The sequence below is a fragment of the Catharus ustulatus genome, assembly GCF_009819885.2.
Source record: "Catharus ustulatus isolate bCatUst1 chromosome Z unlocalized genomic scaffold, bCatUst1.pri.v2 scaffold_29_arrow_ctg1, whole genome shotgun sequence".
In the NCBI taxonomy this organism is placed as follows: domain Eukaryota; kingdom Metazoa; phylum Chordata; class Aves; order Passeriformes; family Turdidae; genus Catharus; species Catharus ustulatus.
The window spans coordinates 505,491-558,160 of NW_024879446.1; the positions used below are offsets into that span (position 1 = coordinate 505,491).

The window sequence follows — 52,670 nt, forward strand, 5'->3', positions numbered from 1 at the left end:
TAAACTTTGCAGAGGATATAAAAGACTGTTGTAACAAACGGAGTATTAGCCTTCGGAGATGTAGTGGTGTCGCGCCAGCCCCAGCAGCGACAACTAGGCACCACCAAGAGGAGCTCGGAGGCGTTTATACGGATTGGAGATATTTATACGGATGGAGGAGATGTTTTCTCAGGGCGAACACAGCAGCGCGACTCCCGCAACCCACGGCGGGACCGGGTCTCGAACCCGGGACACTGACCCGGGGGCGGGCGCGCAGGCGCGCGCAGGCCCGGTGCGCGCGGGGCGGGGCGGCGCGGGCGCTTATCCCGCGGGTGCGGCGGCGCCGCGAGCGCGCCGCGCATCCCGCGTCTCGCTCCCTGCATCCCGCGTCTCGCTCCGTACACCCCGCCCGCGCCGCGCATCCCGCGCCGCGCATCCCGCGCCCCGCATCCTGCGCCGCAGGGCCTCTTGGCTCTGCGCCGCGCCCGCAGACATGGACGAGGAGCAGGTGAGTCCTCGCGGGGCAGCGGCTGCGGGCCGCCCGGGAGGCTGGCGGGGCGTTTCCACGGAGATTCCCGGCCCTCGGCCTGGGAGGTGGGGCGGTGTGGGAGGGCGGTGGCGCGGGGAAGGGATGCTGGCGGAGTTCTGGGGATCCCGGGTCCGTTTCCCTCGTGGATGTGCCTCTTTCTGGAGGCGTTCCTGGCGTCACCTGCTCCGTGTGAGCCTGCTCTGCCAGGGGGGTTGGACTGATCCCTTCCAGCCATGGCTATTCCGCGGTTCTGCAGTGAAGTGCTCCAGCGGTTGTAGAGCTCTTTCACTCTGTGTATTCCTGTCATAAGTAATTATGGTGCGTGCATAAGCCCTTCTGTTTGCCATTGATGTCATCTAGTGTTGAAGGGAGCTAATGCATAAAAGGGTTTTGTTGGGGAATTTTTTCCGCGCCTTTTTTGGTTTTTTTTGGGGGGCTTTTTTTTTTTTTTTTGGAGGGGAGGGAGTAGTTTGGTTGGTTCTCCCCCGCCATGTTTGCTGCCCTGTAATTTCCGCCATCCCTCGTTTGCCATCGTACCCCTCGGGGTTCCCACTGAAGGGCAGAGGTGTGCCCACCCAAGCGTTGGGGCATTCTTGAACAGATGCCCCCCTACAAAAAGTTGTGACTCAGCCTCTTGGCTTCCAGTCCATCATTGCAGAAGGGCTTCTCTTTCTGTGTTCTGTGGACTCTGCTTTCCTCAGCTTGGGAGGAGGTCTGTGTGTGTGTGGCCTGAGTAATTTGGTGCTGATAATGGCTTGAAATTTACAGGTCAGTGTAATTTTCTCTTGCTAATGCCAAGCGCCAGCACTGTAGGAGTTACTGGGAAATTACTGTAGAAATTAACTGTATCACAGCCACAGCAGAACTTGCTGTGAGTTCACAGCTGGCAGCCCAAGGCTTCAGCAAACCCAGATCCTCATCCAAAGCAAACAACAGCCTAAATCACAAAATACTATAATTCTATCTAACTTATTTTACATAAGACTTATTTATACTAATGGGATAAGCAGCTAATATATCTGAAAGTGTGCACTGGAAGGTGAGATGTAAAATGCCATAAAAAGTGTGCTTCTGGTAGAAACTGTGTCAGTTTGGGTCAGTCTGCCTTTGCCTATGTGAGATTTTTTTCCTTCTGGAGGAGGAGTGCTGCCCCTGTTATGGGTGCTCTAGCTGGATGTTTCTGAGCAGGGTCACTGATCATATTTGAACTCCTGAGGTTCTGAATACAGCAGTAAAACTGCAATGGATCTTGTGTTTTACAGTATTTTCTCTACCAAGGGTTAATTTGGTAATGTCACCTGTACTGTACGAAGTTCTTCAGACTCTGGCAACTTCACTGTGTTGACAAGTGCAGGAGTTTAAATTAATGGAAGCTAAGTAAGCATGTCCTCCTTGAAATTTGATCTGGATATGAAGGTTATAATGTCATATGATTTTGTCCTAGGCCTAGGACTGCTTCAGGAACTGTTCTGCATGCAGTCAGCTCATGAGTCTTCAGTATGATTTTGAGTAACTTTGCAACTTGCTTCTTATGCAGAACTGCCATGATTGTTTAATGTATCAAAATTTAGTTTTTATGAGGTGCCTGTCTGCTTCAAGAGGTGCCATGTAATGTTAGTTACTCACTATTCAATGGTGGGTATTCTGTTTTTATCCACCTGGCAAGACGACAAACTACATGTTGTAGGGCTTCTCTTCCTTTTTCCTATCCTTTTTTACTCTTCATCTTTTGCTTATCCACACTCTTGCTTTACCAGTGGTATGTTTGGTTTTTTTCCTTCTTTTTTCCCCAGCAAAGTGCATTAGATTCAGAGGGTAATAAACATTTCATAATGCTTTGAAAATCCATTTGAAACTGACCTCGCATAGAGGTCAGAGAGAAAGCTCAAAGAAAATTGCTTGTAATAGATTTCTGTGAAATATTGCATTCATCAGTGGGCAATAGCATTAGTTTTCTTTAGTGCAGAAATACCAAGAAACTTTGCTGGGCTTAGTGCTATAGAAATTCTTCTGTAAGTTAATGTAGAATGTAGGCCTCTTCTGCTGCTTACATAGGTAATTTTTCTCAAACCCTTTGCTCTGTGAAATTACATTGACTTTTCAGAAATCCTCCTTAAAGGAAGAAATGGCAATATTGCAGCATGTTTTTAAATTTGGCATGCGTGGTATGTCTGGAAGAAAATCTATTTTTTGCTTATTCTTGATGAGAAAATTATGTTGGAAAGTAGAATAAGATAGTGGTTCCTAAAACCTGCCTTTTTTTTGTTCTAATGGCTTGTGCATTGGTGTTTTAGAAAAACACTGTTTTAAAGGTCATTCAGACTCATTAAAATTTCACCAGACTTGGTTGAATTTCTTAAGAGAGAAATTGGTAGCTTACTTAAAAAGAGCCATACCAACCCACATTTAGTCAGCTAAAAGTAACTTTAGGTGAAAATCTTGGGTTTTAGCTGGCTTGCAGTTATAGCTGCCGTTTGCTTGGCTGTGAAAAGGCCTTTTAAATGTTCCTCACGTGTAGATATTTTCCTTTAACCAAAATGTAGCTATAAAACCAAGCAGCACTGTTTAGCACTGCACACAAGAACACTTTTCCCCCATGTGTTGCAGCTGAGTAAGCCCTAAGATCCGTGCTGAAAGAGGATTGTGAATTTTTCGTGTTCATCCAAATTGACAGTTGTGCTCATAGGATCTAAGGCTTATCTCCAGGCTATCTGGTCTGTGAAAACAATTGCCTCTGGTCAGTGGTGAATGCAGAAGTAGCTGGCTGGACAATGGCTATTCATCTGGCATTCTGATGTGTACAAAATTGCCTACAAACATGCCCAGTTTTCACCAGACAAGGAGAAGGTTCAGTAATGAAGTGGTCAAGATTTTCTGTTCCTCTGTTTCTGAAAGAAGCCAAGGTGTTGTTTCTGTTTCCCCAGAGTACAGGCCTGAGTCATTGCTGTCTGCTGTGTTACCTCTGTATGTAACGCCATCAGCACCTGTAAAAAGTGATTAAACTACTAAAATTTGTTTTTTCTACTGATGATTTAACTTTCTGTGTATGACACTATTAAACAGGTAGGAAGCTGGAGTACCCCTAAATTTCTTCTTGCAGATTTGTTGGAAACTGCCAGGGGAGGGGTCAGAAGAAAGAGGAAGGAGCACAATTTAGGACTAGTGGAGATGTTCTTTAAAACTGGTGTTGACATTCCCTGTGGGTGTTGTGGAAGGATAAAACATTTTTCTTACTTTTTAGCAAACAAATGTGATCTAGGTAGTACATGACTGTTAAGAAATTGCTTCTGGAAGGGACTTCTGCAACATCCCTTTGGTGGTCTTGCTGTTTCCAAGATGTATTTTATTATTTCTCATTGCCTTGGTTTCCTAAATTTTGTCAAATAACATTAGGATAAGCAATTGAAACTAGGTCTTTACTTAAAATTCTTGAGTAATACAACCTGACTTAAAATGAAGTACCAAGCATTGATGTGTTTTTGTCAAATTCTTAGAATATGAGACTAGCTGCTCAACAATATTAGACTTGGTGGTCTTAATTTAAAACGAGCTTTTAATAGTTTTTCTGGCTTAGTATATGTTTTGTAAGCTGAATCTACTGCTTTTTGAACAGGTGGGATGCACATCACTGAAATAACCTTGGTTCTCTTTCTCAGATGTCAGTAAGCTTTCCTCTTTGAGATCATTTTTGATTGGAATGTAGAAGTTACTCACCCAAAATACTTTCCCACTTGTAGAATAAGTTTTCAAATCACTTTTAGAGATTTATTCTGTATATAAAATAAAATGTCAGCATGGTTATTTCACACTAGCTTCTTTTGACATGAGGAAATCTCAGCTTTTCTTCTGAGTTTCCTTTTACCAGCTTTTAAAATTTTCATTTCAACCAATTTCACTGGTTGCACAAGCACCAGCTTTCTCATCTGGAGAAGCTGTGGTACCACTGGATATTTTGGTGCAGGTGACTCATGCAGAAAAACATGCGAAACAGTGGGGTAACTTAAAGCAGGTTCTTGATTTTTCTCAAACTAATACCTGGAGATCTTTAATTTGGTGGAATGCTTTTTAGAGGTTTAATGTTCTTTCTCTGTCCTGAGAAAATACTTTTCCTTATCCCATCAGAACTGAATTTGCTGCAGCTGGAATGTCTGTGATGAGTTTTCATGCATGTTGAAATAGTGATGGTTTGAAAGCAAATTGCAAGACAATTTCTTTACAACTTCTCTCGCTTGTTTTTGTAATTCTAGGAGACTCTGCAAAGGATTGTCACTACTCTGGTGAACAAAAATGAGGAAATTCACAACTTCATTGATACGCTGAACCATATAATATCAAATGTTCAGGTATTTATTTTGAGGTTCATAGCTAGTGTCTGAGAGGGGCACACTTTTGGTCTCAAACTGTGTAGTGTATAAAGCATGGCTGTTCAAAATACATTTTCATGTTGGAGCTAGATAGAAAAACATTTTGTTTTTCAAGTCTGCCTCTAGATGACAGGTGTGGTAGTCTTGCATTTTGTGTGAAGAGGTTTTGTAGAACTTTGTGTGGGGAAGATAACCTTTACCTGATGCAAGATCTGAGACTCCTATTAGTGAGAAATAGTCTTTATTTTCAGACTTCTGCTCTGTTTGGTGGACTGAAAAATAATACTTGAGAGAAAATTCTTTAGTCTTTCTCTTTTCAGCAGTTTCAAACTGTTGGGCTCAAGCTTAGAGTTAGATGTTGTTGTTAGAGCATCTTCATGAGGATGAGGTTTAGGTTCCTTCAACCTTTCTGTCAGCCAAAAGTTGTTTCATCCCAAAGCTGAGCCAGGTTGGCTGCAGAAATGGAAATTATCCAGCAAATCTTTAAACTGCCTTCCGGAGTGCAGTTTTTATTATCAAATGAAATATTTGTATTTGGAGATGGGTAACTTCCTCCTTCCAAAATCTAGCAATCCATATACAATTGTGTGAAGAAAGTCAAGGCTTTTGACATGGAACAAAGTTGCCAAGTGTACTGGTTTTGTGCAAGGTTGAGTATCATGGAATTTTCACAGATTGCAGCATTCAATGTCCTGATGTAGAATGTGCTTAGGAGACTGTTCCATCATTCCTAATATTTTTTCCCTTTTTGATAAGCTGAGAAGCAGTCATAAGGTACCCAGTGGTCATGGCAAAACGTGTGGGAAATTATGTGACTTTCAACTTCTTTGCATTGTTTCCAATGTAAGCATCATTTTCAATTCTCCTCTCAGTTAAACTCTTCTAATGCCATCAGTGAACTAGATGAGGAGTTTGATGGTCTGTATTCTGTGCTGCATGAGATGAAGGGGAGCATGACCAACACTATTCAACAAGAAGAGGCTCATAAAATTCAAGCTCTGCAGGTAAAATTTTGCAACTGCATGGCAGCATTTTAAACTTCTTCTGTTCCTGTTATGCTATTCCCGTTTGTAACACAGCAGCATTGATTTTCAGGATTGTCTTGTCACAGTTCCAGAGCTGGTAAAGTCACTGCCTTTTTCAAGACTGTTGCCACACTGTCATTCAGTGATGAACTGCAGTCCTGTAAATAGAAATTGTAGTGCACATGAATATAAGTGTTTATTTCTCTGCTTTCTGAAACCTTAAAACTGGGGGAAACACAGTGTTGAATTAAATATGACTTTTAAGTCAGACTTCAGCTTTCCCCCCCCTTGGAGTTGTGGGATGTGCCAAGTATCACTGTGCACTTGTCAAGCACAGTGAAGTTAGGGCGCTGTCAGAGGCCTTGGTTATATAAGGGAATAAGTTGTCACAAATGCATAGCAAATCCACATAATTCCTAGGACTGGTGCCTCACAAACTGTTGCTTTAATGGGAGTACATCACATTATTCTTTTTGATTTTGCTCCAGGATCAGCTGAACCAGTGCAACCGTGCCCTGGAAGGCTCAGAAGAGCTGCTGAAACTTGCTATGCAGTCGCTGGATATAAAGAACCCTGTGGAGCTCTTTGAGGTAGAAAAGATTGACTGGATGTGTGTGAGGCAGATGTTGACATCTGTCTCGATTTGAAATATTCTTTGCATTACTCTCCTGGACACTGCAAACTTACCAGGTGTACTTAGAGTAAGGATAGACAGGCATATAAAAATGCAGTTATTGCCATGCTGAAAAGCCAAGTTAAACATTGTAGTCCTGAATTTGTGCAATTTCTGATGAAACAAGTTGCCTTTTTTCTTATTTAGGGTGATGGGGAGGGAATACAGTGCCTTCTGGTGGACAGCTGTTGTTGTTAATCAAACTTGCACAGATGACCCCAGAAAAGGGAGGGTGAAGTAACACATATCTAACTGGAAGAATATACTTGTAAATTAAGGAAACTGTTCCACATATCCACTGATTCAGTACACTAATGCTTGCTACAGTAATCCCAGTGGTAGCAGTAGGATCAACCACACCAAATCCAAGGCCCAATTACTTTTTTTTTCTCTCTACATTTTAACTGAAACAAGGACACAAATTAGTTTAAGAAGAACAAGGGGGAAGGCTCTCTTCATGTTTCAGTTTTACCTTTTGGCTGCATGTTTGTGTGCTGCCATGTTTTATGGGTGTCAGCCTTGATTTATTTGCCTCAAAGAGCAGCAATTCCTAAACGGTATTTTTTTTCAGCTGGAGTTGTCCTTTCTGGTTTGTAGCAAAAAATTAAGTTGGCTCTTGGACTCTGTGCAAAATGCAGCTTTGACTTTCTTGGAAGTTGTTCTATTTCAGATCTCTCTAATGCTTTTTTTCCAATCAAATTTACCAAGGAAAGCTGTCTGAGCATTTGCTGGGGGGAAACATCTTCAAATTTGGAGTCTGAAGATTAAGATACTGAAATCCAATTCAGTGAGCTCTAATACATAGGATTTGATACTGGTATTACACTTGTGCATTTGGGGATGACATTTTAAGGTAATATTGCCTTGGGTATTAGGCAGCTAATTCTATTAGGTAGGAATAGCAAGTGGTGCTGAAGTGGCAACTCCACCCCTGACTTTTATATATTGACAAATTTTCTTTGGATGCTCCAGTACATCAGTTCAGGAGCAACTAGCATAAGATTATTTTAGGGTTTTTTTTCCTATGTATTTTTTTGGTGGGTTTATTCTCGGATTTGTTTTACCTGGAAGTCACAAGAACACGAGTGACAAATTGCAGGAGGGTTTGGTGTTTAGGTGGGATGTGATCAGACACTGCTAGGCAGTTCCTCTGGGATGGACTGATCCTTCTGTGTCAGTAGCCTGGAAACAAACTAAAGTCAGTGAAATAAAGCTGGGAATGTCTTGCAGAAGATGTTGAGTCCTTATTTCGCAAGGCATGGAGATTAAATTCAAGGAGTTTCTTGGGAAGTATCTCTGCTTTGTCATGTAGGAAAATCAGTTCCTGCAATAATTTTGTTTTGAGGTAAAGCAAAGCTGTATCTTAAGCTCATTATTTCTAAACACTTGGCTTGGGTTTTTTTCTGCTTCCCACTTTAGGAATATCAGTTTTGTAGCAGGGACATCCTGATTTTTTTTTTTTTTTCCCAGTGTGATTTGTATTTAGTGAAAAACTGGGGAGTTCTCCACTTCTGACTTCCAACTGGGAAGCTGCCTGATGATTCTTTTCTCTTTAATAGGGAAAATTATTCAGCTGAATGACCAACTGGATCAAGGAGCAGTGTTGAAGAAAGGCTTCAGCAGACACAAGCAAACCCTCACTGCTTCAAGAATAATTTTTTGGCTTAGGTTTGCAGCTCCTTTTGGTGAAGGAGAGAGATTTTTGTCTTTCCACCTGCCAGTTGATGTTTATCTTTTAAATGTCATCACTTTTACATCTGCTTTGGTATTATTATTTGAGAAGAACTACTTGCTGTCATTTTTGAATGCTGACATACAGAGAGAGTCTTTTATGACACTTTTCCAACACTTCCTAACTTTTAGACGAAAAGTTAGACTAAGTCCTATTTTTTCTTTTTTATCAGGGTATTCATCCTGTGGTGTGTAGTGTTCAGCAAGTCAGGCATGGTTACATGCCATTAATAAGCACTTCTTAGTTTCACAGAAAATACCATGGCAGTTAAATGTTGTTGGTTTGGTCCTGTAGTGCTTTCAAAAAGCCGGAGAGTAACTAGTGATTAAGAGAAATCTGAAAATACAAAGTCACACTCAGAAAGCTGAGTAATTTGGAATTGGTTTGGTGTGGTTCTGGAAATTAGGTTGGTTTTTTTCCCCCAGTTGTTACAGTGTTGCTGTGCTAACCCATGCTATTAACATGCTTCGTGGGACAGTTTATTTGCTCATTTTGAACTTCAAATCTGAGCAATGCAGCAGAGATTGTTTTGGGCCTTCCTGCATGCTACTGCCATTGACACTTGCATGGAAATACTAACTACTTTCTCTTTCTTCTCCCTGACACGCATCAAGGCTGCCAAACGGATCAAAGATAGGTACGGTACAAAATCTATCACTTTAGTCTTTGAATTAATCTTATTCTTGAAAATGCATTTACTGTGAAAGGGCCATAGTCAGCTTTAATCAAATGCATTGACTCTTTTCTAAATGTTAGTTATCACAACTTCTGAGAGGAAACTAAAAATTTCTGTGCTGCTCATGTAGTGTTTTTACTGGCTTTTCATAACTTTTAAAATAAAAAGATGTTTTTGATGCAGGGAAGTGGAGCTCTGCATCAGCTGCTGCTGTAATTATTATGCCTTTGAATATATATATAATTAATTATTACTGTCAATAAGCTTATTAATACCTCATGGCTGAAATTTTATGATGTTTCAAGCTGACTCTGCCCCTTGAGTCGAGAGAATCTTGTTGGTTTTTTGTTTTTCAAGTGCTTAAAGACTTTTGCTACCTAATTTTCCTGCAGAATATAAAAAAAGTCTTGTAGCTGTTGAAATACTTCTGGTGACAGTGGTGATCATAGTAGATTTTTTTTTAACAATTGTTTAAAAAGCAAAACTGCTGTTTCAAAATCAATACTAAGGCCATTTTTCTTCACTTGGAAGAATGTTAACTCTATTTCAAGTGTATGACCTTCTGGTTCGGAAAATCTTCTATGATGTGCATAATATTTTGAGAAGCAGCTCACAGGATGTTGTTGCGTATGTGGACCAAATAGGTTGGTTTTCAATTTACAGGTTTTTCAATGAACACTCTGATTTACTAAATTCTCTGAATTTCTCTGTGAAATTAGTAATTGTTAGCGTTGAAATTAATCTTTGCTTTTCCAAAGGTAAAGGTTTAGTATCATTAATAGATCGGAGGGAAAGTGGTTAGTGTCAGTTATGGGATTCATTAATACTTTTTGTCAGTAATAAGCATCCTCTCCTGCTTACTTGAAATTATCACCAAATCCTTTGTGTTTCTGTCCAAGACTGGTTTCTGAGCAGGAATTAAAAAGCTATCTGAAGCCCACTGTTCCCTGGTGTTCTCTTGCTGCTAATCAGAAGATTATTCTTCCTTAAGGAGGGATTTTCTCTACCCATCTGGTTGAGCATGGATGTGCTAGGCATCCCATACTGAATTTCAGAACGTGAGCTCTGTTTTGGAAAATCAGTTGAATTGTCTTTCATGACAGGATGTCCAGCTCAGTCTCATGATTGCAATAATCCCAAAATTGCAAAGCTGATGATTCCTGACTGGCATATATCTTTAATATTAAACTTCACATTTCCTCCTCCTTCCCCACTACTAGATTTTTTTGTTTTTCAGTGTTTTTTGATATATCTGTGGTTAGCATACAATCTCTCTTAATATATTGGTGGAGTGCAGGAAGGGATATGCATTAGGTGTTCTAAAACTGCCACACATCAGTGGGTGTAAAATGGATTCAGGTCTTGGCAGTTGACTTTTATGGCATATATATTACTTTGTAGTTGAGAATCTTTTTTTAAAGGAGGAGTTGGGATCTCTGTGCTGAGTCAATGTTACTCAAAATCTGCTGAATGGCCTGGTTAGAGAGAGTTAGAGAATTACATGAGAGCCTAGGGGTTTTTTTTGTGATGTAGTTGATGTACAAAAATGTCATGAGAGTGTTCATGATAGTACTCAGCTAAGATTTCAGGAGTGGAAATGGGAGCTGTGCTTCACAGAATCCCAGTATGGTCAGGTTGGAAGGGAGCACAGTGGGTCATCTGGTCCCACCTCCCTGTTCCAGCAGGGTCATCCCAGAGCATGTGGCACAGGATTGTGTCCAGATTCTGGAATATCTCCAGTGGGAGAAACTCCCCAGCCTCTCTGGGCAGTCTGTTCAAAGCTTGGTCACCACACAGGGAAGAAGTTTTCCCTCATGTTCAGGTGGAACTTGCTGGCTCAGTCCCTGCCCGTGGCTCTGGTGCCATTGCTGGGCCCTGGAGCAGAGCCTGGGCCCTGCTCTGACCCTCCCTGCACACAGGGCTGAGGATCCCTCTCAGCTGGGGCTCCTCTCCAGGCTGGACAGCCCCAGCTCCCTCAGCCTTTCCTCATGAGGGAGATGCTCCAGGCCCTTCCTGACCTCCACAGCTTTGCTGGACCCAGGGCAGGAGCTCTGTGTCCCTCCTGCCCTGAGGAGCGCAGAGCTGGACACAGCACTCCAGAGGTGCTTTCCAGGGCTGGGCAGATGGGCAGGGTCCCTCCCTGACCTCCCAGCAGTGCCCTTCCAAGTGCACTCCAGGATCCCTTTGGCCTTCTTATCCCCAGGACACTCTGCTGGCTCAGGGACAGCTGTTTGCCCCCCAGGACCTGCAGGTCCTTCTTGTGTTTGCCTCTGTTGAATTAACGTTCTTTAGTGTATCTTATAGAACTGGTCTGGTGCTTGCGTCTTCTAATCTGCAACTTGAAAAAGCTCTTCATCCCCTGATAAGGAGATAGATATAAAATCAGAATAGTCAGATTGTTAATTGCTGTTTAGAAATGCCTAAACCTGATCCTGAGTCTACACTACTTCAGACTTTTCATACTTGCTGAATTTATGTCAAATGATGGAAATTTTTTTTGTTTTTTATCCAGGACTTTTTTGTCACCTCATTAGTATTTATTTACTTAGTAACAGGGAACAGCTGGTAACTCACACCAGTCACATAAGCAAAACTTTCTATTTTGAGTATGCGAAATGGTAAACAATTATGTGTTACTAAAATGTGCTAATCTTTGATTGGTAGTTTGACGTCAGTGATACAGATTGTCTGATTGCTGTTTTGGAAAATGGGATATAGGACTTGACAATGTGAAATACATTTGCTAATGCTGCTTTCTTGGCTTTAGTGTCACAGTGGCTTCAGCATTCCGCCTCTCTCTGAAACCACGAGTCAGTGACAGTATGACTCACATGATGGTGGACTTTGCCCTAGAAAAGCGCATGCTCCAATCTGTGAAGTTTTTGCCAGGTAAAAACTGTATCCAGCGAGTTTAATCTGTTGCTACGTGAACAGCTTGCTATGTTTAAACCAACCAAACTAAAGAAAATTGCACCTCTTGCACCCTAATAAGTGGGTTTTTCAGAGTACCTAAACTCATTCTTACTCATTGTATGTTACATTCAATGCCTTGAGGATGAGAGCTTTCTAGTTTTCATTGTGTTAATTTCAACACAAGACAGCATTTTGAAAAATAGTATTGATCTCAGAAGTGAGAATGAGTCTTCTGGAGCATGTTTTTTCATGAGCTGTCAGTTACTCTGTGAATTTATGTGAGGTCTCTTAGGACTGTCCATGCCAGCTTGATCCTGACTGACACCCAATAGTCCTGTGCATGTACAGGAGTGTTGTGTGTAGAACTGTAAACTTACAAGAGTGGTGAAGTGGTCTGAAATACAGGGGAAGGACCATCTACAAGTACAGGGATACTATACTGATATTACAAAATGTGTATTAATCCATCTATTCCTGTTTGACAGTGAATTTGGGTGCATTAGACCAGTGTGTATCTTTCATGCCTTTTTAATGCTGTTGCTTTCCTATTTATAACACTTTGCCCTTGGCTGTTACTGAGAATATATTGACAAGAATGCTGCTGGCAGGGGTGTAAAGTTGTCTCATCTCTAGGTCACTAATCCAAATCTGTTAAGGACTTGGCAGCATCAGTTTTCATTTCTGCCCTGTGTGTTGCAGATACAGTATGTGGGAGCAGGTGTAGTAAATGAGCACTGTTATTCCTAGTGATCAGCTGGCAGTGTCCTGGCAGAAATTCACCTTCTAGTCTCAGACTCTGGATGTCAGTCACTGCCCTGCATTTCTCAGTGCATCTGTTTAATAGCAATGGGAGTGTAAAGATCTAACAGCAAGTGTGAACAAAGTTTTGCATCTAGATGAAGGTATTGTTTAGTGTGACCCTTCTTACACATTTTTCCTTGTCAAATATTTAGGAATTTAAGTTTGGCCTCTGATTTGTAAACAGGTAAATTGACTGACTGGGTATCAATCTTGCTTTTTATGCTGTAGTGCTGTGCTTTTAAATTACTCAGGCATCAAAAACTCAAACTGAAAACAATAAAACTTCTTTTTAATTTCCTGCAGCAAAAGTCTTCCTTGCATGTCCTTTAGACTCTACAGATAATATGTAAATGCCTTATTTTTCAAAATTTTTTTCCACAGATTGAAGTGCTGTTTGATCTCATGGAGTAGAATTTTGTTGTCTATAAACAAAACTTCAGTCTTTAGTGGACCTTAGGAGCTGTTTCCCCCTCCTTTCAAGACAAAGGGGTGAAAAGAAAACTGGGTAACTGAAGAGAAGCTAGTCGAAAATATTAGTGTCTGTATTGATGGAAGTAAATATAAGTGATGCTGTGTGAGAAGTGCTCTGAACTTACCTTCCACAGACATAGGAACAGAAGTTTGTTTCTTGGTGTTCTTCCTGTGTGGTGTTTATTCAAATGTAGATTCATAATTTTAAGTCCACTCTAGCCTTCTCTTCTTCAAACTGACCTGTGTGCTTGTCTTTGTGCAGTCCCTAAAGCTCCAGAGATAGATGTAGCAGCATGTCTGGTTGCTGACAACTGCATAACAATATCATGGAGAATGCCTGGGGAGGACAGCAGAGTTGATCATTTTGTGCTGGAGTATAGGAAAACCAACTTTGGTGGGCTCCCTCGAATAAAAGGGGAGCAGCGCTGGGAGGTGGTTGACTACATTAATGCTACTCAATACACGTTATCAGGTAAAGACTTTATATGCTTCAATCCCAAGAATATTGATACACTCTTAATGCTGGGAAGTTTTTCAAAATGTTCGTTTTCCAGCATGTAATGAAGATGCCATTGTATCACATTGGTCTTGGGTACTTTGTACAGTAACAGTTCTGTCTTTTATTTTGACTTTGAGGTTTTACCAAAAATTGTGCATTAAATAAAGTTCACACTGGCATTCTAGCATGTTTTTTGCAGGTTGAGATAAATGAAAGACAACTATGTGGGGATAGATCTTAGTCCTGTAGGAGTTGTCAGTAATCACACAATTTCAAATTTGTAAATGTCTGCTTTGTAGGTCTGAAATTTGATACAAAATACATGAACCTGAGAGTACAAGCTTGGAACAAAGCTATGGCAGGTGAATACTCCGACCCTGTAACTCTGGAAACAAAAGGTAAAATTTGAAAAACTCTTAAACCTTCTCTGTGGTGAAAATCCTGCACTTACACTTCTCTACCTTCATATATGAACCTGTTATGTACAGTCTACTTCTGCATGAGCCCTGCTGAAATAGTGGAGAGGGAAACAACTATAAAGGCTTAAGAATCTTATTGGTACAAAGGTGCCCTTATGGCATTCAGACCCTTAAAAAATGGGGCAGTTAATGTTACTTTCACCAAAAGCTTGGCATTGATTGCTTTGAACTGGGGAATGACAGTCCCATGTGCTGCTACATGATGCCAACATGCAGCAAGAAGATGGATGAATGTTGTGGATGACTCTTTGGGCATCTAAGCAGTTGGTGTGATTATCCTGTTATTAGTGGCTGAGACAGCATTCTGTTACTAGAAGGTGCTGGAAAGCTTTTTCTTGACTTTGTAGCTGTAGTTTCTAATTACCGTCAATATTTTAAAAGTTGGTAGCTTCGAATTGCTAAAGGTGGGTAGTCATGATGTTAGAAGTCAGTTGATCTGAGAATTGTTAGAGTGGCTTCCTAACATCATTTTGTATATATACTGAAAGAAATTTCTTGGAAGGGGTGTTTGTGACCGAACACAAATCTTAGCTATTAAGGAGAGAGAGTGATCCTGGGGTTTGATTTACATCCAAGTCTGGTGTAAAGGGCAAAATGACGGGTTTCAACTGTTTGAAGTTATGTAAGTATAATTTCTGTTCCTTTTGAATCTTATTTTGTAAGAATAAAGCTGTATGCAATTTGAATGAACTGACAAGCCTTCTGGTAACTTTTCTATAATTACTTTAATACTTTTAAGCAACAATTATTGTCAGAGACATGGTATCTGTTTAATAGTTACATAATTCCCTACTCCAGTACCAGAGAAGTAATTCTGGTTTTGATTGTCTGGGCAGTTACCATGCTTCCCATATTATTTTCATTATTCCTAGGTGAGCACTTAGTTCATGTTCTTTAATAATCAACCCAGAGAAAATCAGTCTCCTCATCCATGTGCTTAACCTGACTGTTGTTTGCACTTGTGCATTTTTGAGCTCTGAACTCTTAAAAACATAAAGTATATGTTCTTTCAGGACCAGACTCTAATATCTGATAGTATTATCATATTTATAGAACATCTGTGAATATATTTAGGAAATTCAGCTTGTAAATATATTTAGGAATTTCAGCCTGTTGTCCTAGTGATTTTGATATCAAGTGTCAGACTGAAAAGCTGGTGCTTCTGTTATGCTCAATAAAACTCTGTGGCAAATTTACTACTGCTTCTCTTATTTTCTGTGAATAACCATTACACCATTTCACTGTTTTCTATTTTGTCTTGACCAGCATTTGTGTTCAGTTTGGACAGTACTACATCTCATCTGAACTTGAAAGTTGAAGACACATATGTTGAATGGGATCCTACCGGAGGCAAAGGCCAAGAAAAAATAAAAGGGAAGGAAAATAAAAACAGGTAAGAACTCTGTTTTGTAAGTGTCTGGCATATCTCATCTTGCAGTTAAAGGAAGAGGGCAGGGGGGAATTAAAACACTTGGGGACAGTGGGACACTAAAGGAATTTTCATTCAGAAATTTTTCTCTGGAAAAATTTAATTTTTATTTTCCTTCCTCTGTCACTCTGATGTAGAGGCTAGAATTGTGTTGTAATTGTTACGTAATATTTATTTATTTAAAAAATTCATTTTTTAGTGTGTCATTCAGTGTACTGAACTAAACTGTAGGTGTGGTGGACTGACCTCCAGGTCACACCAGGTGCCCACCTACCTGCTCTATGGTTTCTCCTTCTCCTGGTACCAAAACCTTGCCACATATGGCCAGGACTGTAGATAAGGTAAATGTGAACAGATAGCTGATGTTACTACTAGTCTTGCAGGTCAGTTCTGGTGAACAGACAACATTTCTACTTCAAAAAAAAAAAAGAGCTGACTGCCTTGCCCTTTTGAGAAAGAAAAGGTTAAATAAAATTGGTACTACATATAGGTGGTGTCTGAATTTATCTAAAACCCTCATTGGAGGGGAAAAGGTACCAATAAAACAAAGCAGACAGCAAAAGGTAATGGATAATGAATGAAACATAACTATTATGTGGCAGCTCTAAACATACTGCTTTCATCCAGAAAAAAACCTTAACTTCAGTGGAGCTCTTGGTAGATTGTTAGATGTCTGCTCTTCTGAGTCACTGGATAAACACAGCTGGAAGAATGTTTAACTCTTGTCTACTCTGAGCCTTGAATATATCCAAGGATGAAGAAGGTGCAGATGAGGAATGTGTTAACTTGCTAGCCCTCTGTTCAGGCCACTGTTATGGGAGGGGAGGAATATACCGGTACCAAACTGGAATTCCCTGTGGTACAGTGACTCCAGGTGCTTCTCAGCCATCAGTGTGACCTCTGTGAGGACAGCCTGGCTTAGTCTTCTCTACTCCCCTTCCTGTTACCTTATTAAAGACAGCAGTTGGTGGTTCTTCAGGCTGAGCAAACCCAATTGTCTTTTTGTGCCCCATACCCTTAATTGCAGTGTTGGCTCTCTAGAGACTTGCTCTGGTATGCCAGGGTGTAAAACTGAGGGGCCCAGACCTGAACACAGGAGGGGTTCAAGGTCAGTCTGGCAGCTGCCAAAAGGAGAGAAGTCACTTGCCTTGGGCTCCTGGTCACTGTGTTGGCGCTACAGGCTGGGTGTGGCTGTCCCCCTCTGCCACGAGGGCACAGGGCACTGGTATTGTCAGCTTCTGCTTCCCGAATTCTCAATGGCTTTTCGGCAGAGCTGTTCTTCCCTTTGGTGTCCCTCAACCTGTCTTTCTGTGAGGATTTGTCTCACCTGGAGGGCTGTGAGCTGGCTGTTCAGCTGGCTCTGTACAGAAGGCATGGCCCCGCACTGAGTGTACCTCACCTCTCGGGTTTTGGGGATACTCCATGGGAATGAGTCCACACAACTGCCATGACCTCAACCGTGGTTTATTGGCTTTCCATATTCACAGTTTGAGATAAGTTTTGAACAAATACGTTCTCCACAGGCATATATTGTCAGAAGCATGATAGAATAATTTCTCTTGGCATTTTAAAAATGGGGATAATTTACTGTAGTAATAGAACAGTTCTTTAATGACTACTTATTTCTGTCGACAGTGGCCAGAATCCTCTTCTGAAGAGCAATAGAAGGTGACAATATACCTCTTATTCCTAGGATCTAGCACCTAGTTTTGTTGGGAAACTGTGCTACTTTCCTTTGCTTGATGTCATGAGAAACAAATCTAATAGCCTTTATCTGTGACAGTGCACATGTGCATTTAAAAGTTATTTTGCAGTTTAATTTGGATTCCTAGAGATTATGTATATATTCTCCAGTGACTAGAAGAGTCTTTCTGGAAGGATTCATCCTAATGTGTTTGAAACCTGTTTTGCAGTGGTTAGAAGGGCATAATGTATTTTAATATTGATCCAAAGATCCCTGTTATTTACAGATACATTGATGCTTTCTTAACCCTTTGGCACTTTAAGATATTTTTTTTGCTCTTATTTTTGAATCTCAGAGACCTCTTTGCTTCTGAACTTGTACTGTAGCTGTTACTAGACATCAGAGGGTAAGAAGTAAGTGTTTTTACATGTTTGAAGAGGATGAAGCATATGTTAAAAGCTTCATGGCCATTCCAATTGCAGAACCAATTGTTTGAATGAGAAATGTTTTTTTTCTGTTGCTATATAAAGCTAGGTAAAATACTTTCCTATTCTTTGTGCAGTTGTGATTTTTTTAGTGTCACATTTTTTCATTGTTTTTCTAGTGAAACGCCTTTTTGAGAAATTACTTTTCCCAGCTTTTGATCTCTTGCTCTGATTTGCTCATCTAGAAGTCATGGACCAAAAGAAATACCCAGAATCCTAATTTTTTTACAGGTTTTACTCCCCTGTATTCATCTATCAGGTGGACCTATCTCTAATTCTAAGTCAGAAATAAAGAAAAGCTTATCTAGAAAGCAAAATAAGCTCTTGAAGCCATTCAGTTTCAATTGGTCTGCTACATAAATTATAGCAATTTGTGCCAAACTAATTTTTAAAAATGTCGTGGAGACACTCCTACTTGCTCAGCTCAAGGAGTTTTACACCCTGGTTTTTCTTTGTAGCTGTCAGTAGAGTATTTCTGTGGTTCTTGGCTCTGGTTTGGTAGAAGGACATGGTCACATCTTCAGTTCTGCATTTCAGACTGACCTTTTCTAGCAGCTGATTTAGATGTATTTTGTAGGACGCATTTGTTCCCACCTAAAAACATCTGTAAGAAGTCTGTGTTAAAGGGGAAATTTGGAGGTGGGGGGAAAAAATTGGAAGTATAGCTACTTTAAACAAAAAAGTGTGCAGTTTTATGAGTCAAAAATACACAGTGGTGACAAAATTCTTAATTGCCTCTCACTTATTAGACTAGAAAATGCCTCTCAATAACTTTTGATCTCCTTCCTTGACCTCTCTTCTCCAGAAGAGAATACGTTCTATGTGTAGTATATTGTGAAATGGATGAGGAACTAACTGCAGTGCTGTAGGCACCAATCCTAAACCATGAGACAAGAATATGTGGCCACTGAATATTGGAAGAAATATGTCAGTTACTGGCTAATAGGGACTGTGCTGTAATGGAAAACAGGCACAAAACTAACTTTCTACTATGAAATTTGCTACCTTCCATTGAAAGGGAGATGTAAGCACTGTGGAGGAAAAAAAGCCCGAGCAACTGTTTTTTTGAAGCTTTTATGTCAAATAGTCAGTGTAATTTTCTGAACTGATAAAGGCTATTAAATTTTGAGAGGACAAAGCACATGCAATGGCCATTTACAGATTCAAACAAAGTACATGATATCAAGAAGCTTTTAATGCTTTCTTAACATTGAGAAAATTCTAGCAAAGTGCTGCATTTTTCCTACTGTGATTCTCTAAATGGCCACATTGCTACATTGCTTTCTGCATAGCCCATTTGTCCTGGATCTAATAGAAAATTTTCAGCAGCATTTGTTGAGAATGAGAGTGATGATGTCTGATGCACATGAAGCAGGATGGAGTCTGCAGAGGGCCTCCCTCTGAAATTATGCTTTAATTCTTGGCTTTGCTTTTTTTCTTCCCATGCTATCACTTGCTAACTTTTTCCTTTGGTAAGTAAACTGCTGCATCCCCCATATTTACAAAATTCAAAAGCACTTGATGTGGTGCCCCTGCGCAATATACACTTATCCCCTTCCTGTATCTCTTGTGAGCAATTTGGAAGCATAGTTGTCTTCTGTTACATGCTAAATAGTGATGCTCAGTAAACAGCTTTTTCATCAGTAATTTTTTTCCTGGACTTCTGTAAATGGAATAAAATAAACTTGGTAATGAACTAGATTTAAGTATATGTATAGTATAGTATATAGTATATATTTAGTGTATATATAATATCACTTAACTTTTGATTCTCATGTGACTTTATTTTTGTGGTGGTATTTGGAAAAAGGGACATGTCCTAAGCCTTTCTGGAATGGTTTTTGAGAGTAGTGAATTAATTGGAAATAAAACAAGCTGAACTTCACTGTATTAATGGACGTAAAAGTAGCTTCACCAAATAGTAGCTGAAGGAGAAGCTGGATAGAAAACTCTTCTGTAGGTGGTATTTCTTCCAAGGCTGAGAAATTGAAAATGACTTCTCAAGTGTATTTCAGAGACTGACTTTGTACTTTTTTTTGGTCAATTAAATTAAAAAGTGAACTGTACAGCTATTTCTGGGAAGTTAGAATTCTTTGCTACTGATTGCCTTTAAAGTAGTAACAGATGTGATTCTCTGTCTACTGAGGAATATTGCAAGTAGCCCTTACTCGGTTTAATGGTTAAATTATTGATATTGAGAGCCTAACCGAGGTTAAAAAAGTTTAAAAGCCTCATTAGGTTAAAATTATTATTTTATACAACTGATTGCTCATTAGAATATTCTCCATCCTGAAGTGTTTCATTCAAACCACGTGCCACACATCTGCTTTTTCCCCCCTTGTGTTTCCTTTCTCAGCTGCCTCTGAACCTTTTTTTTTTCCAACATTCTGTGTGTTTTCTTCTGTCACCTCTTCCCTCTCAGCTGTTGTGCATGCATGCTGTTAGAGGCATCAACTAACATGTTTCAAGAGTGTTTGTGTCTCTTGCACCTGATGGACTTGGGGACACCTGAGTGTGCATTTCTGTGGCTGTGTCCAAGTTTTGAGTGGTTGATCTCTCCTTTAGAAGCAACACAGCATCTCCGAAGAGATCCACTAACAGCCCAAGAACCTCAGCGAGGGGCAGCCGGGATCGCTTTGCCGGTGAATCCTACACAGTGCTGGGTGAGCTGAACTTGTTTGCTCTGTTAGGAAAGGCAGATCAGGTAAGAATTGGAGGGAAAGTTTGTGACTGTTCGTTGAAGGTTGTGTACTCAACTTCATTGTGCCCGGATCAGTTTGCCCATATAACACCAGAATTTTGTGTCTTCAACTCTGCTTTGTATTACAAAGCTCTTAGTGACTGACATGCACTGCTTTTAAACATAAATTGGTGTTAAATGTATCTTGTTGTAATGTAAATACATTCTCACTATTCTATTTTATATTTATATTCTATTATACAATTTTCTTACTCCTTGTAGTTCAGATTTTGTCACCTTAAAATAGAGAAAACATCACTGGTGCATACTAACAAGGCAGCATGTAAGGTACACTCAATTGTAATTAACTACACTCAGTTTTAATTAAATGTATTTTTGTTGGTAGGAGACACTGCTGTTGAAAGTGGACAGCATTACTGGGAAGTGAGAGCCCAGAAGGATTGCAAATCGTACAGCGTGGGAGTAACATACAGAAACCCAGGGAAGTTTGACCAGCTGGGGAAGACTAATTCCAGCTGGTGCATCCATGTCAACAACTGGCTGCAAACCACATTCTCAGCAAAGCATAACAATAAAGCAAAGACTCTAGATATACCTGTCCCAGACAGGATAGGAGTATACTGCGACTTTGATGGAGGTAATTACATTTTAGGAGATATAGTAAAAAGAGTTAGTTACTATTTCTGTTGAGCTGGAGCAGTCCAAGGCTGAAGTAGTGCATTACTTCCAGACTGATCCAGTCTGGCATGACAACACAGACCCTAAATGCTTGTCCTGTCAAATGACCTGAGTTCATATGTGTGACTGAGATACTGAAATTCAGTGAAAATAGTGAATTTTCACACTCATGGACTGCACTTAGTGTGTCCTGGAAAAGAACACATTTTTTTTTTGTACAAGGTAGACAGCAGCAGCATTCTAGCTTGAACTATGCTTAAGCTGAATTTCAACTCGTTCTCTCTCTCTCTCTGCCTTTTTCTCTTAGGTCAGCTCTCATTTTATAATGCAAGCTCAAAGGCATTGTTACACACCTTCAGAACAAAGTTTACCCAGCCATTGCTACCAGGCTTCATGGTCAGTATTGATAAAATCTTGCAGTTTCTAGCACTGAATTCAGTTTTAATTGTTTTTTTAGAGAAGGAAACTGCAAGCACTCAGTTTGGCTGACTAGTCATTTTTTCAAGTGTTTAACTCTTTTCTTTTGGATTTTGTCGCGCTTATAGCAGCATCCCAGCAGGATGTCTCAACTATGTAAACAGAAGTAATTAAATTTGTGTATAGGAAATTAATAGCACATTGCAGTGACTGATGAGCCTACTGCAGTAACTAATCCAAACTGATGGAACCATCAGAGCAGGTGTCATGGGACAGAACAGCACTCGATACTTTCCAGTGGGGAAAAAAAGTCTCCAGCTTTCACATCCTTAAAAGCTCAGTGGGATTTTCTTGCCAGTCAGTTCAGTGCCCTGCACTGAACCTTTTTTGTTGCTCTAAGGTAATTGGCAACAACTTTTTGCAGTGTTAGAGGCTCAAACCTTGCCCAAAATGCACAGGAGAAGGATTAGCTACTATTAGTTTTCCTTTAATGATTTAAGTCATTGCTTTACCTAAATTGGGAGTTATGTTGTGCCATCAGGTGCATCACGCTTTGGGAACAGGGTGTGTAGGCCTGGGATTTTAAACAGGTGTAGATTTTTTCATGGCTGTTTCTTTTCCTTGCTGATCCTTTTCAGCATAGGGGGAAAAGAATAGCTTCACAACTAATGGGGTACATGTGTTAGCCATTCCCTAGCACAGCAAAGGCTGACTCATGTAAATTCAGTTCTGAAGTCATCTGGGGAAATGGTTATTTGCCAAAATTCAGGCTATCCCTCTGCACCTCACACAGCCAGCCCCTTACAGAGTGACAACAGCCTGACGGACTGAACTGGACAAGAGAAAATGACAAATTGCTTAATTACATCTCTCAAACTTACTCATAAACATGAAAATACAGCATTCTTTCATATGTAGAGTAGAGGTCACTGGCACCTGCGCCCCTGAAGCTTCTCAGATATTTTTTGTTGTAATATCTTTGTGCTGACATAATTTTAGCGTGACATGGCAAAAATAAGCACTGCTTTCAGGCAGTGCAGCATAGTGAGAGAATTGCTTTTTGTTGTCACTCTACTTGCTGCTGTCACATTGGCCTTCAAAAAATTTCTCTAGTTAGGAGCAAGTGATTTGAGTACAAGGACTTAGTTATAAACTTAGTTATGAAGCATAGTATGTGAAGCAACTTAGACTTAAAAATTAAGGTATCTGTGATTAGAACGTTTTATGGGGTGCTGTGACAGAAGACATGCAGCTGTGTTTGTGCTGGTTAATTGTGGGGTGGGAGGAGAGAGATGTGTTTGGTTCATAATGCAGACTTTTTTCTTTTCCTCCCCAGATCTGGTGTGGTGGGCTCACAGTGAGTACTGGATTGCAGGTGCCAAGTGCTGTGAAAACTCTTCAGAAGAATGAAAATGGATTGGGTGGTTCAACAAGCAGCCTAAATAATGTTGCCTAGTAATGTCTGTTCAACACTTCTGCTGCTGAATGTTTTTGTTTTTCTGTGTAGCTACTACTCACAGAAACTTGTGAGTGTTGTTTTTTACTGGGTTTGCTACCTTCTGCTGTTTAGGGCCTGGGTACTGATAGTATGAAGGTCTGGGGCTAAAGTGTTAAGAACCAGTTCTGGGAATCCAGAAAAATGTCAGAAAGCTGAACTGTTGCCTATTTAAAAAAAAAAAAAAAGAAACCAATAGCTGTAACTATGTACTTTTCTAATACTGTATTCAAGCATTTTGTTACAGAGTTGAGTATTAGTTTTGTTACAAATACTATTCTTCTATGAAGAATATAGCAAATACCATTTTTAGCTCTCCTAATGTGAATTACTTAACTATGTATTTAATTATTACTAGGCTTCCCATTAGAAATTGTGATTTCTGAGATGCATTTTGAAAACAGACTGATTTGCTGGTCTAGCCTGGCAAAGTACCACAGCAGCATGGTTTCAAAAGGATATTATAAGAATCTGTAGGCCTGGTATGAAGAAAAACAGTAAGAGCAGGCTGTGATTATTTCCCCTAGTGGTATAAAATTTTCCTATTTTCCATGGGTAACTCCTTTTTGAAACCATGTATATTGATACTAGCTCCCATTTGTCACCTTTACATTAATTGCATTCTAGTTATATTAGAAAATTATATTCAAATGTTCCATTACCTCGACTCCTATTTGCAAGCCTGGTAAAACAGTAGTCAAATTATTTCTAGTAATGGGAGAGCTAAAAAAAGAAAAAAGATCATGTTATATTCTTTGTGGAAAATCCCAGCTTGTCAGTGGGAATTACTAGGTTATTATAGGCTTTTTAAATCTGCTTTCTTCCCTCTAATCAAGCCGAGGAGCCTATAAATAGTTTTCAGGTACACTCTTGAATCAGGTGTTTCCTAACTGAAGATTGTTTTCTGGTATCACCTAAAAACTGTTATAAATTTGTGGTCCATAATGATTTGGCTCATTTGCTGCTGGGCCAGTATAATTTTTCTTTCGTGTACCTTTTAGCCCATAAAACCATGAACGTGTAATCATGTTAAACCTCAGTATTACCAATGGCTCCTTTCTGTCTATCACAGTTTCTCAAGAGAAGGAGAAATTCCTTGAGGCGCATTCTAATAAACTGGCTTTGTTCAGTGAAAAGTTAAAATTAACAAGGAAATGTAATTATCTGTTCTGGAAAGTGTTGTTTTTCTTGAGGAATCATGAAGTTGACAGGTTGGCTGAGCCCTAAATATTTATTTTGTATCTGGAACTCGAGCATCTCTTAGTTATTTGCATTGTGAACTTGTAATCTCTTTTTGCAGAGGAGAGTGCAAAACAGTTCCCAGTTTAAATGTACCTTCTTCTGCCTGTTCTGTTGCTTGGGCTTTGGGACAAAGATACTCAGAAGTGATGTGGTTCTTGGTCAACAGTGTCTGAATCTGTTTCACACATCTGCAGATGTTACTATTATGCAAATACTCTGTGTATAATCTTTTTCCATTTTACTGCAATGGACACCTGACTAGGAGTTTTTGGGGATAAATTGCTACAAACTCAGTTTTGCAGCTAGTTCTAGTCCAGGGCTGTAGTGCACAGACTCCAGGACAGACTGGCATCTCCTCATCATCACCCATCCACTTGTCTTCATCTTGGGTGTTCAGCTGCAGTTCCTCTTCAAATTTCCCTTTGTGGAAAGAAAGAGGATGTTTACAACCAGCTAATGTGTAGTGAGAACCATGAGTATTTTCCAGCCCTCTACAAGAGCATTTAGATTGTTTTTTTGTTTGTTTTTTTTTCCCTTTTAGCCACTTGTAGTGTAACCTGCAAGGTAAATTTGATATGCACCAATGTAAAAATGTAATTTTTCTTTTAACAGTTAGAGAAAAGCTTGGGAGTGTTAAATACTGTGACTTGTGACTTGCAAGTTTTGGTTTAACTGATGTCCTAGATGTACCTTAACATGTGACTTTTTACCCTTAAAAGGATGGATATGTTGTATAATAGTTTGCACAGATGTCAAATTTTTGCTGCTAACATCTAGTCCAGCTGTTTTTAGTATATGGGGATATGAAGAATTGCCTTAAGCACTTAGACTGGAACTAGTGTCTCTCCAGCACCCTTCATCAGGGGAAGATGAGTGACACCACACTGCTCCCAGTGATGATTTTTTGTTGCAGTTGGTGCAGAGTTTGTGCCTGCAGCTGGACAGGGATGCCTGGAGCCCGTGGAGTTAACTTTCCTTTTGGTGAATCTGCTTTCAGGGATTTGGAAAGGGGTGGCTCTTTGGCAGTGGATTAGATTTTTTGAAGGTCTGTAGTTCAATCCAGCAGGCTTATTTACTGTTGGTTATTCTGAAGCTGATACTGCATTGTGGCTAAACAGGGGTTTTCTGCTCTATGACCAAAAGGAGCTGCTTTTTTTTTTTTCTTTCTCTCTTTTTAAGTACTGACTGCTGGTATTGTCAAGTTAATGTTGATTCCAAAGGCCTGACTTTTGAGGAGCTAAAGGTTTTCCTTGAGGTATTAATAAATCAGATGAGTGTAGCTGCCATTGTTCTGTGGAAAACTAAGGAAAACTGTGTTAACTGCAGCTAGGGCTGTTAGTGTCAAGGAGGATCATAAAAAAAAAAAACAAACAAAAAAACCATCTGGGGATATAAATGCTTCTGCAAATACCAAACAGGGGCGAGGTAGCAGGTTCATGTTTTAGAAATGCAGAAAAAGCAGAGGCTAGTGTACAAATCCTATTTCCTCACCCCTCCCACGTTTCAGATGGAGACCGGGGGAACGACCTGGGAGCGTGTTGGCTTGTCCGTGTTTTTATTTTGGGAATTGCGGGGTGTTGGATGGGCGCTGACCGTGGCTTGTGTTGATGTCGTGCCCCAGCGTCGCTGCTTTTGGGTGTCTTGTGGCAGGCCCAGCCCGGCCCTGGGTTCCCTTCGGAGCAGTTCCCGGTGATCCCGGTAGACCCGAGCATCCCTAGGTCGCAGCGCGGGATCCCTGCTCGGAGCCCGCCGGCTTGGCGAGGGTGGGGGGGTGGTGTGCCGTCTGCGTGTGACGCGATGTTTTGTACTAATACAGAAATCTGCAACCCTGCGTGTCTCTCGCTGTGTCGTTTTACTGCCGCCTCATTTTGGGGGGATCGAGGGAGGTTTGGGGGGTGGGGTGAGAGACCCCTGTTAGGGGGGTTTACGACAGCGGGGTGGGGGGGGAGCGTTTTACTACGGCTGGCGGCGCTTTGCGGCAGCGCTTTCCGGCCTGAAGCCGCAGAGCGGTGAGGGCGGCCGGGCAGCGGCTCCCGGAGCGCCCCGGGGCTGATGCAGAAAATCAACAGGAACGTGGTCCTGGCACTCCTGTCGCTGACCAGCCTGGTTTTCCTGCTCTTCCAGCTGTGCTATTACAAGTTCTACCTGTCGCAGAAGGTGAGAGAGGGAGCGCGCTGCCCGGCGCCTGGCAGCGTTTCCGTGCGGAGCGCTGTGTGGGCGTGAATCCCGCCCCCGGAATTCCCTGGGGCGGCTCGGAGCGCCGGCAGGGTGGACGTGGGGCGGGCAGGGGTACAGTCGGGTCTGAATTCCCAGCCTGGAATCCCAGTCACTGTGTCAGCCAGGGCCCTCCGATTTCTCCCGGAGGGAATAATGCTCCTGCCAGCTTGGAGTAGCCACGGCTCTAAACCCTCACCTCTCATTGCTCGGTGACTTTTATTGCCACCGAAGTGCCACCGAGCGCTGTCTGAGGGCTCTGCTGAAAGGAGGCAACATCTGATGGATTCAGGTTTTCCAACACTGGTGTGGCAGAGAGAAATCCCAACTTTTTCTCCAGTCGTCTTATGCCTTTGTGACTCAGTGCTCCTAAAGTGCTGGATGTTACAGTTTAAATCCTGCTTTTACACCTGGAATGCTGTTTGTATATCCTTTTATACTTGACCTGGACTGTCCAGGTGAATGATTTTCTGCAACACTGAAAGAAGTGAATGTTACTGTAAATTAAATCCTCTGGTGGCTTCATAGTTTACTGTTGCAACTCCGATTCAACAAAGGAACTCCCTTTATTTTTACAGAAGAACCGTGTATGTTTTCAAGTGCTCTGACTTGTTTTTTTTGCTTTTCTTTCCGTATTAATTGGCAGCAGTGTCAGTGGCAGGTGGTGCTGCAACCTTCAACCTCTTTCTCTGATTGTTTCTGATTTTTAAACAACTTGTGCTTTTGAAAGGCCGAAAGCTGAGCCACAAGCTGCCTTGACTGTCTCACGTGAATATGCTGTCTTTAAAATTGAATTGTCTAGGATTTCTCCTGGAAAGATTGAGGGACAGTCCCCCTGTCTTTGCCCCTGTGGTATTTGCCTGACATGGGTTTGTCATCCTCCTGTTTTACATTTGCTGGCACATTGGCTTGGAAACCCGAGGCCTCACCACTCAATTCTTGCATGTCTGGAGGTCCCTGAGGCTTGTGTTGTCCTTCTATATATACTTAAGCCACAGCAGTTGTTTATGATTTCACATTCAGTGCTGTAACTGAGTGACCAGAGGCATAACCCCAGCCATAACCATAAAGCAGATAAATGTCCCTGAATGTCATGTTAAAAAAACAAAGATTCAACTGAAACTTCGGGGTTTTTTTCCTCTTCTTTCTCCCTCCTCTTCCCATTCTATTTTTGTTTTGTTTTGTTTTGGTTGTTCTTGTTGTTTTTAATAGAATGGAGCAGCTTTTTCCAAAGTCAGAGGAAGCCAGTCAGGCCAAGACAGCACTAGATGGGTATGTACAGTGTCACTGGTTCATACTGCTCTTCCACAAGTCTCAGAACTCAGCATCTAGTTCTTGTCATCTTCCTGGGCGCTTTCTGCTTTGAAGGATGAAGAGATGCACTTTGTAACTTTGGTCAATAAAAAAAGTATCAAAACATCTGTGTGAAGTAAAATTGAGAAACAGTTACAGCTTCACAGCCCTTGCTAAATCAGTGCTTAGATGTGTTATTAATGTTTCAGGAAGCAACATCTGTTATTTCTGAGACAGGAGTGTTGGTCCAGGGTTTTGTGTCCTTTCTGGCTGGGTATTGAACAGATTGGCTGGTTTGCCTTGCAGCTTCTTGTTGGTGTGAGAAGGTCCTGGGTCACACAATCCTACTTTGCCCACTCCAGATGTTTAACGTGCTGGGTCACTGTTCTGTTATCTGCTTGCGCTGGGTTGTAAAGCTCTTCCCAAGCAGGAAACTGTCACATTTCAGCATTCACCACCTGCTGTATTCCAACCCTTGTGACCAGGGCTGGGAGTGCTGTTAGGTGCTTGAAATGGGATATTTGTTGTGTCTTGCTTCAGACTTGCAAGATTGAACACAACCAAAATGCCCACCCTGGGGAATCAGAAGGTCCCGTATCATATTTGTAGTTTGGATTTGTTTGGAAACAGTTTTACAGAAGACTTTTTGTTAACTGATCTCCCAGTGGAAAAACAGCACAGATGGCTGAGAAGAAGGATGTGCTGGGAGCTGGCTGCCTTTCGGTTTGGATGCAATATGATAATGTTCCTAATTAGCAGAATGGCCATTTAAAGGCCTGGTTTCTGCAGAGCAAGAGGGAAGGTGCTCTGGTTAAGAGCTTTCCCTGGAAAAAATCCAAACCAACTGCTCTGTGGACTGCTTGCTTGTGCCAGGAATGCTTTGCTATTCTTGGAGGTGACACCACTTGGAGCTGTCTACCAGATGTGAGGTTCCCAGTCACAGGGAGCTTCCAGTCTGGGCAGAGCTCTCCTGACAGTTCAGCTTGCTCTTCTGAGATCTTTAGTGATAAAGGATGCTCCATGACCCTGACAGGGGCCTGCTGCTCTCCAAGTTTTCCTCAGTGGTGTATTCAAAATACTAAATTTGAACATGTTTCTTGGTGATGTAACATCAAGGCCGTGTCTTTCTACCTTTATGGTTTTTAAACTTATTTAAGTTTCAGCTGAAAGCATCTGTTTTACGGTAGTAGTGATGGATGGGGAAGGTGGATACTTTTGCACATATTTTTTTCCTGTTCATCATTTTGGTGTGCCAGTTTTAGTCACAGAAGTAATACGGGCACATCACTTACCTTTCAGCTCTGCGTAGCTGAAACCACTATGAGAGTGGCCTTGCATCTGCCTGTACCACACAGGTGATGCTGCTGCCAAAACTCTGTTGTTGACCCACATCCCATCCTCGTGTTTTCACATCTCTCTGAAGCCAGACCTTAGAAGTCATTGAATGAAAATATTACAGTTGAATACATTTAAGTAGCAGGGTGGCTGTGACTGCTGTAAATGGCTTCTGTGTGCCATGGATGTTTAAATGTGCTTGATTGATGTTCTCCACTGAATCAAGTTCATAACCCCTTGCATCAGGCACAGAACCTTCTTGCTGAAGCTTTTAAATCCTTATGCAATGTTGAATGCCCTGAGTAGACCAGAATCCAAATTCTGCAAGTGTGGCACTTGCATCCTACTTTCCCACTCAGTCTCACAACTCTTTGTGGAAGTGAAGTGTAACTCAGTGGATGTATTGGGAGATAAGTTTTCTGTGGGTTGGGGTTTCTTTCTGTCAAAGAGTTTTAATGCTAAAATGGTGTTTCTGTCCACTGTCAAACAGCACGTGGTTAGGAAGTTCCTAGGATTAATATCCAGTCACAATATTCCAGTGTATTTGATTGATCCTTTGATTCTGGGACTGATTAATAAAGACATTGAGCAGATCAGAAGCTCTCCTGATGGCCCCAGCCCAGAATGCAAATACTTCTGTGCTCCAAGAGACTTCACTACCTTTGCACTACTGGACAAAACATGGAAACATGAAGTAAGTGCACATCTTCAGTTCACATTTGTGTATTTTAATGCATTCAGCTGTTCTTTGATGTTGTCACTTAATGCTTTCATATTTATATCTGAATTCATATAGTGGTAATATTGTATGCAGAGGTGATTTCATTTTAAGGTAAAAGTTGCCCATTTACTAGCCTGGATACACTAGGAGTAATTTGTAGCTAAAACTTCTTAGAAGCTGCCTGCAATATTAAAAAAAACCGCCAAAACACTGATAGTCAGGGTCTATGCCAAAAGGAAAGAAAGAAGATCTGTTAGAAAGGAAGGAGGAAAACCTTAATGCCTGTAATGTAGATGCAGCTGTTATGAATCTGGAGTTTGGGGACTTACCAAGAAGGAAATGCAGGTGTTGATGTGACAAGTCTGGAAAAATTATCATAGTTTGCTGGTTTGCATCTCTTTTTGCACATCCTTGTACTTAATACATTTCATTTAATGTGTTGGTATCTCTGCTTCTCTGGTGGTGTTAGGACATTTTTAATGTCTGTGTTAAAAACAGAGGTGTGTAGCATGTGATGAGGGACAAAATTAAATCCAAAATTATTTCATCAATTAAGTGTAATCTGGAAATATTTATTAGATTAATTTCTATAGACTACAAATACCAATAGCAAACATATTTTTCCTTTTTTTTCAATTCGAAAAAGCGGGAGACATTGAAATGGTCAGTGACTATTTCACTGAAGAGCTTGAGTGAAGATGGGTGTCACTCTGGGCCTGATCAGGCAGTTGTTTTACCCATAGTTGTGAAGGAATTCAAGAAACTAAGACTAAAGTTGTGTGGCAGCACACTGAGATAAATCCATTTTCCCATTGCTTTGTGTCTCAGTGATAATTTCTGTGTCATTCAGAGGAATGAGATATGCTTATACAAAACATTTCAAGGGGGGAAACTGCAGATGCTGAATGGTTTGTATTTTGATTTTTTTAATCAGCCAGAATTTAATTCCCTTTATTTGTGGAAATATGGAAACCTGTTGCCTAAGACCAATGCTCAGTGTTTGTTGAGATTTTTATTTGCCTCACAAAAGAAAGTTTTGGAGTAATCATTTTTGTGTTAGTGGTGTCGTTATTCAAGTACTTAGGAATACCAAATTTGGTAGAAGAACTGTTTTAGAGACTAGTTTGAGAGTTCAGGGTGGGATGCTATTGCAAGGAACAAACCTAGTCCAAGCATGGCTTACAATATTTATTTGTTATTTTATTTTGTAGTCTGAAAGACAAAATTTAAGACAAGGAAAGAAGGTTGTTGCAATTGCTTGTGGTTGCTGGTCTTCAAGCTCTTGGAGATTTTTGATTCATTTGTAATTAAGCCTAATTAAAAATGAAAATGGGGAATGGTGTGAGTTAATAATAAGCATTTAGCTTTCAATTTTGGTTTCCCTAATCTTTAGCCTGCTCTGCTCCGTCTTCCTCATTTTCAGGTGGGTCTTTTTAGAACTGCTGAGAAGATGGGCTTCCAGTGGCTAAAGATTATAAACAAGGACCCCCGCTTGGATGGAATGGATGACCTGTCTGGAATGGAAATTCCCTTGCACTACATATTCAAACTGGCATCCCATGCCATTCACCTGGTGGTCTTCTATGAGAGGAGTGGCAATTTCCTCTGGCACGGACCCCTGAGGCTCAAGCAACACATGGACAGAAAGTTTGTGCCTTTCCGGAAACTCCACTTTGGTCGCTACCCTGGGGCGTATGAAAAGTGAGTTCGCAACAGGGGAAGGAGAAAGCCATTGTGGCACTCCTGAAATTACTTCCTCTGTGTGTTAAACTGTTCTCTTTCCTGTAGTCAAATTCTAAAATTCAGCTCAGTTATGATTCAGACCCCAAAGTTTGAGAACATAGTTTCTGAGAAAATGAGAAAAATATTAAGATGTTTCACACATTTAAATCTGTTTTACTTTTTTTCTTTAATTTGACCCCATTCTTTCATCCTTTTAAAACATGGAATCTGTGTGAGTTATGTGCCTAAATGTTTGATGTATACTGCGTAAGATGTTAAATAACCCCACTTCAATCATTATGAAGGTGGAATAGTTTTTAATTTTTGAAAGCAAATAGCCTCAAAGTACAAAGTAAAATTTGATTCTTGAGGGCATCCCATATTTAGACAACCAAATAACCTGAATTTTAAAATGCATTGAACAGCATCTCTGAGCAAATTCAAGTCATGAGTCAGTAAAGGAATCAGTGATCTGACAAACGAACTTGGAGTTTGGAGGTGGAAGGGATTTTTTTTAAACAAAGTTTTGAAATGTGTGGGGAATTTGGTGAAGCTCTTATTGTTTTTTTGTAATTTTAATTTGTTTTGGCAGTATTTGGACAGAGTTACGTGCTTTAAGATTATAATCTGAGTTAAAGGAAAAAATACCATGTGGTTTGTAAAGGAATTAAATAGGGTAATATATTATCTTTCTTTCCATGCAGACCAGAACTTCTGCTTGTTTCCATTGATGACTTAAAGGTTCAAATTCCAAAAAATCCGTCCAGTTTCCTAGAGGAGATGTCCCACTCTAGATTTCTTGAATGTAGGTACAGAGAAGCTCGGGCTTTTTTTCAGGTTAGTGGTAACCATGTGGTGTTCTCTGAGATGAAATGTGTGTTTCCACTGATTGACCCAAGCCTAAGAACAGTCCACTGTTTGGTTTTTTTTGTCTAAATGGGACAGTTCACATGCACAAAGCTAAATACAACCCTTGATTCACATTCTACAAAGCTTACTAAGTGGTAATAAAATCAAAACTTTACCTGAGGATCGTGGCCTTTTTGTTTTTTAACTTGTGAGCACATTTTTTTTCTAAGAGGGAACCAACACATCCATGGTTCTTACACACTCTTACTATTAAATGGATCTCATGTAAATAAAACGAAGATCTTGTGTATCTTCATGGCTGAACACTGTCCTTATGGCAGTCCTTGAAGTTTTGAGAAGTGCTTAATTTTATGTTTTTTGAACAATGTCCTGCAGTTCCTTGTTAGTCATTTGGCTTATTTGAAACGGTCACATTCCAAAGTGACTGATTGAATTGCTTTTCTGACTGTAAGCTAATGTTTTCTCCGCTATTCAGAGCATTATTTTTAGGATTTTACTACTTGATTAGCAGATAGAAAAGTCTCTGCTGCAGTGTGGGGGACATTTTGTCCTAACTAAAGGGCATGAGTTATAAAGTGATGAAAAGTTCACAGTTAAGACTGTACAGTCAGACTCAGATCTTAGAAGCTGAGCCATCTCTGAGTACATGGAAGGAGGAGAAAGGGTACCGGAGGCTCCAGTCTACAGTCATTCAGATGTTGGGGAAAGGGAGGACCACTCCTAGGAGGGTCACAAGGGTTGTTGTCTCTTCACATGTGGCAGACAGAAAAATATAGTCCACTTCAGCCTCCAGGCAGAAATAAACACAGGCAAAGAAAATGTGCCCCTAAATGTTTACTGAACTTTGCTGGAGCTTTAACACTGAGATAGGCAGCTGACTTTCTAAAGTTTATTTTGGCTGCTTGTTGCCCAAGAGCTCTTGAAGAAATCCATTACAAAGCCGAATGTTTGTTCCTTTGTTAGGATTGGTAATGTTTGCCCAGCCTCCCGTGTTGGTTTTGGCTTTTCATGGACAGCAGACCTTGCCACAGCTCTGTCTGGAAGATTTTTGTGTTCACACTGTTTCTCCTTGGCAGTTCTCCTCAAAACTCAACACCCAATTCTGACACTTGGTGGCGCCAAATAAATTAATCATGGAGTTCTGGAGGTTGGAAAAGCCTTGATGTGCTGGCAGGGACTGATTCTGTCCCTGTGTTCTCTTTGAATTCCAGGAATGGACTTCAGCATGTGCAGAACAAGGGCTCACCCATATTGCTGCCAAGTGCTGACAGTCAGTGTCTAATACGTGTTTGCTTATTCTAGTCTACTGTGATTGTTCATTCTGATGGTTAGGAAATAAAGGAAGATTGATGATTCAGAGTTTTAATTTCAACTTGTCATTCTAGTGCATGTTCTGAAAATGGACTGTGTATGTAAAAACAGATATTAGCCCAAGTATTAGTTAAGTAAATTTTTTAAGGTCATTTTTCCCTAGGACACTGAAGAAATGAACGGAAACATTTGCTCTCTGACAGTAACTTGCTTACTCTTGCCTTCCAGCTGTATCCTGATGATGTCTCTCTTGATGCAGTGGAATTCAGGAAAAAGGCAAAATCCTTGCTTCATCTGGCTGCCCTGACACTGAATAACTTGGGAGTGAAGTTCTGGCTGAGCAGTGGAACATGTCTTGGTAAAAATTTGTGTTGTGTTGCGTTTTTAAACTCACCTGAAACTTTGAACACTTCATCCTCCATTGCTTGTGATGTCACAGAAGGAAATGTACTGGGTTGGAAGGTAATAACGTTTTGCAATAGGCCTTTTTGCTCTTGAAAAATTGCTTTTTCTTCAGAAAACTGAGTTGCAGAGATCCTGGGCAAATTTCCAGTGGAGCATTTAGTGTTGTTAGAATTATCTGTGTTGTGTTCATCCCTGCTAGGAAGTAATCAACAGTTCCCTAATTTGTATGACTTGGAATTCACCAAAGTGCCAGTTAGAAAATGCAGTCATGAGTGCATATTTCTGCTGTCCAAGTACACTCTAACCCTGCTTTTCTTCACATGCAATTAGATGCTCATCACTGACTTCTAAAATGCAGCTTGCATTAATTTATTTTCTTTCAAAACAAACTTTTAATAAAATGTCAACCCATTAGAGTAGGTAATTCAAGTTTTTAGTTCTGCTGAAGGTAGAAGTGTCTTGTCAATGGTGAGGATTCCTTTGCTACTGAAACACTTAGTGAAAACTTGTGTGTGCATATTTGCCTTGTATTTATTTAATCCTAGGAAATATAATTTTCTGAATGAACAGTTACTAAAAGATGCCTTAATGAAGCAGACAAAAGGATGTCCCACTTTGTGTCTTTTTGCTTTGCAGTGGTGATTGAAAGATGATTAACATCTTGGATGCAGTATAGAACAATAGTTGAAAATCAGAAGCACAGCTGTGGCCCTGTAGCTGTTAACTGCTGATTAGATTTGGACCCACATAAAGAATTTAAATTATTTTTTTTATATAAATGCATTTAAATTAAGAAACTGGAGATATTTTGTCTTTGTTTTCTCTTGCATTCTTGGCTTTCTGAAGGGAGAGAGATGACTGTAAGTGCAGTGGTTCATCCCATGCTGAGAAAAAGGCAGAAGTCTTGTTTATAGCCTCAGTCAAAGACTTTTACCTGGTGATCTTAGGACAGTTCATTTTTGTGTTGCTTTAGTTCTGTTGAATTTATGTTCTTGAATTAACCAATTTGGGATTTTTCTGTTTTATTTCCCCCCCCAGGCTGGTATAGGCAGTGCAATGTCATTCCTCACAGCAAAGATGTGGACTTGGGAATCTTTATAAGGGACTACAAACCAGATATCATTCCAGCCTTTCAGAAAGCAGGGTTGCCACTGAAGCATAAATTTGGCAAGGTACACAGGAAATGAACATTTTACTTCATGTGTGTATTTCTGTCGATTTGTACCTTTGACTTCAGTTGCAGAAGAGTTTAATAGTTTAAAAATAATGCAGAATTACTGTGTTTTCTTCAGTTTGAATAGAGATCACCCTCTATATCTGATGAAAATTGATTTGTTTTCTGCTGACATAAGTTGCTTTGTATTTTCATTTGTATATACAGTGTGTATTTTTGTTTTCCAGGTGGAAGACAGCTTGGAACTCTCTTTCCAGGGAGAAGATGATGTGAAACTTGATATTTTTTTCTTCTATGAAGAGGATGACCACATATGGAATGGAGGAACTCAGGCCAAATCAGGCAAAAAATTTAAGTAAGAACTGAATTTGTACCACTAGTAGGAAAGAAATTGAACAAGCTAGTGTTTACTGATGTTATTTTATGTGCTGTTGCCCGGCAAAGTCTGTGCTCTTTGTGGAAATGTGGATGTCAGAGGGGAATTTCTGCACTCTGAGACCAATGAAGCAGAGAAAGAACAGTCCTGTGCCTTGCTAGAGAGTAAATGTCAGATCTCTTGTGAAATCAAAAGCAGACCTGGTGTATCATATGTCAAGCAGATCTTGTCTGACTGTGACAGGCTCTCAGTTACGTAAACACCCAAGATGAGAAAAAGTTTCTACAACAGTGTTTATTGCACAATCAAATTTTGTAGTAGAAGATTAATCCTTAGGTGTCTGTCTTGATGAGGAAATACGGCAGAAAAGCCTCAACTCTCCTTGCACAGAAAAGCCCACCATTTGGGATTTGGAGGTAGCAATTTGGAATACTGGGTTGACAGTAGTGTTGTGACAGCAACACAGATGATTCCTGCAGACCTTACTGTTCATGTTCTGAAAATGGAATTTTGAATAGGATCCCATGTTTCTTGTTTCACACCTTTCAGTATGAAATCAGCAAAAAAGCTTCCCAATCTACTCAACAAACTGATATAGGTTTTAGTAATTAGATTTATTGCTTTCGATCACATACCTTCATTCAGAAGGAGATAGCTGCAGACTAGTTGAAAACCTTGTAGACTTCTACTGGATTTAATTATCTTTCATATTTTGCCTGAAATGTATTTGTTTGTATTTAGCTAATGGGAATTAGTGATCACTGTTGGATCTAGTTGGAGTTAATGTCCAAATCCTTGTCTTAATTATCTTTGTTCTGAAGTGATAAATAAAGACTGGGAAAGATATTTTCATAACCAGCTTCAAAAGGCATGTTTTGAGAAGAAAGACCTCTTGGAATATCCCCACAGAAAATGTATCATGTAGCAAAGTTTTTTGGGTTTTTTTTTTTAGAATACAGCAGCAGTTCCAGTTTTCATGTGTGGTGCATTCTAAAAAGCAAGCTGGCCAATAAATGCCTTTCCTTCTCTTTGTGCTCCTTGTGCATCTAAATTGCAGTAGCTGTTTCTATGCCAGTGGAATTGACACTTCTTCAAAATTCCATCAAACCTTGGATATTTGAGAGATGTGTTTCCTCTGTTTTTTTGATAATGACTAGACCAAGGCATGAGAATAGGGGGTAAATGTGACCCTGTGCTGCACTCTAGCTTCTGTATCCTTGGATATTACAGCTCTCTTGGAACTCCATCTTCTGAAAAGATGGAAAGGAAAACTCTTTCCTTTTCTTGGAGCCTGTACTTATTTTTGGTGGTAGCTTATTGAAAGTTCCAAATATAGCTTTCTAGTTCAGTAATAACTTTGCTTAGGCATAGCATCATAAGGAAACCAAGCGTCTAATTCTGAGCTGGAGTTTCTTAGTTTAATACACGCAGAAAAGCCCCAGGAAGACTGCCTGTTTACCACCCTGAGCCATGTCACAACTGTAGCTGTTCAGAATCCTTATCCAGGTAATTCCAAACATGTATTACTTCAAATACATCCTCAAAAACAGATAAGAGATCCAGCTTTTGTTAATGTGTGGTGTGAGAGTACTTGGCATACTTAATCTGAATATGTGCAACACCAGAATGACTCCTAATTTTGCTTAGTCTCCAGCCCTGTCAGAATTTTGGAGGACGATCAAAGTGAGAAGGTCAGCCAGAGAAGTGATTGTTTGCTCATGCTGAATCCTAAATCCACTCTAACAATTTCAAAGGAATTATAGAGTCAGAAGAGATGTTGATTGCTACTAGGTCATCACAGAGAAGGGTAGAAGTTCTCTCCTAAGATTAGAACTGAAAGGTAGAAGGTATTTTCTTTCAGAAAGCTAAATATTTGCAGAGGCATACTTTCTATACATCTAAATTAGAGGGTGGAGAGCTAAAGCATTTCTCATCGAGTCCCTAAAATATTTCTTGTAGTAATTTTTAGCCTCTGTTTCCTTGGAGAGCTGGTTTCTAACACTCACAGTCTGGCTATGTGGTTTGCATTTCCATGTGCACAAACACTTCCCTTAGCATTCCTGACACAAACATACATCCTTCTGATATTGTCTTGGAGTTGCAGCAATTGAGGCTTCTTGTTTGTTTGCCAGTTTAATACTGGACAGTTGCATTCTCCAGCAGAGAATGAGTATCTACAAAAACAGTCTGGGAATCAAATCCACACTGTTTGCTTTAATCCTTAAAGTGAGTTAATTCTGTAGGTTTTTAGCAGAGAGGACTTTGTATAGGAGTTTAGTTTAATCAGCAGTCTCTGGATATATTTCCACAAAATGCTTGATCCCTTTTTTCCCCCTCCACTTAGTACATGATGAAAATTTTTTTTTTGTTTTCTCATATTGTTTGCTGAGAGCTTAGAAATAAAATTAACTTCAAGCTTGCAAGAAGATGGAGGGGGAAGTTCTCGTTCATCATACAAATGTACAAACCTTTTTTTAAAATTATGAAGTGCTTATGGTTTCTTTTTAACCCTTGAAAAGGAATTTTAGGATAATTTGTGTGTGTGTAAGTCTTCAGAACTTCAGAAGTGGGAGTGATCCTCTGCAGGAATAGTGGGTAGATTTCGGTATTGTTCAGCACCTCGCCTCTGACACTTCTGTAGGATGTCGTTCTAGTCAAGCTGTGAACTGCCACTCCTCTAAGCATTATCACCCTCACCTTTCTAGAAGGGGTAACTATTAATCCCATCTTTAACCGGCAAAGCGGAGGCAGGGACTAACCTATAGGTGGCAGAATGATGTAAGTGCAAGCAACAGAAGAATTAGGAATGCTCCTTCCTAAGCACAAGAAGCAAATGTTCACCAGTTACTGTTGATAACACCCTTGTCCAGCGTGTAAGAGAAAAAACAGTATAAATGGAACATGGCCACTTCCTGCAGTTGCTTGCTTTCTCGTTGAACTTATTTAGAGGTACATTCTAGCCTTTTGCCAGTAACTGTACCCTTTTGTTCTGGCACAGGTATCTCTTTCCCAAGTTTACTCTGTGCTGGACTGAGTTTGTGGAACTCAAGGTCCACGTGCCCTGCGAAACCCTGCAGTACGTGGAGGCCAATTACGGCCCGGAGTGGAAGGTGCCTGTGAAGACATGGGACTGGAAGAGCTCACCCTTCAACGTGCAGGACAATGGAGTCTGGCCTATTGATGAGTGGGACAATGTCATCCAAATCTACTGAGCCCTGGCTGCTGGCAGAGCCAATGCCTGAACTGTCAGTTTGTGATTTCCCAGTGCCCAAAGGCATTGACATCCATTCCCTTTGTAATGCCCCATGTGTTTCCTGAGGAGACATTTACCTCCCTTTGCTTAACAGGTATTTTCTTCACCTTCATCAAGCTTTTTCCAAGTGGTAAACAGAGAAGATGAAAAGCAACTGAGGAGAAGGGAAGCTGAAAGAAAAGCTGCAAGAAAGAAAAGGGAGTAGAGACGACTGTAGTGGACTTATGGGCAGTTGACTGTTTAAATGTGAACAGCAGCCAGGTGGCTTTGACATTCCTGGGATCATCAAAACTTTCAGACTGTTCAATTCTCAAGCTTGAGAGAAGGTTAGGATGGGAAAATCTCAGAGATTTTCCAAAGGAGATCATGTGACTGTTTGACTTCAAAACACCAGGGTTTTGAGTACCTCAAATGTGTTTGATTTGAGGCTGGTACATCCCTACCATGGGCAATGTGTCACTCTTGGGAGTGGAATGTTTCTGTGGCACAGAACCTGTGTGACTTTTACGTCTTGGAGGTGTCTGGTAATGGATAGGTGAAACTAAGTAAATGGAAGGAGAAACTATTCACATTGGACGTTTTTCAATTCGTCTTTTCTTGTTTAAGAATGTGAAGGTGCATGCTGCTGGGATGGCTTCCCCATGAAAAGGAATAAAATTCTGGTTTTAATGTCTCAGTCCTTGAGTTCTCCCTGTAAAAGACTTGATCAGTTTTTAGGAAATTACAGCTATCCCTGCTTTCCTGCAAGTAGATAGAAATGGGGATTATTCACAATTTTCTGTTTCACAGAACAGAGGCTTCTCTCTAAGGGAAAGGAGAAATGTGTACAAATACCAACTGTTCCATCAAATTTGCAGCAGCAATCCTGCCAGTCCTCTCAGTTTCAGTTTCTCCTGCCACTGAAACACTGGAGTAATTTGTTCAGCTTCTGGCAACGACTTGTCAGGCTGGCTCTGCAATTGGATGGTAACTTTGTTTGCTCTGCCTGGTGAAGAAGAGAGAGATGTAAAATCCTGCTAACACAATTCACTTGCTAAAGTAACCATGACATTTTAAGGGATAATTTCTCAGGTAGATTTTCTTCATACATTTTCCCTGAAATGGAAAAAAAAAGTGAATGTCCTTGTGGTTTTCATGTTTGTAACTCTGTTGTCCTGAACTTCTTGGTGTAATAACATGCAGTAAGCCTGTGAGTTTCTCAGATGTGAAAATGTTTTAAGAGTGAAAGAAAAGATGCTCTCAGAAAATTATAATCTGTCAAATTTTTGACTTTGTAGATGAAAAGACTAATTAAAAAAAAATGCATGTGCCTGAAAGGGAGGATGTCTGGAATAGTTGATTATACCTTAAGGTGTTCTTCAGGTTAAAATATTTTCTCTTCAGAAGATAAAATGTGTATTTAACATTGATTAAAAGGAGGGTCTAATTTGCAACTTGTGATGCTGTTTCATCCTTTGTTTTGTCATCTTGGGCAGCATTTAACACACTTCATTGCAGTTACAATGACATAATGCACATAGGAAAATCCTGAAATGTTTCTTACACTCCTTGTTGACTGCCTGTCTTTGAGCATCAATTTTTTAACAAAGACACTTGGATACAATAAAGATACTCCGAATAAAGCAGATGCCCACATGTAGAATAAAGGATCCTTCAGTTGCACAGAGAGAGTTCACACTGTACATCTGTCACTCTCTGTGCTTCGGCCACGGATTTCCTGCTTGGACGTAGATTAGGTGTGGCGTGAACATTATGGAACTGCTGCACATCATGAGGCTGAAGCCTTGGCATTCCCACAGAAACAGCCAGATTGAGGCATGCCTCCTCTTAGGTTCTCCTGAATTGCCTCATCTGAAATAGATTCTTAATTCTGTGTTACCTTCTTAACTTACTAACTGCCTTCATTTTGCAAGTGCTCTGGAGAGGAGGGTAATTCCTAAATTCTCCTAATGGTCTTAAGCAGCCATATGCAAAGTCCCTTGGCTACCCTGAGGCAAACAAAGTTTTTCACGTTATTTATGTGCATCTGTTAAAGACAGAGAAGTGTTCAAAGCTCCTGAATAACAGCAAGGAAAGACTGAAGAAATAGCATTGCCTGAAGAGAAGGAACCATAAAAGGCCATTTTCAAAAGCCATAAACGATGGTTGCAAGAAAAGAAAGGAATAAGTGTGCTCCCTTTCCCTGGGTGGTAGGATATAGAAGGAGGAGGAATGCCACCTGCACAGAAACTGCAGTATTTAACATGTGGAAATATGTAAAACCTGTGACTTTGGGGGTCTCTGAGAGCATATCAGACAAATGCCAGCCAAGGCTGACTATAGCAAAGGACTGCCTGTAGTTAATCCTGGTGGAGAGAGTTCCTATATCCCATGATTCTGTAGTATTCCATAACTTTTTTGTTTTACAAAGTGGAAATTGGAATCATCGTTTGTATATGAGCTTGAGGAAGGATCTCATTTTGGAATCAGACACTGGAGCTCACGCTAGGAGTGATGGTGAATTGCCATGGGCAATGAGAGAAAACTGCAGCATCTCGAACACTTGAAAAAATGTGATTGTTTGCAACAAAAGGATAAATACAGCTCTTCCAAAAAGAGTATGTGTGAGCCAGACTGAGGCTGCAGAACAATCATAGGATGAATGCTTGGCTGCACAGGGCAGGGGGGGTCTGAGGGAGGTGCTGATGCTTTTCACCTGTCCACAAGCAATATTCTGACAGAAAGGCCCATGTCTGTTCCACCACACTGCTGTTTTAACCTCAGACACAGAAGATGGGCAAAACTGTGGTGATATAGGCAGGAGAGGATCCTGGAAGTATGGCTGAGTCTTTCTCTGCTCTCCAGATGAAAAAGTAGTAGCTGAACTTGTTATACCCTTGCACAGATAAATGAGATGTGTAACAACACGGACACTTTCCTTTCAAGGACTGGCTTGTCTCAGTACAGTGGCTCCCAGGGATGTGGTTCTGTCCTTTATTACTCCTCAGCAGAATTCTCTGAGTTCACACAGCAGTTTCGGAAGCTCAGGGGCAGCTGCCTCACTGCTCAGGCTTGTTTCCTTCCTCTTCATCATCAGTTTCTATCATACTGTGAATTGCAGAACAGAGCAAGGGAACTTGAGAAACAACGTGCAAGGACATCAGAGTCTGCTTGGCACTTGTGTTCACTGACCTACATCAGCTGTTTTGGTAAAGTGGCACTGCAGACAATTTACACCAGCCGATAATCGTGCTTAATAGCACTGTGTTTCCTCAGCTCAGCCAGTTCTGTCCCTTCCACTTCAAAACCAGGATAAGCCAAGTGGCTCTCTCTGACATAAAGCAAGTAATTACAGCGCCTTTCACCCATCCACTTCCTGTCAGAAAAGTCAAAACTCTTGAGAAAAGCTGCTTCCACAAGGAGTTACTGTTGAACTGTGTGGCCTCTCTTCTTGAGTTGACACTAGCCCTTCTTTATCACGGCCACTGTCCAGAACAGTGTCTCTGGAGCTGATTGGGGCAGCAGGAACATTTTCTGTTGAAAAATCTGTGTTTGCTCTTTGGGTTTCTATAATTATCTCACATTGTCAGCATTCAGGCTTGGTCACCTGTTGGCAACAACCTTTTCCAGCTGCACTGGAAGAGGGATTTCTGAACAAACATGGAAAGGGAGAGAAGATTAAACAGGGAACAGCTGGTAAAGACAGGAGCCAGGCCAGGCTGTTGGGGTTTTGTTTTTGCGGGGTTGTTTGTTTTTTTTGGTTTGTTGTTGTTGTTGTTGTTGTTGGGGTTTTTTTTTGTTTGTTTGTTTTGTTTGTTTTTGATTTTTTTTTTTTTGTGGTTTGTTTTAATTAATTATTTTATTTTTGGTACACATGTGTCATGTGGAAAGGGGTCCCTCCATGACACCAGACATCTGGTGTCTTATTCCCTGGGAAAAATTTTATTTATTGTCATGGTTTCAGCTGGGACAGAGTCTTCTCAGTAGCTGGTGTGTTGCTGAATAAATGTTCATAACACGCCTATATCTTTGCTGTTGCTATGTAATGCACGCCCTAAATCAAGCCTGTTTTGGTTTCTCATTATGTACCCGTGGGCAGGTGCATAAGGAGCCATTGGGGCAGGTGAGCTGAGCAATCCAAGGGTTTCAGAGAATATCATGTTCTGGGTATAGACTGGGGGAAGTAGTCTGGGAGGAGTGTTCACTGCTTGGGGGTGGGATGGACATCAATCTATGGGTGCTGTCCACCACTTTCTTTTAGGGTTTGCTCTCTCTCATTATTATTGCTACTAAGATTGTTGTTGTTGTTGTTGTTGTTGTTATCAGCACTGTTACTATTTTACTTTGTTTTCAGTGTTTGGACTGTTCTTGTCTCAATTGTGAGTTTTACAGGATCTTTTCCCCTGATTCTCCTCCCCATCCCCTCTGTGCAGATGAGAGGTGAGCAGATGATACCCCTATAACCCCAGTTAAGCGGTGCAGTGGAGTGTCCTGCATTATTTGGAAGAAAATGAGGTGTTTTTTTCCTTGGAGCATGCCTTCTCAGCCCCAGGGTCTGACATCTTCTGCAGCAGTGCAATGTAGCCCCCACCCCTCCAAAATGAGGTGTCTTGCTCTGTGCTTGGAAAGAAAAGTGTGTTTCTGTGACTCAGACCCAGCACAGACAGGGAAAAGGATGTCAGTACAGTTTGTGGCTTGATTTGGAGGTGTTCTTGGGTGGTGGTGTTTTGCTCTGTGATCCTCATGAATACAGGTAAGAGAATCAAATAGGTTGGGAAAGACCTCTGGGATCATGAAGTCCAAACTGTGACTGATCACTGGTCAGTCAGACCTGAGCACTGAGCATGACATCCAGCCTTTCCTTAAACACCTTCAGGAACAGTGACTCCACCACCTTCCTTGGGCATCCCAATCTGATCACCCTTTCTGTGAAAAAGTTCTTCCTGATGTCCAACCTGAACCTCCCCTGGCCCAGCCTGAGGCCGTTCCCTCTCCTCCTGTCCCTGTTCCCTGGCAGCAGAGCCCAAACCCCTCGTCTGTCCCCTCCTGTCAGGGAGTTGTGCAGAGCCACAAGGGCCCCCCTGAGCCTCCTTTTCTCCAGGCTGAGCCCCTGTCCCGGCTCCTTCAGCCCTTCCTGGGGCTCAGACCCTTCCCAGCCCTGTTCCCTTCTCTGGACATGCTCCAGCCCCTCAATTCCTGTGTGAGGGGTCCAGAAGTGGACACAGCACTGGAGCTGTGGCTCGGCAGTGCCAGCACAGGGACAGTCCCTGCCCTGCTCCTGCTGCCACACCACGGCTGGGACAGCCCAGGGACCTGTCCCAGCTTTCCAGCCACTTTTCCCCCAGCCTGCAGCTGCAGGGGGTTGCTGTGACCTGAGGGCAGGACCCAGCACTTCCCCTGGCTGTTCCTCACCCCACTGAGCCCATGCTATGGATCCAGCCTGTCCAGCCCCTCTGCAGAGCCCTCCTGCCCTCCAGCAGATCCACACTCACACCCAGCCTAGTGATATCTGCAGATTTGTTAATGGTGAACTCAATCCCCATATCTCCAACAGACCTGGAAACACAGGAACACAACCAGTGAAGGAGTTTGGGTCCCATCTCCATCAAACACCCTCCATGTGCTGGCTGTAGCCACCTGTGATGACTTTCCTGCACTGCTGACGCCTTTAGCCCCTGCCTGTTTGCTGCAGCCACTTCTCTGAGTTAATGATGCCTCTGTAATGCATTTGGTGTTTGGTCAGAAGATGTCCCTGTTATTTCTTGGGAGATAAAGCTGTTGTTGAGGTCAATGTGCTGAGGCCATCATTAGCCTCTTCCTTGCTTGTCTTTTACAGCCGCTTTGCTGCAGGCAGCTAATGAAGTCGGCCAATTAATCTGCTGCCCCTCAGCCCTCCAGAGACCTGCCTTTTCCTTCCAGCACAGTGGAGGTGTTCTAACCTCTGAGTAAAGGTCCACAATTTCTCCTGTGAACAAGACAAGGAAAGACCCAGAAAATATTGCTACCTGTTCTTTCTTTGACAGTCAAATCTTCCAGTCTTTCCTAATATCATTTCTGAAACACTCTGGTTGTTATCCAGCCCTCATGAATGTCTCACCGGGCAGGCTGGCAGGAGGCTGGCTGGAGCCTAGAGATGGGTACTTTGGATTTTGGCCAGAGTGGTGGCCAGACTGCTGCGTCTCCCATCTCACTTTTTGAGGTTTCATGAGAACTTCCACTGAAGTGAGATGAGGCTTTGCCACCAGGGCCGCATGAGCCCAGGTTTCACCTACAAACGGGCCTGAAAAGCAGGAACCTGTTTGAAATGGGGCTAATGCAACTTTTATGATGGTCACCAGTGCTCATGGCTCATGCAGAGGGTTGGAGTCCTTAAAAGATGTCATCCTTACTTGTGGCACTAATTGTTGTGTTACTCCACAGCCTTAGCAAGGACTAAGGTAGAAATGCAAAGCCCTACCAGGATGCTTTCTGCCTCGCTAAGGTCTTTCTGCCAAAAAACCCTAATAAAGTGTGTGCAGCAAGGGCAGCTGGAAACAACAGATGATACAGATTAAGTGACTTTGTAATTGCTCTGGCTGTCAAACCATGGAAGGCCTTGTGTTTGTTAATTGTTTTTGTGTGGCTGCCTTTCTCTGGGACTCTTCATCCAAAGGGGACTGGAAAAGGATTTTCTGAATCTGAATTAGTGTGATAACCTGAATAATGTGCAGAAATGGGCATCCATCTCCTGGAAAGGCAGCACTGTCCAAACAGAATGGCCTTGGTGTGCTCCCTACAAACACTGCAGGTGCTGGGAAAAAAAGAGATGAAAGGGTGAACACCAGAGGGTGTTCTATTAGTTTTTAATGATTCACCAAGGCTCTTTTATAGCAAAATGCCTGACTAGGACCTGTTTGAAGAGGGAAGAGGAAAAACTGACAGGGGCTTGGGCATCCACTGCTTCACGTGTTAGGGAGTGTGGTCTTTTTTTTTTGTGAGGAAGTGGGAAAATATGAAATAGAGGCAAATGTGTATAAATTCTTTTTTCCTCTTCTGATCCTTCATTGCTCTGGTTTGCCCTGGAAAGGGCAAATCCAAACCACCCACCAGGTGGGCACTTTGCCCTCCCACTAACAGTGACCAGTCACAGCTGGGAGGTCTCAGGCTATTCTTCCTTGTCCTCCTCAGCCCTCCCCCACTGCTCCCTGGTCCGTGTTCCATCCCAGAGACCCAGGACACAAGCAGGGACCTTAATTTATAGGAAGGAAAAAAAAGTCAGCGCTGACAGGCAGAGTGGTGTGAGTGGAAATGAGTTGTGCTGATAAGCCCTTCTGACTGTATTTTATTTTACTGAGGTTCTTAACAAACAATCTTTATGAAATGCAAACCTGGCTTATCAGGCTAATGCAGATTGTCTGAAATCCTTATCTCCATGGGCCAGTTAGCTGGAGTGATTCCCTTTTCACAGGGAATAGAGAATGAAGAGCTGCACACAAGCCTCCCCCCTCCTCCTTCCAATCACTGCCATTTACTGGCAGTGAACCGAACAGCTCTGATTTCCAAACTCATAAATAACGCAGGGTTGCGGAGCTGAGCTGTCCTGTGCTCCCAAACAGTTGTTCAGCTGCACGGAGCTGGAGTCAGCCAGGAGGGGCCAGGAGCATGGCTGGGCAAGGGAGAAAGGGAACACTGGTTTGTGGCACCTTTTTGAGAACAGTCAATGTTTAAGCTGATACCTAATGCTGGAACAGCACAACCTCCTCACAAGATGCATCCCTCCCTCTCAGCACCGTGACATTTGAACGTGTTTCCATGGCATGATTTTTGCTCCATAGCTTTGCCTGCTGTCTGCTGGGGAGGAGCTGCTGCTATTTGTATGGTGAAGATTTATTGTGAGAAAGGTGCCTGCTGCTCAGGAGAAGGGTTTTTTTCTTTCATTCTGTTTGTGCTGTCTGTGTATTTTCTGCACCTCATGTGGGTCAAGCTTGTGTGCATGGGGAATGGATGGCAGCTAAATAGCTCTGCTGCTTTTTCTGGGGACAGAAGCATGGAAAAAAGGTAATAGCAGCTGTGAGGAAATGTTTTTCTTCTGGCTGCTGAGACTCTGGGGAATATATATAAAAGTCCCTCTCTGGGAACACACAACAGAGTAAACAAATGCTGCTGTTGTCTCTGCAGTCTCTGTGATCTGTGGAAAAGTTCTCCTTTCCTGGACACCATGAGACGGCAGGTGATCTGCACCAGGTCCTAGCCCTTCATTTTCTATATTGAAGTAACAAGACCAGGTGAAGAAGCGGCCTGGCTTTTACCCACCAGCACGTACAAGTTGCTTTCACGTCTCTTTTGCGTCTTTCCATTTTGAATGCTTTTCTGATCAGGAGACAAGGGTGTAGATTCAACAATCATGAGGTGTAAGGAGGTCTCATAGAGCTACAGCTGAACAGAAAAATAAGGCTCTGTAGGAAACAGGTTTCCCACAGCATGTGGCACAGAGAAATTCTAGCGGGGTTGCTGTTGGTTCCTCATTCCTCTTGACATCTGGGAAGATGACAGCATGAAGGATTAGTTTAGCAACAGATTATCTTTCTCAAAGCAGGAGAGCTTGTGTACCCCAGGATGCAGTGTTATCCCTTTCTGTACATACTACTTAACTCTTAAACAGAGGAATATTAATTACACCAAAGCATGGAAATATCTTGGCCGACACCTCTTTGAGGAGCATGGAGGTACCACTGCCATGGACACCTTGGACACCTTGTTGCACATCCCAGAGGTGCAATTGCTGTCCAGCCTGGCAGGTCAGCCAGGCTGGAAGGGGTCATTGTTTTCAGGCAGCACTGAGGGCTGAACAGTGAAAGGACATGTCTCTGTGTCACAGTTCCTTGAAAAAAAAACAACCCATTCTGTTGGTGATGGCTGTGCATACACAGTGTGTCCCCTGGTGGCTGCTTCTCAGCCTTTGTTCTTACGTTTTTTACCCCGAAGTCAGAAGCATTTCCCCTTCTTGATTAAGAAGAGGAGGAAAATTTGGATGAGCAAGCAGGTAGGATGACTTCACCACACTCTGCAACCTCCCTGCTTTACTAGGCCACTGTGCTCCATTGTTCATTCACACTGTGGGTAAGAGTAAGGAGGACACACAGAGCTGTAAATCTGTTTAGGTGGTATCTGTGAATGGCAGCTGTCAGGCAGGTCTTCAGAGACAAAAGCAGCAGTCTGAGTCACGAGTGAATATGTAAAGCATCTCCAGACCTTGCTGTGAGGATGGAAACAAAGACTCACAATTAGTCTTGGGTGATTATATTGCATAATTTCTACTGGGGGTGGGGATTAAATTTGGTTGTGTCTCTTTTCTTCCAGGAACTCCAGTTTTAATATCCTTGGAATGTTCTAAAACCTTTATAGTTGCCCGCCTTACAGATGTCCCTCTGTATAATGGCGGGGTGGGGGGGGGGAAATCCAAATTCTTCCTCTTTCCCTGGTTTTGATACGAATGTTTGTGGGAAGGTCCAGCTCACACTATCTGTTTTTTCTCCTGAGCTGAAGGTCTCTGTGTCCCCAGTTCTTTTAATTCTAGAGTTCACATATTTCTCAGTTTGGAGTTTCAACCCTTCATCGTGAGAATATACTTGGGGTGCAGACCTGCTTCTGCTGAAACCAGCAGATGCTGCCTGCATCTTGTCTTGCCAGGACCTGAATTTCATCCATCCCCCATTCCTTCTAGGAGAGCTGGACTCAGGCCCAGTCGATGCCTTTATTTGGAGCTGAGTTTTGTAGTGTGTTCAAGGACTTATGGTATATTTATCTGCTCCTTCAGGGTTTTTTTTTTCAGCCAGCCTGCTGAATTGTTACAGGAGAGTTTGTTGCTCTCCACTATGAGAACAGGAAACATTTAGCCTGGAGAAAAGAAGGCTTGGAGTGGGAGTACCTTATTTTTCTTTCAATTACCTGGAAGGAGGTCCTAGCAAGGTGGGGATTGATCTCCTCTCCCAGGTGACAGGACAAGAGGAAACAGCCTTAAATTGTGTCAGGGGAGATTTAGATTGGATACCAGGAAAAATGTCTCCTCTGAGATCTTTGTCAAGCACTGGAGCAGGCTGCCAAGGGAAATGGTGTAATCGCCATCCCTGGGGGGATACAAAAGACATGTAGATTAGGCACTTAGGGACATGTTTTATGGTGGACTTGGCAGTTAATGGCTGGGCTTGATGATCCTAGAGGTCCTAGGGCAAGGGTTGGGTCTGGTTTGCTCCCAGCTGAGCAAGGTACAGGGGAAATTGTGCCTGCATGCTTTCATGGCAGGCCGGGATGGGCCCCACTGAACTGGCTACGGGGAACCTGCGAAGAGCCACACAAGCTAGCCCTTTTCAAAGGTGATGGTTGTTCCTGATAATGCCAACTGGCTCAGCTTTCATTTCATCTTCCTGGTGACTAAGGCAGACAGATCAATTAGGGGCTGCACACAAGGAGCTGAAGCTCCTCAACCCTCCCCCAAATAATAATAAAAATATGCCCCTGCTTTTGTCCTTCCTTGAAGTCCCCAGGAGAATATTAGCTGGTGCTGCAGGTGCAGCAGCCCTGCAGGGTGGTGAGAGCAATGAATAGTAAGGTTTTTAGCTCAAGCACACTAAGGCTGTTCAGCAGCCATTGGATAATCCTCTGTTAATCAGATTATGTAAATTACTACTTCAGCATCTCTATCCCATCTCTCGTCCCACTGCTCTCCAAGCTGGAAATAAAAGGCACTCTAAAAAGGAACATTTAAACTGCAAAAAGGCAGCACTGCTGAAAGGGGTGGGCAGAGGGTGCTGGGATGAGGAGCAGGGGTGCAGGGCTTTGTTTCCATGCAGGCAGGCAGGCATTCTGCCCTGGCCAAGCAGCGGGACACACCAGCAAAGTATAGGTCAGGAGTGGGTGCTGCCTGTGCATGAACAGTGCCTTGGTGCTGGGCTGGGGAGGGCAGTGCTGGTGTCTTCCAGGAGACCAGCACTTTGCCCCAGGATGGTACCTCTGGTGTGCTGGAAGAGCATCCCCAACCTGCTTGGAGCATAGATACTAGAAGTGTTTGGAATGCTCTCAGGCACATGGTGGGACTCCTGGGAACAGTGCTGTGCAAGGCCAGGTGCTGGGCTGATGATCCTTGAGGCCACCTTCCAACCCGGCTTATTCTGATTCCTTCCTGTTACTTTGCATTTGTAATGTGGGTTCCTTCATTAACAGTGGAAAACCCTGCACCTCAAACAAGGTCTGGGTGAGAGATGCTGACACCAGCCTGGACTCAGCCCCTGCGTACATCACCTGAACTGAAGGAAGGGATAGTTTACTAAAAGTGATCTGTGCCTGCAAAGCATAGGCTTGTATTGGCCCAAACATCTCCTGTGCTTTAGTGCAGGCAAGGTAATCACCTCCTCTGGCTCTGGGTTTGGTACAGCCTTGTGTCTTCTTGAAACACGGGCCAAGAGCCCAGGCAGTCACAGCAGCACCTTCCCCAAGTTTGACCATTGCTCAGAACGTGGCTTGTGTCTCCCACTTGGTCTCTGAGGCTGCCATGTTTTTCATCTAGGGAGAACTGATGGTATTTTTTTACCAACTGGACTAGAAAGCTGGAGAAAGCAAGGGAGGTCAGTTGCAACTAAAACAGATGAGCTGACAGCTTGTTAGTTCCTTGTGTGCCCACTGAAAATGACCCAGAAAACCAAGCTGAGCTACATTTGTGGGTAAGGTACTCCTGGATGAATGCAATTTGTTTGTGACAATTTCTCTGTTGTGGCAGCCAGGGCTTTGCACTGGGCTTCTGGTACTCACAGATGGCAAAGAGAGTTTGCTCCCTCAGTCCTTCTCCATTGTTGAACACACATCCTGATATTTATGTCTTGTTCACACAGGGTAGGCAAAGATCTCTCAGGGGCTGTTTAAAATTTATACAAACAGCATTCATATTCTGCAGGTTTGATGGGTCCAGCAGGTCATAGGACACATCAGGGTTTTATGGGCTAAGGTCATAGACACAGGCAGGGTGGGGACACACTGATGTGTACACAAAGGATTTCTCTGGTGTCAATGGAGCTGCTTCCCTGTGCTGTGGTGTGAGAGGCTGGGACACGAATTCTGCCGGAACAATATTCATGGCCAGGTAGGGAAAATGAACACCCTGGTCCAAACTATTAGGAGCTTCTGCCTGATCTTGAAAAATTATTTTGAAAATGCAGGTGATCAGATATGCATCTTTCACAGTTCTCACCTGGAGGAATTTTGTCTAAAATTTGTCTTCTTTCTCTGTCTGCTGTTGGCTTCTGTAGAGGCAGTGCAAAATAAAGAGATGTTTAGCATGGTCATGTGATGGAATACAGGTGAAGTAAAGGAATAATGGGGTGATTCCTGCATGCCGCAAGTCAACACTGTTCTGTGCTGTAACTGATGAAAGTTCATCCCTTTGCACCAGCTGAGCATCTGAAATACATAAATACTTTTAAAAGTATTTATCAAAATCGATAAAAACTTATCAGAAAGTACTTAAAAACAATGGAAACAAAGATGTTGAAAAGGAAATTTGTAATGATACCACCTCTCCACCATCAAGGCAGCAATACGGGCATACATTCGTAATTCAGCAAAGTAATAGGATGGAGTAACTTTAAAAGTGAAGGAAGAAAGCAGCCTTAAGAGTTAGAATAGTGAGTACATCTTTTTTCTATATGAAATGAACTGTGTAATCATAATGAACTCCTGAAAGGCTGGCTTCATTGGAGGGTCCCTTTGCACACACACATGCACTGCTGGTCCTGTAAGATGAACAGCCCCAGGCACCAAACCTGGGACCTCTCCTTGGAGGATTTCAACCTCAGCCATTCCCAAGCAGCAACCTGCACTAAGAGATGTTGGAGAGATTCAGAGCAAATTCCCTCCATTCTGAGTCCACCTCAAAGAGCAAGCTACATGGCTCCAAAGACTTGTGTGTCAGAAGACCAGAAAATCCTGGAGATGCCCAGCACATCAAATCCCGACGGCTGGGTGTTGAGGGTCTTGCCTGAAGTCATACTGGGAATTCAAGCTCTTGGTCTCTTGACAATTTTTTGTCATTAACTGTAAGTTTGTTGTAGAAGGTGCACCTATGGCAAAGACCTTTTGGGGTTTTTAGTCTGATCAGAAAGATTTTCTTAAATTCAACTTCACATTTCTTTGAATTTCAGTTTTGAGTGATGCTGATGTGGTTGCCTTATTGCTTCATGCAACCTGGCTGAGCTCCATATTGTGTGCCCCTGAAAGTGGTAGCTGCTTATCCTTTCAGATCCCTGACTTGCTTTCCTCTATTTTAGGTGATTTCCAAGAACATTTAACATCGAGGTGCATCTGTGTCAAGTGGAAAATGAGCTGTTTGTCTCTCTCCTTGCTCCTAGTGAAAATGTTTAGAGGCACATTGGGTTTCAGTCTCTTTAATCTGTGGCTAAACATTTTCTTCAATGCTATCAGCAAGTTTCAGCATTAAAAAGAACATTTTCGGCTTCTGGAATTAAGCCAGAAAGTGTGGCCAGAATTTAAAGCACCCCCTGATGTGTTTTGTTAACACTAATAAGAGATTCAAAATGCTATGAAAAAGCTTCAGATGATGAAAGTTTAATATTTCAGCAGTCTGCATGCAGCTGCTGTTCTGAACCTCAAGCAGCCTCCTCCAGCTCAATATACTCAAAATCTATTAATCTAAATTATGATTTTAAAGGGCAGGAGCCCAGATGTTCGTAATTGTTTCTTATTGTTTACATATGTAG

At 41.8% G+C, this 52,670-nt stretch overlaps 2 protein-coding genes across 6 annotated transcripts; both read left to right on the forward strand.

The window, feature by feature from the left end:
• Window positions 1-340: 340 nt before the first annotated feature.
• Window positions 341-26,103, forward strand: FSD1L (fibronectin type III and SPRY domain containing 1 like). 5 transcript variants are annotated; one of them, XM_033086508.1, is made up of 14 exons: window positions 341-487; window positions 4,756-4,851; window positions 5,745-5,876; window positions 6,386-6,487; window positions 8,917-8,939; window positions 11,746-11,867; window positions 13,426-13,635; window positions 13,962-14,060; window positions 15,408-15,534; window positions 17,206-17,238; window positions 20,305-20,402; window positions 20,826-21,077; window positions 21,426-21,514; window positions 22,872-26,103. In XM_033086508.1, the coding sequence occupies exons 1-14, from the start codon at window positions 473-475 to the stop codon at window positions 22,989-22,991; spliced, it is 1,518 nt and encodes a 505-aa protein (XP_032942399.1). In that variant the 5' UTR covers window positions 341-472; the 3' UTR covers window positions 22,992-26,103. The 5 variants fall into 5 exon arrangements, with proteins under 5 accessions (XP_032942399.1, XP_032942400.1, XP_032942401.1 ...); XM_033086509.1 differs by having other exon boundaries at window positions 20,308-20,402; XM_033086510.1 differs by lacking the exon at window positions 17,206-17,238 and having other exon boundaries at window positions 342-487.
• A 133-nt stretch (window positions 26,104-26,236) lies between these two features.
• Window positions 26,237-40,379, forward strand: FKTN (fukutin). Its single transcript, XM_033086513.2, has 9 exons — window positions 26,237-26,429; window positions 27,699-27,758; window positions 29,605-29,808; window positions 31,259-31,536; window positions 32,262-32,394; window positions 33,967-34,096; window positions 35,182-35,315; window positions 35,545-35,672; window positions 38,692-40,379. Exons 1-9 carry the CDS (start codon window positions 26,325-26,327, stop codon window positions 38,903-38,905), a joined length of 1,386 nt encoding a protein of 461 aa, XP_032942404.1. The 5' UTR covers window positions 26,237-26,324; the 3' UTR covers window positions 38,906-40,379.
• The last annotated feature ends 12,291 nt before the right edge of the window (window positions 40,380-52,670 follow it).

Excerpts from the sequence above, each read along its gene's own strand:
- FSD1L (XM_033086508.1), top strand. Across the intron at positions 13,636-13,961 it reads TACTCAATACACGTTATCAG|GTCTGAAATTTGATACAAAA; the intron begins GTAAAGACTTTA and ends TCTGCTTTGTAG. Across the intron at positions 15,535-17,205 it reads GGGAAGGAAAATAAAAACAG|TGGCCAGAATCCTCTTCTGA; the intron begins GTAAGAACTCTG and ends TTCTGTCGACAG.
- FKTN (XM_033086513.2), top strand. The coding sequence starts at position 26,325 with ATGCAGAAAATCAACAGGAACGTGGTCCTGGCACTCCTGTCGCTGACC. Across the intron at positions 31,537-32,261 it reads TACCCTGGGGCGTATGAAAA|ACCAGAACTTCTGCTTGTTT; the intron begins GTGAGTTCGCAA and ends CTTTCCATGCAG. Across the intron at positions 34,097-35,181 it reads GAGCAGTGGAACATGTCTTG|GCTGGTATAGGCAGTGCAAT; the intron begins GTAAAAATTTGT and ends TTCCCCCCCCAG.